The following is a 72,089-nucleotide window of genomic DNA, read 5'->3' as shown; positions in this document are numbered from 1 at the left end:
TGAGGCAATTGAAAAAGTTCAATAAGCACAATATACCACTTCAGTGGTTGTTTAAAAGAAAAAAAAAAATGGCTGGGGATTTAGCCCAGTGGTTCCACCACCTGCCTTGCAAGTACAAGGTCCCAAATTCAATACCCAGTACCAAAAAAAAATAAAATAAAGAAAAAACATAAAGAAAAAGAAAAAAAAATCATTGTTAAAGCTGAAGGTTATGACCAGGAGATTGTGGCAATAATAAGAAGTTTATATCAAAGTCTTCAGAAGCACAATTCAATCCGATTCTAAGATCCTGGCATTCTGCATCACCACGCTCTGAATATAATTCCTAAACAATTAAAAGGACAGAAGATTTGGACCTGTTAGGTATCATTTATCTGATTTAATAATGGACTTTTTCTCTGATGGGAACATATTAAAGATAAGGCTTATCGGAGACAAAGAGAACTTGTAACAGTTTCTAAATGTTGTACCATCCAATTACTCATGGTATCATGATAGGTTTAATTATTTTTAAGTTATACCTAGAAACTACATTGTTTATTTCTAAATTTCATTAGGTACCAAATCAACTTAATACAAATTTCAAAATAAAAATCTATAAAGGATTTGTATAAAGATCTCATCATTTAAAATTTGAGTGAAATTTTACATTCAATTCACTTTACTTTTGAATACAGGAAAAGTCTGAATTATAAATTTTGCTTTATATCCCCAGTGGAACTTAAAACATATTTTTGATTGATTAAAATGGGTCAGTTTCCTAATCACAGCATGCATCCTTAATGCAAGTAAAGCAAGGTATCAGTATAATTAAAAAGTGTTATGTGCAATGGAATCGAATCAAGTAACACATCAAACAAAATTAACAAAATGAATTCATCCTTAATCCTGAGGTTGAGTAAAAGCAAATATAAACATCACATGAAATTATATTTACCAAGAAGCCTCAAGCAATTCAATGCACCGAAGGAAGATGGCAGACGGCCATACCCCACTGCCTTTCTGCCTCATTATCAAGGAAGACTTACCGTAAGAATCCCTAACCACTTATGAAACTCCAAAACTAGATAGCAAAGCTAGGTTAAAGCCACTTTCTCTTGCTTCCCAATTTGCCTCCCACTCAGATGCCAGCAAATGAAATGAAGGACAAAAACAGGTACTGACCTAAAAAGATAAAGGGAAAAGAAAAAGAACAAACAAGAAGTTAATAAATATTTAGAAGACAGAAAGCAGACAGAGAAATTGCACTGTAAGCAGCAGAATTCTCTCACAGTTGCATAGCAAAAGCCAAGAATATATAATCCTCCTATCAGGGAGCAAATATTTGGAACCATATGAGGATGCCCAAGCCAATGTTTCTCTGAGTGTCTTGGGACACACTGTGCCAAAGTGGCTGTTGCAGCTCCAGATATCATAGCCTTTTCCACTCAGCAAGAAGAAGAAGCAAACACAAACATGTACTAGCCACACCTATTTCCTTCAGATGTTGTTGTAGTCTTTGTTTTGGCAGTCTCTCCCACTTATATCTCTCTGGACACCTCTCTGCGCAAGAAATACCAGGCTTTGTTATTTACCTGCCAAGTCCAACAGTATAGTAGGCAAAATGATGTGAATATTGGGTGATCAACTAGCAATTTCTGCCCCTTCAACAACAGCAAAAAAAAGATTATCCATAAGTTTTGAAAAGATACTAGACAAGAAGTGTACTGACTAATGAAGCCCACAAAGAAAGCACAGTCTGGCTTTTTTCTGGAATCTCATCTACCTAACAGAACTCTAGAACAAAGCCAAACCCAGGCGCACAGAACAAAATGCTTCTGTTTATAGGTTGGCTCCCCAGAGTTCAGCCTGGTTGGGATCCTTTTGTGGGGCCCGTGAACCCCGTCAAGCCCTGTTCTTACTGACCTTGTCCAGACCTGTGCACCCAATGTTCTGCTTAATGGAAACCTTCCCTGGAAATAGACCACAGTGGGCACCCACATCAGCTGCCCACTTTTCTTGTCCTCTTCATGAACAAACAATTTGGCAAGTGAGCAGGCAAATGAGAGCCTCTCCCACAAGAATAGGCCCAAGAGAGTGAGCAGCGTCACACAGAGAATAAGTCACTCAGCGACAGCCCCACAGGCTGAACCAAGACCCCTGCCTTCACCCATGCAACAAAAAGAAATTGCTTCAACAATGGAATATCCAAAGAATCACAAGAATTCTTACATTGAAATTCTTCATTCTGATGGGAGTGGTGGAATACATCTGTAATCCTAGCTACTTCGGATTGGCAGACAGGTCACAAATTCAAATCCAGCTTGGGTGACTTAATGATCTAGCAAGATCCTGGAAAGAAAGAGGGGGTAGGGGAGAAGAAAAGGAAGAAGAGGAAGAAAAGAAAGAAAGGAAATAAATAAAAAAAGAAAAGACCAGCCAAAAGGGGCTGGCCATGTTGTGCAGTGGAAAGGCCCTGGGTTCAATCTCCAATACTGCAAAAACAAAACAAACTTCATGATGCCAATATAAGTCATATTGGGAAGAGGCTGGTGGACTTGAGCTGTGGAAACTACATCTTCATGGTGAGTTAAATGATAAGGTCTAAGTTCTCTAAATTAATTTTAAAAAGGTGCAAAATGAGTCTACAGTTAGGAAGGGCTATGAAAAAAAGCCAAACACAGAAACTCTTAAAAAGCTTATCTCTTGAGTTGCGGATTCAGAGAGGTGAGGTGAAGAGACCATCCCCTTCCATCATAACCTTCTTTGCATTGTCTACTCTGTTGCCGTGACTATGCCCTACTTTAACAGAAAACAAATTGAATATATCAAATAAGATGATGGTGTCTGCAGTAACAAGGCTGGGAAATTCAGTTATACTATATGCTTATTAAAACTTAACAGAATTGGTCAGTGCCCAGGAGACAGAAGGCACCTGCTCATAAACTGTACACAAGATGCTATGAGACAGGACCACTTGAAATAATTGTGACAATGGTGCTTAGAGGATGCCAGATATTCTTCCAGAGTTTTATTTGTCTGTCTCTTTTCATTCTTCTAAAAGCTTTAAGACTTACCTCTTAATATTGCCATATCCACTGTGCAGATGAGGAAACTAAGGCAGAGAAGTAAAGAAAAGTACTTAAGTGTACAGAGCCACTGGGGGATTTTGTAAACTCTGAGTATAGTCTGCCTTACAAAACTACAGCCCTAACCACTGTGCAGTTTTGCTTGTAAACTAATGCTCCACACATTGTCTCCAAAAAACACTGTACTATAACAACAATGGGAGCTGAGTCCTAGATTTTAAAAATAGAGTTAAATTCAAGTAATTGGCACAGACTTTTTAAAGCCTTATTGCTTTGCCCACAAAATGCTAACTCCTTTCCTTCCCTCTGCATATACCATCTATAACATGACCATTTCAGGAACCCCAAGGACTCATGAAACTAACTTCTTCCACACTGAGAGGCAGTGTGTCTGTGAGGAAGTGGCTCTGGATTAGGTTGCCTGGCCCTCCTATCCCTGAGTGACACCATTGTCTCAGTCTGTTTTCTGTTGCTATAACAGAATCTCTGAGACTAGGTAAAGAGGTTTATTGTTGCTCATGGTGGTAAGGAGGTTTATTGTTACTCTTGGTTCAGGAGGCAGGAAGACCAAGACCGAGCTGCTGCATCTGGTGAGGGTCTTGTGCCACTTCAACCCATAGCAGAAAGCAGAAGGGCAAGGGAGTATGTGCAGAAGAGAGACAGCACAAGGTTTGGCCATGCTCTGTAACAACCTACTCTTGAGGTATTTAATCCTGTCCTGAGAGAGTGAGAATTCATTCACTCCTGTGAGCTGACATAGGAACTACCTTGAGCAGGTCACTTGCCCCTGGAGCCTGAGTATTTTTAATTTGTGAGAGAAGATAATAGTTCACTGCAGATATCATAAGAAAGGTATGTATTATGGTTTAGAGCTAGAATGTCCCCAAGAAGACTCATGTATTTAGATGTGGGGCTTTTTGAAGATGATTGGATCAAGAGGGTAATATACTCATCAGTGGGTTGATGCATTGTTGAGTTCAGAGCAGAATCTGCTGTTAGGAGGTGAGGCACGGCAGGAGGAGGTATGTCACTGAGGGCCTGCTGTTGGAGGGTATGCTCTCTTCCCAGTTCCTCCCTTCTCGCTGTGCTCCCTGGCTGCCAAGAGGTCAGCAGCTTTCCCCCACCAGACCTTTTTGCCATGATGTTTCTGCCTTGGAGCCAGCCAACCATGGACTGAAATCTGTGAGCCAAAGTGAACCTCTCCTCCTCTAAATTGGGGCTGTTAGGTATTGTGTCTCAGCACCAGGAAAGCTGATCAATACAGTATGTAAAGAGGCCTTGTAATCTATGAGCCATTAATTACAAAATGCAAGATGATAAAATGCTAATTTCTTTAGGTCATTGCCATAATTTGGAACCTTTGGATCCCTTCATTGGACCCTGAATAAAGCCTGAATTCTCCTAAGCACACAGTTTTCTCCATCTCTTTCTTGTCCCCAGAACTCCTCATCTTCATTCCCCCTTAACCCCACCCAAACTCTCAACCCTCAGCATTTTCTATAACATTTTTGAGTGCATAATTTAACATCTATCCAAGTTTTATCATTCAACTACAAAAGCCCTTCAGTGGTTTGAATATGGTTTGTGACCACCCCAATCCTACCTCCAGGTTCATGTTTAGAGAACTTGGTCTCCATTGTGGCAGTACTGGAAGATGATAGGAATCTTTAAGAGGTGGGGCCTGGTGAGAAGTTTTCAGACCATTGAGGCATACCTTCAGAAAGGATTGTGGGACCCTAGCCTCTCTGCTTCCATACACATCCCTGTTTTGGACATCCATGCCATGAGATAATGTGGTCATGGGGTGACCTTCAACCTAGAACCATCTGAACTTTGAAGTTCCAAAACTGTGAACTAAATATACCTCTTCTTCTTTTTAAGTCTGAGGTGTGGTCAGAAACTATAGTGAATATTTAAACAAAATTTTAAAATTATTACATTAAAAGACTATTGCCATTAAATCCCCCTCCCCCTGGCTTCTAACACACTTTCTCCTCATTCATACCACTTTCTGCTGTAGTCCTGGAAGTTCTCTTTCATGAGTATCTTTTCATGGCTGCCTCAATGTCCTGAGCCAATTCAAAATGTTTACAGCAAGTACTGTCAAATAAAAACATTACAGTATGTCCTCCTTGAACTTATTCACTTGATCTGGCACCATGTGATTTATGGCTCTTGCTCAAAGTCAAATGATTGTGAAAGGTAAATGCATTGAATTGATTCAGGAGGCAGCAATGACAGCAGCCATGGCAGAGCAAGAAAGACACCCATGAAAGAGGACTTCCAAAACTTCAGAAAGTGGCAAGAAAGATAAGTGTGTTTGAAGTGTGAGGGAGTCTTTTGAGGAGGATTAATGGCATATGCCTTTTACTGTAGTAATTTTTAAAATGTAAACATTCCCCATGTGTTTTGATAGTACCTTGTAGCCTGTATTAGGTATTTTCATGTAGTGATGCAAGGCTGACAAATACAGACCCCAACCAAGACAGGCATGCCTCCTAAGAAGATGTGATTCCCCCAGATGAGGAGCACCTTATAGCATATCACATTTCCCTTAAAATCCAAACCCATGCCAGAAAAAGCCCCAGTGAAATATCCATAGCCAGAATCAGCCTAGTTTCATTCCCTGGCCTAAAGAACTGTCTCCTATTATCAGATACCAAATCATAGTACCCAGGGTCCCTTGCCAAGGTTTGAAAGCTTAAAGTTTAGATACCACTGTATTGTCCCAATTTTTCACAACCTGGGCTGGGGCTGTCCCTCTACAGCAGTGGCTTTCAAATTTATGGCTTCAGAACCCCTTGACTATCCCTTAAAAGTCTGGAGGAGCCAAGCATGGGAGCACACAGACACCTGAGAGGCTACAGCAAGAGAATCACAAATTTGAAGCCAGCCTGGGCTATAGAGCAAGACCCTACATGAAAAAATAAAAAAGGACTGTGGATGTAGCTCAGTGCTAGAAAGCTTTTGGATTCAATCCCCAGTACCACAAAAGCACTGAAGAACCCAAGAACTTTAATGAGTTTCTGATGTACACCTACAAGTATTTATAATACTGGAAGTTAAAACTAAGGATTTTAAAACATGTATACATACTTCATTTTTAAATGACAGTAATAAGCATATTATTGAAATTAAATAATATATTCCTTTGAGAAATAACTACATTTTCCAAAACAAAATAGTGAGGAGAATGGCATTGTTTCATATTTTTATAAATTGTTGTGGTTTGGATCTAACTATGTCTTCCATTAAAGCTCAGTGTTCAGAGGCCAGGCCTTTGCAAAATGGTTGAGTCACAAGGGCTCAGTGAATTCATCCATCCATGGATTCATAATGCAAAGAGCTATGGGGGTGGGGGGATCTTTGGGAGATGGGCGTGTTGGAAGAAGTAGGCTGCTGGGGGATGTCTTTGAAGGGGATGCTGGGACCTGGTCCCCTCCTCTTGCCCTTCATTTCCTGGCCACATTGAGGTGAGCAGCTTTCCTTCACCATGTGCTTCCATGATAATGTGCTGCCTAGTCACAGGTCTACAAGCAACCAGGCCCAGTCACTGTGGGCTGAAAGCTCTGAAGCTATGAACTAAAATAAATCTCTCTTTCTTTTAAGTTATTTATCTAAGGCATTTTGTCAGAGTGACAGAAAGCTGAGTAACACATATCTCTTTAATGTCTGCTTTAATGGAAAAGACTGTTCTCCTAAGTGCTCCTGTAAATAGTTTCATTATCAAGCACTCCATAGTCTGCAAACTCCCACTGTACACTGTAAGAATGAAAAAAACGCCAAGTAATGTCTCACTATTTTCATGATGTGAGGTGTTGTTTATCCAATTGATGTGTGTGTGTGTGTGTGTGTGTGTGTGTGTGTGTGTTGCTAAAATCAGATGTAGGTCTTTGTGCATGCTAAGTACACACTTTATCACTGAGCCACACCTCCGCTCTGTCATGGTGTTTCAACCTAGAAGATCCCCTGATAGGCCCAGGGTCCCAGGACATGTTTTGAGAATAACTATTGTAAGCAGTGCTCAGAAACAGGTGGGAACATTTGATTGCCCTATTGAGCTGTGAGAAAGGGTGGGAATGTTTGCTGACATCCTGCACAGCCCAAATGGTTCTACATAGGGAAGATCTGCTGGGCCTAGAATGACAGTGTGTCTAGTAGGAAGACTGAACCAGTTCCTGTGGGAGATGGTCTGGATTCTTGTATACTTGCCATAGCATAAGTTTGCAAGAGTTCATAAACATGTTTGCATTTGTTACATGAAAATAGTGGAACTAAGCTGCTAACCACAAAGGCTTATTACTAATTAATCTAAGTCATTTAGGATGATTCTAATCTAAATCTGACAGTTTTTATTGTGAGCCTTTTGACTACCACAATGTCACCAGAATTATTGCTCATCCCAGTCAATTTCTAAGAAAATACCTCTTGTAACCAAAATAGTATGGTGGTTGTTAGTCACATGGCTGTCTTCGTTTGCTATCTTAAAATTCTGCTGGTCCAATGAACAGCCATCTGTGTGAGACAGAAGCTTCTTGGAAGTCACTTCCTCCCAGGAACTGCAGCAACACCCTAGGTCTGATGGGGTTTTCTGATTAGGATAACAGAACAAGCAGAACTCTATATATTTCAGGGCAAAATGTCTAAGATAACCTCTGTTAATTTAGTGCCCCTGCAGTTTGTTTTTCAAAGCCATACCGTAGATAAATGATTCATGTTGAATTGCTGGAATTAATGGGGCTGCGGGGTTCCGGTTTGCTAACCTTCAAAGCTCTGCATTCTCCAGGTAGCTTTGGAGATCAAACTCAGAATTCAAAGGAGTAAATACTCCTGCCCTGCTTCTTTCACCAGCTCCCTGGATGTAGCTTTACCTCTGGGTATCTTTTGACAGTAGTTATCATCAATAAACTCTATCGGTTAAATAAATTTATCTTGTACTTTATGCATCCAGATGAACTTCCCCCAAACCTTGCAGTGATGAAGTCTCCTTCTCTTCAAAATGATAAGTGCAGCACCAGGTAGTGCAGATCAATAGTCACTTAGAAGGCTGAGGCAGGAAGATCATTTGCACCCAAGAGTTCAAGACCAGTCTGGGCAGCATAGTGAGATCTCATGTCAAAAAAAAAAAAAAAAAAGTCAGTGCATACTCTTTGCACAGTGGATAACAAATCATAATTATTAACCGCTTACCAGTCCAATTATTTAAATAGAGGAAGACCAAAAATTGCATATTTTTCTTAATTTTATAAGATAACAGAAAACATAAAAATGACAATTTTATCAAATTTATTCAATATTTTTTCTGTGTATGCTATATCTTAAAACATTCAATACATAATGCAATGCTACAATCTGGACAGTAGAATCTAGTTTTTTTCTGAATTCTTTTTGCATTATTACCTTTCTTTGATGCATGTTAGTGGTGACCCTAGAAGCCTCCATGGAGAGACACACCAGTGGAATGGAACAGAAGATGTAGTGGACTTTAGTGGCTGGTGAGCTATTCTTGCTCAGAAGTTCCCCAGAAGAGGGTGATTGGCCAGTAGCCATCTTGGAAAGGGCCCAACTGAGTTTGGACCTCAGAGCAGCAATGAGCTGGCTCCATCAGGGAGAGGCAGAACCACATTCAAGTTGTGAGAAGGTCAAGGAGTCAAGTTCAATCTGGAAGGAAGCCAAGTTCGAGCCAGCAGGAGACACACCATAGTGTTGCAGGATGAACAAACTGGGTTTCAGCCTCACAGCCAGAAACCAGTGTGAGCTTCAGAATTAAAGGTTCAGGCTTGCTGGGATTATCCAGTATGCCACCATAAATCTATAGCTGACCTGATGGAATTAATCAACATGGATCTGCGCTCTGTGTGCGAAATTTGTGTGCCAGTGACAGCAGAGATATGCCTTAAAGTGAATGTGTTTTTTTCTTATTCTTTTTTCCTTTTCTTTTTTCTTTTTTGACTGTTTGTTCTTGGTTTTATGTAAGTGTCATGTTGTTTATAGTTTTGTTGTTGTTCTGGTTTGTTTCTCTTTCTTCCCTCTCTTTTTCCCTCCTGTCTTTACCAGTTTCCCAAAGTTTGTGTAATCTTCATGAGTCCTCCAGCCTTGCTTCTAATCTCTTCCTCTTCTATTTCTCTATTTTTCCCCAAACCCCTATTTTATTTTATTTTGTTTTATTTACTTATTTATTTTGGTGCCAGGGATCGAACTCGAGTCCTTGTGCTTATGAGGCAGGCAGCAGAACCACTGAGCTAAATCCCTGGCCCTCCAAACCCCCCCTTTTTTATTAAAGATTGGAAACATACATGATAACAAGAAATGAAGATACTAAATAAAAATTTCAAATATACATATATATGACAGCAAAAAAGGATATGAAATAAACAAAAATTTATGTAACACAGACTAATTGAAATACATTATTAGTTTGATATGATCTTCAAACATTATGTTCTTTCTCATTTTCTTATAATATTTTTGAAATAATGTAATTACAAATAAAACAAAGTTACATATTATAGTTGAGAAACTGTCCTCAAAATTTTATGATTTATAAACTCCTTGGTTTTATTAATTGATAAATATCATATGCTTGTTGATTGTACCACTTACATTTTCTAACAAAACTTCCCACAGAAAAAAATATACTTATATTTGGAATCCAAAAGCAACTAAAAAATTCACATATTTATGATTAGATTTTTCTGTTTCTATTTTATTATATCCCTCCAAACCCCTTTTAAATTTTCTCCTTTGATGGTAAAATCACCATACAGGGGGCATATTTACTGTATACAATGTTTTGGTTTGTTTTAGATTTTGTTATATAACCACAAATATAGTTCATATGGTTAAAGGTAGAAAATTAATAGTTCCACAGTGTGTCATTTTTTAGGCTGTGTCCGATATTATTGTTATTGCTGATTGTACTACTTTAACCAAGGTGATATAGTTGTTCTAATCAGTTGTTCTTCCTGGTATGCCAAGACTGAGATTGGCTAAGGGTTATAAATAATACTATGGGCCAGTGCCAAATTACCAGAGGCTAGGCCAGATAGGCAGCAATTTCTCATCCTCAATAAATAGAAGAGGTAGGATCTGGCAACAGACTCAAAAGCAAGCTACACCTGGAAGACATCTCTGAGAAGTAGTCATGTCCTAAGAGTTCTAAACATTAGCAATAAAGGTACTTGCCATACTCAATTTTCAAGCATCAACCCAGGAATTATACTAACCCACAAACACACAGAAAACAAGAAAACACAAAAGATGCAACCCCAAAGAGTGGAAGTAACAAAGCAGATGACTGAAAATCTAGAAAATAATCAAATGAGAAATAATTTATCAGATAACTACAGAGATGATGACCATAGTAAAAGACAAATGGTTGGTGACACTAGAGTAGATACAGACTTTTTTAAAATGGAAGAGCTTAGGAAAATGATGGAAACTATGAACACCTAACATAGAAAAGACATGGAATCCATGAAACAGAGGAGATTAAAATTTCTGCTTAAAGTATATGCAGCAGAACGAGCCAATGTGAGGACAGAATATCAGGTATTTAAGACAGGATTGCAGTTAGTGATCATGAAAAGAAAGATTTCTTAAAAATAACAAGGGACCATGAAGAATCAATCCAATAGCTGCTGGATGATACAAGAAGAATAAGATTGATCAGAGACAATGAAAAAGCAGGAGATAGTCCAAACAACATTAAAAAACCTGTTCACAGAAGTAATGGCAGAAAAGTTCCAATGCATGGAAAAATAATTTGACACAAAGATAAGTGAGGCATATACAATTCAGTTAACCATGATCAAAAACAAAACTACACCAAGACATATAATGGTCAGGATTTCAGAAATTCAACACAAGAATATAATACTAAAAGCTGTTAGAGAAAAGAAACAAGTCATCTATAAAGGAAAGCCCACCAGAATCACAGACTTCTCAACTCAAACCTTCACCAAGGAAAGTTTGGAGTGAAGTATATCAAACCCTAACAGAAAATAACCTCCAAGCCAGATTTACCCAGCAAAACTATCTTCCAAAATTGATAGAGAAATAAGATACTTGCATAACAGAGAATACCTGAAGAAATTCATGACCACCAAACCAACACTCCAAAATGTTCTGAAGAACATTTCTAGAAAAGAGATAACATATTCTAGAAAGAGATAATGAGGACTACAACTCAATGAACCCCAAAAGAATGAATCCACCAGGCAAGGCAAGCAATTAAACAGAGATGGGGAAAGGAACCAACAACAGAAAAATATCATGACAAGGATAAGTCAATACATACCAGTTACAACCATCAATGTAAAACGTCTTTATTCACCAATCTGGTAGAATGGATCAAGAAGTAAGATCCAACAATATGCTACATAGAAGAAACATAATTAATTCAAAAAGAAAATCATAGACTGAAAGCCAAAGGATGGAAAATAATATTCCATGTGTCAAAACCCAAAGAAAAGCAAAAATAGCTATTCCATCTGTAGACAAAGTGGATTAGAAGCCAAGACTGATTGACAGTGACCAAGAAAGTCACTACATCCTTGGAAAGGGAACAATCCAAGAGAGAGGATAACAATAATAAATATATATGAACCAAATCCCAGTGCAACCAACTATATAAAACAAACATTAATGGACATGAAAAATCAAGCAATAATACAGTTGCAATAGGGGAACTCAATACCCCATTGTCACAAACAGATGGTTCACTTTGACAAAAAATCAACAAAGAAATATCAGAGCTAAACCAAACTTTTGAGAAATGGACTTAGTAGATGTTCATAGAGTGTTCCACCCCACATCAAAATACACATTCTTCTCAGCTGTACACAGGATGTTCTCAAAACTGATCACATACTAGCTCATCGAGAACATGTTTAAGTAAATACAAAGCACTTGAAATTATCCCATGCATATTTTAGACCACAGTGAAATGAAATTGGAAATAAATGGCAAAATAAACTACAAGAACTTCATAAACATATGGAAATCAAATAACACCCTCCTGAACAAAAAATGGGCCACAGATGAAATAAAAGAAGAAATTAAAGTTTCTATAATTAAATTATAATGTCAGTACAACATACTGGAACTTATGGTACATAGTGAAAGTATTCCTACCTGGGAATTTTACAGTGGTGAATTCCATATCAAAAAAACAGAGTGATCACAAATAAACAACCTAATGTTGAACTTCAAGATTCTAGAAAAAGAAGAGCACATCAAGCCCAAAGCTTGCACAATGGAGAAAATTATATAGAGCAGAGCAGAAATTAATGCAATGAAGACTAAGAAAACATTACAAAGACTCCATGAATTGAAAAGTTGGTTCTTTGGATTAAAGAAAATTGACAAACCCTTAGCCAGTCTTACCAATAAAATGAAAGAAAAGACTCAAATCCATCCAATTAGGAATGAAAAGGATGAAAACACAACAGATCCTGCAGAAGTCCAGAAGATTAACAATACCTACTTTGAGAACCTGTGTTCTAATAAGATGGAAGACCCAGAAGAAATGAAAAGATTCCTAGATACTTATGAATTACCAAAGCTGAATCAAGAAGATATAAAATTTTTAAATAAGCCTTTATCAATGAATGAAATTGAAGATCTAATTAAAAACCTACCAACAAAGAAAAACACAGACCCTGATAGATTCACTGATGAATTCTACAAGAAATTTAGAGAAGACCTAATGTTGCTCCTTCTCAAACTCTTTAATGAAAGTGAAAGGGTAGCAATACTCCCAAATTCATTCTTGGAAGCAAGCATTATCCTGATATTAAAACCACAGAAAGATCCAACCAACAAAGAGAACTGCAGTCCAATCTCCTTAATAAATATAGACACAAAAAATCCTCAGTAAGATACTGGAAAACAGAATGCAGCAAATCATCACAAAGGTTATACAGCATGACCAAGTAGGATTCATCCCAGGGATGCAGGAATGGTTCAACATACGTAAATCAGTAAATAGAATACATGACATTAACCAAACCAAGGACAAAAACCACATGATAATATCAATAGAAGCATAAAAAGCATTTGACAAAGTCCAGTACCCATTCACGATAAAAAACCTTACAGAAAATTAGAATAAATGGTCTGTATCTTAATCTCATAAAGGCCATCTTTGACAAACCAAAGGCAACATCATTCTAAATAGACAAAAACTGAAAGCTTTCACTCTAAAACCAAGAATAAGACAAGGGTGTGCACTCTCACCACTTTTATTCAATGTAGTTCTGGAAACATTAGCCAGAACAATTAGACAAGAGAAAGAAAGAAAAGAAATAACGATAGGAAAGGGAAAAGTTAAATTATCATTATTTGTGGATAACATGATGCTATACATAGAAGACCATGAAAACTTCACCAAAAGATTTCTAGATTTAATAACTAAGTTCAGTAGCGTAGCTGGAGACAAAATCAACACTCAAAAATCAATAGCATTCCTGTGCAGATATAACAAACTCACAGAGAAATTAGGGAAACAACACCTTTCACAATAACTCCAAAAAGTAAAATATCTAGGAATAAATCTAACAAAGAAAGTAAAATACCTTTACAATGAAAACTAAAGTACTCCGAAAAAAGGAGTTTGAATCGGATATCAGAAAATAGAAAAATATCCCCTGTTCTTTAGGAAGAACCTATATAATGAAAATAGCCATAGTTCCAAAATGTTATACATATTGAATGCTATCCTGATCAAAATATCAACAGCATATTGCACAAAATTAGTGAAGACAATCCTAAAATTAATTTGGAACCAGAAGAGACCTAGAATAGCAAAAGCAATTCTGGGCAATGAAGGTGGGGCAAGGGGCGGGGTCATCACAATCCCTGCCTTGAAATTATACTACAAAAGCTACTGTGATACAAACGGCATGGCACTAGCAAAAAACAGATTGGAGGATCAATAGAACAGATTAGAAGATGCAGGAACAGCTCCAAAAACACTGTTACCTTATCCTTGACAAAGGGGCCAAACACCTTCACTGGAAGAAAGACAGCCTCTTTAATAAATGGTGCTAGAAAAACTAGCTTTCCACATGCAGAAGATTAAAAGTAGTCCTATTATCTTTCACCATGTACTAAACTTAAATCAAAATGGATCAAAGATTTAAATATTAAAAGGGAAACACAATCTGATAGAAAATAGAATAGGTAGAACTCTTGAAGACATTGGTGTAAGCAAAGACTTTATGAACAAAACCCTGATCACAGAGGAAATATCACAAAGAATCAACAACTGGGATTTCATTTTATTAAAAAGCTTTTGCACAACAAAAGAAACCATGAACAGAGTGAAGAGATAATCCACCGTGTGGGGAAAAAAAAATTCCAGCTGCTTTTCAAACAAAGGGCTAATATCTAGAATATATAAAAAACTCAAAAAATCAGACCACCAAATTTTAAAATCTAATCCAAAAATGGGTATCTGAAATGAATAGACACTTCTCATATGAAGAAGTAGAATCAGCAAATAAATATATGAAAAAATGTTCAACACTGGTCATTCATGCAAATTAACACAGTGCTGAGATTCTATCCAAGAAGAATGGCTGCTATCAAAAAATCAACCAATAACAAATGCTGCCGGGGCTGTTCAGAAAAAGGAAGGTTTCTCCATTCTTGGTAGGAGTGTAGACTGGTGCACCACTGTGGAAATCAGTGTGGAGATTCCTCAGAAAACTACAAGTACTGGTTCCATTCAAGTTGTTTCCCTTCTTTGTATATTCCCAAAAGAATTTAAAATATCATACCACAGGGATATATGCACACCTGTGTCTATAGCAGCACAGTTTGTAATAGCTAATTATTGGAAATAGCTCAAATGCCCATCAACCGATGACTGAATAAAGAAAATGTGGGGTTCTTTTTAAATACAATGGAGTGCTACTCTGCCGTAAAGAAAGATAAACTTGAGACATTTCTAGCTAAATAGATGCACCTTGAGATGGAAACTTAAGTGAGATAAATCAGACACATTTGTTTATTAAATATCACATTATTTCTCTGGTGTGAGAAACTGAAAAATGTGAATAAGGACCAAAATGTACAATATATGTTGGGAATTGGGAAGAAAATGTTAAAATGAGAAGAGGAACAAGGGAGGAGGAAGGGGGATACGAAAAAAAAAGGACAAGAATAAAAGAGACTAGAAGAAAATAATGGAAACAACACTTTTGTAAATAAAGAGGGGAAAAGGGGTCTAAGGGAGGGGTGGTGAATGGGGAAAAAAAAGCAAGATATACCATATACAGGTAAAAATCCCCTGTGATGAATGTTATCATTATGTGTATCTAAATGTTTTGCTTCAAAAAATTATATTTAATGACTTACAGTGAGTTTTTTTCGACTGTACACAAAATTATAGTTTTTTTTACAAATAAACATGAATTAATAAAAGGAAATAATCAGAAGGTATTAGATTTCAATAGAAACAAACATCAAAGGTGAATGCAATGTCTTAATGTAAAAAGTATGCAAAAAACAGTCAATATAAAACAAATAAGCAGACCTAAGAGTGTATCTCATGCAAACAAGAATTGACTGGTTGAAAAGACACCTGCCTGAGTGACACTTGCTAAGGATAGTCAGTGGTAAACAAACCTGCTGCCAGCGTGTCTCTGGAAGTAAACTGTTAAGTGGTTAACATAGCATCCCTTTGATGGTTAAGTCACATAAAATTCTCCACAATTATGAAGAGCACTCTCCTGATGCCATCTTTCCAGGCTAATATTCAAGGACTTCTACACTCTGTCACTGAGTAGCTTTCTCACCCTACCTTAATCCTCAACTTCAGCAGGCTCCTCCACTCCTCCCACCCACCTCTGCTCTCTTCCTTCTCCTCCTCCTCACCACTGAAGCGTCCTCTGGAGAATCAGCCCTTCTGCTTGTCTAACACGGGATCTGTACTGACAGCTTATAACTGTTCTCACCTCAGTGTCCTCAGACATTTACATTTAAGTGCCGTGTAGTTGGTACCAGCTACCTTAAAAATGTCTAGTGTATATTCTCCTGCACTCCATGGATGAAAACAACCTGCATCAGGAAGGGTGTCTGGAAGAGGCTTGAAGGGAAAGGAGACCCGGAAACTCCAGCCCAGTGCCTTGCTAATTCAGTCAGTAGCTGCTGGCTGCCCTTAACATTCAGCACAGTAGCCAGGTGTGGTGGCACATGCCTGTAATGCCAGCACTAGGGAGGTTGAGGCAGGAGGATCGCTGTGAATTCAAGACCAGCCTGGGCTATAAAGAGAGTTCCAGGTCAGTCTCAACTACATAGTGAGAGAGACCCTGTCTCAAAAAAAAAAAAAGCACAGTGTATTTCATGGGACTGTACATTTGAGATTTTTAAAAACTTTTAGTAGTCTCCTGTAGTTGGGTTATTCTGCCCAAGTGAAAACAATCATTGTAGCAGAAAGAGAAACATTAGAAAGGTCAATGAGGTATTTTAAAGAATTGCATGGAAGGTAAAAGTTGCCTGCAATGGCAGGAACCACAATTTTTTGAAGTGAAAGCAGGATTATCACTGAAGTCACACAATGTCAACTCGCTCACCAGTGTGGCATGTGTGTGCTGAAGATCCCTCTTTCTCAGGCAGTGAAAGAGCTAGAAAAGGCCAACATCACTGTGGCACTGTTTCATGGAGACCCTCACGTGAGCATAGGTCCGAGATCGGCACCCCACACACTAACACTCCTCTGCCCCTAGACAGACACCCTCTGCCAAAAATAACCACCTACCACCCTCTATCTGTAATTTAAGGAAACTGCTGCTGTCTTTCCACACTGGCCCCTGAAGAGGCGCTTGCTTTGAACGCTTGAGAAAATAGTCAGAAAGAATAAAGAATATAAATATCACCGCCCAGAGATAATCCCAATATTAAACTGGATAACTAACTCGTGCCGTCTGCACTGTAACATCTAACCCCAGGATCTGAATCTGGCCGTCCCAAGCACTGTCCCCAAGACCTGGGATGAACAGCTGTCTCTGCACACTGGAATGAATAGCAGTAGAGGTCTCTGCCACCTGATGCTGCTGGAAGCAAGAAGAGGAATGCAGAAATTGTTTCTAATTGCACCAGCACAAACAAAAACGACGCCACCAGGTGTGATCGTGTTTCCCCACTTACTCTTTGGCTTAAAGCTTTTATCATGACCATGTTGTTGAATATTCTTTGGAAATACTATTTTTATGATTATAAGGTCCCGTGTCTTACTTTTTTTACTTGACATTTTATCATGACCTTATATTTTTAAACCTTCTTTGAATGTTTTAGTGTTCATATTTTGCCTTTTTCTTCTTTGTCATTTGGAGAAAGGGACAGTTTAAAATTTTTCATTTTTAATCTTTATATGGTTAATACTTTATTTTCTAAATATGCCACAATTTATGCATCATTTTCTCCCATTACTGCACATTTTAGGTTGTTTCCTACTCAGCTCTGGTATAAACATACTTAAAACTGCAAATATATCCTGGGGTTATTGCCTTAGGACGAATTTCTAACAGAATTTCCGAGAAGGTATAAACATTGTTTGATTTTTCTTACCACACTGCTACCCAGAAGTAGATTTAACTCTCATCAGAACTGTGTTAGGAACCATACTCTTTGTGCCCTGATCAGTGTTTTCAGATTATGCCTTTTACCTCTTTGCCGTTTGGAGAAAGGAACATTTTTACATCATTTATTTTTTTATTTTGATTCCCAGCAAGACTAAACCTTTACAATTGTACTGGTCATGTATATTTTAACTGACAAGGAACAAGCACATGGGTGAATAGCTTTGGCTTCTCTCTGAACTATCTCACCCCACCCAACACCTTACGTAGGTATTATTTCCATAAAGATGAGATAGTGTGAGAAGAAGTCCTCCACAGGCGAGTGGAGGTGCATCTCCTAGGGAATGAGTCACTGACGTTTGGCCACAGCTTTTGGACAAATGGACTTGAATCTAGGAATAGATGTCACGTTTGCCTTAGGCAGCTGTAGATTTCCCCTGAAATTCAACTCAATCAGAAATAGTATAGGTGGTTTCCTTTTTAAAAGCTTCAAATGGGCCATGGATTTAGCTCAGTGATCTGCTACCTGCCTGGCAAGTTCAAGGGCCCGAGTTTGATCCCAGCTACCAAAAAATAAAAATCTTCAAATGATATATTTTCAACTCTAGTCTCATGGGGGACACAAGTATTCTTCAAGTCAGTGGTTCACTTAAGACTTTGTATAAAGATAGAGAAGCATGTAATTCTGTGCCGAACCTAAGATCAGGTGGTGGACTTTTTGTCTCTGAAATCTGCTGTATGGTGTCTAGAACTGGGACTCAAGAAAAAGGAAGGGGAAGCCAAGTCATAGGATGTGTCTCAGAGGATGCCTGACAAAGGCTAATCATTCATATTTGTCAAATAGCTGTTGATATTAAAATGTTCTCTGTTGTATAGTTAGGAGCCCTAAGGAAGGAGACATGACTCTGCTTATGATGGACTTGTAGGTAGATTAGCAGGTAGGTAGCCCCCCAAATGTTCTAAGTTTGGGATTTTATTTTTGAAGTTTATCAAAATTCTATACTTCCTGCCTACACTTAAGGGCATCTTACAGTGGAAACAAGGAATTGCGGGAAATTAAGTCATAAAACCAATTATACATTGTTCAGATCTAATTTATTTTTTCAAGATGAACAGTATATTTACTATCACTAAAATTCTGAGGACTCAGAATATGTGCCTTCCCACTTTGAAAGTGAATGTCTTTACTGATGTTACAAACTCCTGGCAGAGACCATCTGCTCTTACGGATGATCAGTTTAGGCTCCAGTGGACATACTTCAAGGCCTATATCCTTGAGCTCGGCACTCAAGGGCTGGCACAGTCCACACCCTGTGTTGTAGCTCTTCCTCCACGAGAACTTCCCTTGGTTCTGTGCCCTTACTAGGTTCCCTGTATGGTCCCATTGCTTACACTGGTGTGTGCTCCCCATCTCCACCTCCCTTCCCTGGGCAGCATTAAATGAGCTGGCTTCTCAGCCTACCTTGCTGCCCCTCTCTGTGAACCACCGGGTACCCTGAAACCAGGGGGCTTTTCACACACACTCAGTAGGAATTCATGGCGAGTACACACTGAGACTTCCTTCCAGTTGCTTATGCTTCTAGAACAGGCCTGGCACACTGCACATGCTCAGTGCAGGGGCAATCGCTGACTTCTCAGGTGCTGAGCATGGAGAGGGACAGTCAGATAAAAATGCAGGTAAAGAGTATCAGCAGGAGGCCCACAGGAAAATGTTTCTGGGTGGTTATAGTGGTCAGTGCAGACTAAAGCTCTGCCTTCATGGAAGATTTGAAACAATCCTGAAAGGTCTGAAAGCAAGCAAGGCAGGGGAGCAACATTTAAGGGTGGAGAAGATCGAAGCTGAGGTGGTGGGTGGGCAGATGGGTGAACATAAGCAGTGCCGAAGATGCACCTACTCTAAGAAGAAACAGTGATTTTCTTAGCTGTGGAAGGGCCCCGAGAACCAGGGATGAGGCTAGATGTCACCTTGTAAAGTAGCAGTTTCTGCTTCAGGACAGAATGAAATCCATGTTAGGTGGTTGGTCTGGCTACAGTATAGGGGAAATAAGAGTTCAGAGAATGGTTAACAGAATTATATTTCAAGGGAGGGACAGGGAGGTTTGGGGCTAAGATGGGTCTAAGAGGAAAGTATGGATGTAACTCAAGGGAAGATTGGACAAGGCTTGAGGATGGAAACAGGAGAAAATGTCCAGGGTAGTGTCCATTCATTTAAGTCAAACTTCCCAAGAGACTACTATAGGGAGTTCATGGAGCTCTGTGAAAAGCTAAATGGCCTTGGTTTGAGACTTATTACCAAAAAACAAAACAAAACAACTCACATAGGAAGCTAAGGACCCTCTCTTCAAAATATGCATATTCATAGATAAGATTTTATTATATCCAAGGGACTCACAGAGCCTATCACACAGAGTCCTTGGTCACCAAGTTAAAGAGTTATGGCTTTTATTTACTGAATTTGTATTCTCCTTACTGATAAATCCAAAGTGTTTAGGAATGGAAAAATGTGTCTAGTTAAAAGAAGCCAGCTTTTTTCAGAGGGGATGAGCAATTAAGTAGGTATGCAAAATTCGTAACAAAAGACTTAGACAAAAACAGTTGCTTTGAGGTTTAAATACGATGTTTTGTTCCAATCTGGAATGACTGGATATGATGGCCTTTAATATAGAGACCCTTTCAGAGTAACTTCTGTGGAGCTTCACACCATTAATAGATACCAGTTTGCATTTCTTTTGTGCATGACTTTAATGATACCCAGCAAACTGCCATGTTTACCATATTCTAGTTTCCCTTCATAGGAATTGAATGGAGCTTTTTGTTGTTGTTGTTTTATTTTTTTCACTAACTACATCCCAAGCCTTCTTTTTCTTTTGATTTTGGGATAGGGTCTTGATAAATTGCCCAGGCTCAACTCAAATTTGAAGTCCTCTGGCTCAGCTTCCCTGGGTGCTGGGGTTATGGGTGTGAACTGCACCTGGCTTACTGTTCTTTTTTTTAGTAAAAACCTCATAAATCATCTGTCAAATATGGCTTAAACTAGTTGTTCCCAAACAAGTCTCACAATATGGATTATCAATTACCTTTGTAATAAACTGAGATTATCATGTGTATGAGCATAATGATGGCTTATAGTTACCTGAGAAATATTTACTTATACTTGATTATAGGCCTCACTATTCAAACTCACTGTAATAAATTCTCAATAGCAGTGATGGCGAATCTTTTAGAGTGCCCAAATTGCAACCCTAAACCCACTTATTCACTGCAAAGTGCTAATATTGCAATTAAACCTGAATATTGAGGTTTTAGTTTAGAAAAAAACAATTCATACATTAACATCTTTGTCTTAAAAGAAAAACAACACTTCTTGCTATAGGTTCACCACTACTGCTCTATTGATAAAAATACACATTGGTTAAGGCGCAACATGAAAGTTTTAAATTTAGGATTTATCTATTAATTACCAAGCACAGGATTCTTTACTACACAAATCCATAGCCAATGGGCCATCAGTTTGTAACTGCAAACATTTTTCCATCTTGCTAAATAGGCCTGGTTTGCACAGTTTGAGAGCCAAAGGGACCATTAGATACCAGGTGTGTTGTAGGAGGAACATGAGCATATTTAGGCAATCTCTGCCTCCCAGCCCAATAGGAGGGCTATAATTAAGGGTGGACAGGCAAGAAGGGTACTTTACCACGCTATTAAGTACTCATAGTAACTAAACAGAAAAATGTGTTTTCATTTGTGGTCTGAAGTATTTCACAGTGTTCCTTCTTATGATCTCGTTTCTGTGGTTACATTTAATCTACTGATTATTTTAAACATCTCCAATACCAAACACTTATGGTCATTTCAGTACTTTTACTGTTTGCAGAATAAATGTCTTTTCATGGATATGCCTCCTGATGTAATTTTGAGCCCCCTTTCCTTCTGTGGTTTGCTGGGGGAACACTGGTAGGGATGTGGGAGTGTAGGCCTTAGTGGTGAAAAGCTATGAAAAAGAATATTTCAACAAATTTTTATGATTTAATTTTTAACAATTCATTAACTGAGCAGCATCCCATCTATGAAGTGAAAGGTGTTCGGAGGAGTTGAGTCAAGGAGATAAGACTTTATAGGCAGAGAAAAGAAAGCAAAAACAAGAAACTAACGTGGATTGGTTTTAAAGTTGCTCTCCTATAAGGTCAAAGCAGAGGGGCTGTCTTACCACGCTGCCTCAGGCAGACGGGATCCCTTCTTATTGCTTATAAACTAGACCCCTATTCAACTAGCAAAGAAATAGGAGAGGCCTAGAGCTCCTGCTTCTTTTTCAGATGAGTGTGCCTAGCCTCTTCCTTTCCAGAGGCGCCCATTCCACCACAGCTTTCCCACTGCCCAAGAGGCAAGTATGAGACCAATGCAACCATGAGAACCTCTTGTTCTAATTCTATCAGGACCTGCACTCTGATGGAGCTGTCACCTTACAAACTCTAGGCTTCCTGGGATGTTAAAGGGCCAGATCTAATCTCACTCAATTGCCCAATCTCTCTTACCCCTGACCTCTCATCTGAGGACCTCCCATGGCCTCAACTCTGCCAAGTCTCTTCCCTGCCCTTGTGCCAAGGGAAATGACTCTTCCCTGAAGAAACAGCTATTCCTACAGCCCTGATTATAGTGGCTGTTTTGTCTCCCATTATACTATTGGACCTGGAGATGGGCCAAGTTCTTCCTTGCTGCTATTTCAACTGCTCCCCATCCCCCTTAACACCACCCAGCATCTTTGAAGCAATTCTTTAGACTGACTCACCTGCTCCTGTTCCTTTGGTATTGCCTCAGTATTCTTGGGGGATTGTAGGAGAGGTCAAGCCTGGCTGGGACAACTGCACTGCACGTATGTCTCCTAGCACACTAATAGAGGCCTAGCTTGTGCGTTGAGCCTTGTCTATGTCCAGCTATGGCCTCACCTGTCCCCCCTAGTTGGATGCTTCCTTCGCCTCGTCCAAGGACACTCCAATAACCGATCCTGTTAAGCCAAATATATTACTCCCCCTTTGCCACTCCTTCTTTCAAAACTTTATAAATTGCTGGCTGAACTTATTAAAAGTGTAAGCCTTCCAGAAACCTCACCAGAGTCTGCTTGGTGATTCTGTGCCTTGCCCTCCCAGTCCGTGTCCCTAAACCTTTGTTCCACGAGCAGGTTTGCAGACAAAAACAACAGAGGATGGGTTCCAGGACCCCTCAGATCAAGTTCCTTCTGTCAAACGGCATAGCATTTGCAGAGAACCTACTCACATCCTCTCATATACTGTATATCATTTCATTTAGCGGATAATGATGAGAAATAAGGTTTGCACATAATTCAGTCCAGATATATTTTCAAATATCAGATTTAAATCTGCAGATGTGGAACCCACAGATAGCCAACTATATTCTCTTTCCTTTGGTATGTTGGCTACTGAAGCACTCCTACAGCCATTTAGATTACTTTGCCTTCCCCAAAGACAATCCATACACCATCTTCATTCCTTCAAATGCACTTTCATGTACTTGTTATACTTCAAAGGTTTTCATCATCAAGTCCTACCTCGAAAAGCTTTATTTCAACCACACCACTTTCTAACCAGCTTCCTTGCTCCACCAGTCCTACTCTGGCATGCTTGGAACTCTCCTCCAAGCCACCCTTAGTCCTCTGTCCTTATCCATCACAATAACAATTACCTGTGGCAGTCAGTTATTGCTAACAAATGCCTGAAAGAGTCAACTTACAAAATGAAAAGAATTCCTTGGGCTCAGCTTTAAGTTTCATTCCATGGTAACCAGGCCTGTGATAAAGCAGCATATGATGACAGAAGGCTCTTCATGGTCAAGCAAAAAGAAAAAGAGGAAAGGGCTGGAGTTCCACAGTCCCCTTCGGGGGCATGCTCCCGATGGCCTAAAGACTTCCCACTAGGCCTTCTTAAAGGTTCCATTACTTCCAAACAGGGCAAAGCTGGAGACCAAGAATTTAGTACACAGCCCTTTGGGGGACATTCCAGATCCAAACTACAGCATTGTCCATGCATAAAATCTTAATTTTCTCCTCCATCTGCGTACTATGGCTAAGACTTAGCTTCCCACATTCGACACTGTGACCCGCACCTAAGCAGCTACATGGGAGAAAACAAAAAACAAAAGCCCCACCATCATCTTTGCTCTCAGTTAAATTTAATACCCACTGGGTTTCCTGTATGGCCCTATTGGATTAGCTGTCCTCACTCTGAAACTAGTTCAGCAAACGTCTCAATTCCTTCCTTCACACAATGGATCTGTTTCAAGAAAATAATCAGAAGGCATCTTTCTCATTCTTCTCTCACCAGTTTCCTAATGTCTATAACTAAGTACTATCTTCCCTCACATTAAAATAAATTTCTCTGGTCACATTTTCCCCCACTTCTACAGTGGATCCCATCCCTACAGAATCTGCTCCAACTGCTGATTCTCAACTACATTTCTCTCTCCAGGTGATATTCACACACACACACGCATCTCCCATTTTAAAAGTAACAAAAACCTTGACCGGATACTCCCCTATAGGCCCCAGAAAATGTCGTATACCCACTCACACTAGTTTTAACAGTCTGATACTGTACTGGGGATTTGTATTTCAACATGAATTTTGGGGGGACATTTTGAGACCATATAGCAGCATGACTGAACAGCAGAGACCAGTGGTGTTGAGTGGTATGAACAGGGGAGGGAAGAATGAAAGATTAAAGGTGTTAGCAGATAACAGGTCTCAAATGGCTTTGTGGGCACTGCTGGTGCCTTAGTGTTGGACTTCCCAGCACCCAGAAGTGAGAAATTAATTTGTATTACGTATAAACACCCCAAAGGTACTATTATAGCAAGCCAGACATGCCGCACAGTTGTTCATTACCTGCCCTCTCCCTAGTCACAGCTAATTCTTCAGCTTTTCAAATATCACTTACCTCCAAGACTCCGCAAGCCTTTATCCAGTCCAAGATAGCTCCCCACTCACCTTTCTTCCCCATAGTATTTAGTACCATCTAACTGCCAATCCTCAACTTGCAAATTCCATAGTGATAAATTCACCTACTTGCGAAGTTACTTGTAACCCTAAAAGTCAACTTTTGCTTTTCATGGTTGTTTGTAGACATGCTCAAAACAAAATATGAGTTGCTAAATGCATTTCCAGCTGAGGTCCAGCAAGTCAACACTGCCTTGTTTCAGCTTTCATATTGTAGTCAAATAGACTCTTTTGTGGTTCATTTAGTGCCATCTTTTCACATTTTTGTGCTTTCTGGTGATTTCACTGTTTAAAATGAGCCTAAGCATAGAGCTGAGTGCTTTCTAGTGTTCCCAAGCACAAGGCAGACAGCCACAATGAGACTTAAAAAGAAAAATCCATTAGGTAAGCTTCATTCAGGCCTTAGTTATGATGTCATTTGCTGGTCTTGAGTTCAACATTACTAAACTAATACTAACATTAAGTAAATTGTCTTTGAACAGAAATACGACCTAATCCTGCATTCCCCCTAAGAACAATGGTTCAGTATTTCATGGTGAATTTGCTCAAGACTACCAAAAACACCAAGAATTGTATGTATGTCTTCTACCACCACCTGTTATTTCCCTTAGAAGACATTCTTCAAAGAGCAAAAATTTATTTTACTGTCTTACCTCAGGTTTACAAGTGTTAAATCCTTAACAGTAATCTAAAAACATTCAATGGTCATAAGGATGAACAATTCCTTAAAAGAAATTCAACTAGCCAACAGTTACAAAAAATGTTCAACCTCAATAGTAAATTTGGAAATGTAAACAAAAAAAGCTTGTTTCTCCAATGTCATTACCTAGTGGTGGTGAGGGTTCAGGAGAGCCAAACAAGCCACCATTAAAGACTTTATGGGCTGGGTGTAGTGCAGAAGGCTTGTAATTCCAGCTACTCAAGAAATTAAGGTGGAAAGATCTCAAGTTCAAGGTCTGCCTGGGTAATTTACCAAGAAAACCCCATCTCAAACGAACAAAACTTTAAATGTCTACATATTCATTGATCTAGCGATTCTAATTCCAAAAATTAAAATTTGGATCTGTGCAATAATTTACAAAGTATAACTACTGCAGTGTAAGAGAACAGTATATGTCATCTCAGAATCTGAAATAAGCAAAATAAGTTTTCCATCCACGTATGGCATCATTAAAATAGGTATTCAGAAGTGCAAGACATGGAGAAATACTAAATATTCAGGAAAAATATCATACAAATAGATATATCTCATTCTTAAAAGTCTGTGCATCAAAACAGAAAAATGTTTGGGCCAGGGATTTGGCTCAGTGGTTCCACCAACTGCCTCGCAAGCACAAGGTCCCGAGTTTGATCCCTGGTACAAAAACAAAACAAAACAAAAATATTTGCAGTAGTTATCACTGGGATGACTCAAAACTCAAGTTTTCCCATAGAATATATATATATATATATATTTATTTATAATAAAAAAAGGAGAGATTTGGGAATAAATTTGGCAAGTTATGAAATACTGAGTTCCTGAAAAGATATTTTACCAACGACTCCCACTCTTTACTTAAACCAATTCAAATCACTAGAGGTAATACTGTTTGGGGATCCAAACTTTACATAAAGTTTGAGAGGCAGAACAAGGAGTAACAAACTCAACATGTCTAACTGCGGTGGTAAAGATTTCTACTTAAACCCTGCTCTACAGCTTACCAGCTATGTACTGTTTATTTGTAAAATGTGATAAAAGTATCTCACTTATAGGAATTTTGTTTTAAATGAATTAACATTTCATATATAATGGAATCCAACATGTAGCAAGCTTTGTAAGCATGGTTATTCTTCCCCACAGAACTGTTAGCTGGCATCTCACTTTGATTACAGAGATGTCTTGAGAAGAAAGATGGTATTTATGGCAGCATGCAAACCTTGGCACACCTTCACAGATTGCTTTTTCTTTTTATAGGTCATTTATTGATTATTTAATATTATTCAAAGTTTAGTAATCATTTCCTGCCATCCTTTGTAAGGAGAGAAAAGTTGACAAGTGGCATTGAGGAAGCACCATACTGGGGTAAGAAAAACTTAGGGCCGGAGATTTAGCTCAATGGTGCCACCACCACCTGCCACCCAAGAGCAAGGTCCCAAGTTTGATCCCTGGTACCAAAAAACAAAACAAAAAAACGGAAAAAGAAAAAGCCTTAGGCTCTTATGTAAAACCACAGAACCAGAAGCAAAACTGTCACCCAGTCAAACGTTTTAGAGAACAATTTTTCAGTACAAGCCATAGTTTCTCTTGAGCAACATAATCATAACTTAAAATCCAGAAATTTAATGCACTCAACTGTAGAAATTGTTAGAAACTAGACATTTTTTCATCTTTAATATTTGAAATCCTCATTTTCCTTACAATACTTTACTACAAAATGAAATCAGTAAGGAGAAAACAATTCCTGATTATTTTGTCTAACGGGTTATATGCTTCATGGGCAGGACCCGAAGTAAACTTTCAGCAGCTTAAATTTCATTCATGGTTATTACAAGGACAGTGTATAAATACTACCTGAAAACAGTTAAGTTTTTCTAACAGCAATAATAAATACTAAACTAAAAAGAGTCAACGAGTACTCAATAATTCTCAAACAGATATTCATCAAAATGAGGTAAGTCTAAGGAGTCATTTTCTGAAGAAGTTAATGCAGTAGAAAAGAACTCATCAAAAGTATCAGTCTTCATGGGGCTCTCCAAGTTTAATGTCTTTATGTAGGCATTGTTTATTTGTGGGACTGGCTGAACTTCACATTGGTTCCTCTTAGGGGGGCTGCAATAATTATGCTCCTGTTTCAGATGTATGTTCTGGGAATTATCAATTAATTCAGTAGGTTCTGGTGCTGGGATATGGTTGTCTCCCATTTCCAAATACCTAAAGTCAGCTTCCCCATTTTCTGAGAGCTCTGTTGAAATACTTGGAGACAGTAATTCTGCTAAAATTTCTTCATGAGTTTGATTATTATATGAGGACACACTAGAAATAGTGGCACATCCAGATTTATTATCTGCAGCATCAATTTGATACTGTAGCTCATTTAGTAAGTCTTCTATTGATTCACAATCATTTGGAGACTCACAATGGGACCCCTGTTCCAAATTTTCACTAGGAAGTGTTCTACTTTGAGGGGAAGACATGAGTGCAGCTAACTTCTTCTTTTTTGCCTTTAGTTTTTTAAGAAGTTTTAGACGAAGCTTATGAATCTGACCTTCAGCTGAATCTCCATGGTTTGCTGAAGAAACCCCATTTTCCCTTCTGTGAGAAGGGTGACTGAGGTGAGTTCCATGTGAGGTGCTTTCCAGCTCCTTCAGAAGTTCTGAAGCAGCATTCTCACTTGTATGTGAATGAGCAGCTGCGTTCTCTGACAATGGAAGACCTGGTGGAGGGTTGCTGACTGCAGGCTTATCTGCAGATCTATGAGCTTTCTTAGATGCATGGCTTGTCTTTTGCTTTATACCTTTAGTTTTAAAGCCACCAAAATTATTTGCTCCTTTAACTGAAGGCTGCAGATCAGTTATAGTGTTTCTATTATGAGCTGAAACGCAAGGCGGCATAAAAGAAGCACCCCTGCTTAGCAGGCCTTTAACCCAACTTCCCACAAAAGGTTTCTTTTGATTTTCTTTCAGGGGCTGATTCTTTGATGATCTGGCTGTCATAGTCTGTGGGTCTGCTGTGGCTTCTTTTTTTTTCAAGTTAGATACCTGAGATATAGAAGGTTGTTCTGGTTCTAATTTCTCAGTTTTCCATGAAAGAGACTGTTTTAACTGAGTATCCTTTTCAACTTCCACTGACTTTATTCCCTGTGTAAGACCAGTAACATGAGTATTACTCACAGGCTGAGTAACTGCAGTATTTTCCGCATTCAGCTGTACCAAATGTGTGTTTGTATTTACAACTTGCAGTGGGTAACTTAAATCTACAAACTGGGCCTGGGCCTTTTCTTTATATGATTTTTGATATTGCAAAGTGTTTGTTTTGAGAAGTTCTGTATTTTCTGCCACAGGCGTGTTTTCTGGTAGGAACGCTTCAGTGCTAACCTGAAAAAGTGAGGCAGTTTTCCAGACAGTTCCTTCAAGTGTCAGAGGTAAAATATTATTGTCAACCCCAACTTTCGGATCTGAAAGTAGGTAATCATGAGCCGCAGCTTTGTCCTGTGGGAGAGTATGAGGAGCAAGTGACAGAGATGTGGGTAGAATGACTGAGGATGCTCCTGCTGAGGCAGCCTGACCCACAGAACGAAATGCTGGACAGGCTGGTTTCTCTTCACTGGAAGCATGCTGATCATTAGTCTTCTTAAGTGGAAGGCAGGCAGCCACTTCATCTGTCACTTGAGATATTTTTCTTTCCCAGATAACAATATGTATCTCTGAAGCGGGAACTTCAAATTTCTCATGCCTTTGAGCACATAAACCCTTTAGGTCATCACATTCCAGCCAACTACCTGGGGGATGATAAAAAAAGTCAGAGATTAGACATTCACAAGTCACCATCCTAGGTCCACTTCTGGCCTTTTAAACTGCCGAAATACTGAATACAAATCAAAGAACATTTTAACACATGACCTTTTTCTCGTCACCATTCTTCTCTGCCAAATATTAAAGTCCTTATTTGGATGATAAAATAAGTTATAGACTAACATATGAAGAAGTGTGAAAATCTGGAGTAGTTCTCTGGATAGTTTATACTCTTTTCTAAAACACCCACTAAAAACAAGACAAATTATGTTTAATTTTCGGGTCTTAGACACTATCACCAAATTTATCCAACATCAGAAAATAGAATAAGCTGCTTCATCTGTATGAATTTTCTAGATAAAATAAAGTTTGTTATCTCAATTACCAATACAATGTTTCAATTCCTATTTTTGAGTCTGTCTTCTCATTTATCAAGCAGGGATGAGATGACAAAAAACAAGGGACAAGTTTAAGGACTGGGAATATTGTCTACAGTATCAAAACACTTAAGTACTGAGAAAAGAAAAAACCTGTGAAGAGTCCATTACTTATAGTAATTTTTGCAATGTACAGTTTCAGGTATGTGGTAGGAAGAGGAGTCATTCTGTAGCTGACTGGAGCATGAGGAATAAGCAAGTTACTTGCTTAAACTATTCCTTAGATGGGGAAAAAAGACACCTATTAAGATAGCTACTATTTAAAAAGAACAACAACAACGACAAAATAAAAATGTTGGCAGATGTAGAGAAATTGCTTATGTGCTGCTGATGGGAATATGAAGGTACAGAAGCCGTGGAAACAATCTAGCCATTCCTCCAAAAAATTAAATACAGAATTACCATACTTGGCAATTTCACTTATAGGTATATTTCCAAAAGAACTGGAAACAAGACCCCAATACTTGTTAATCAACAGTAGCACTCTTCATTATAGCTAAAATGTAAAAACTCAAATGTATCAGTAGATGAAAGGATAATACATATACTGATTATCATTCAGCTTTAAAAATAAGGGAATTTTAAATATTCTCTATCATGGACGAACTTAGAAAACATCCTAAATGAAACAGGACATAAGACAACAAATTCTGTATGATTCCACTCGAAAGAGGTACCTAAAGGTTGTCAAAATCAGAGACACAAAGCAGAAGAGTGTGATTACCAGAGCTGGACATGGGGAGAAAATGGAGAGTTAAGGCTTAATGAGTAGTTTCAGTTTGGGATGATGAACAAATTCTAGAAATTGATGTCTGTACAAAACTTTGTATTTAATATCAATGGATTACAAACCTAATGTTAATGGCAAATTTTATGTTATGTATACATTACCACAATAAAAAATACACACAAAAAGGATAGTTGAGAAGTAAAGGAATATGGCTAGATGATAAGAGCTGGTGGGGTTAAAGAAAGTCATGTTTATATTTTGCTTATTACCACGTGACAATTTGAGAAAAGCTAACTATAGGTCTGGATAAATAACAGCTTTCCAATTATCAACAGGCATCTGTGCTTTTATTACTGATCCCCCACTGTATGTGTCAGTATCTATACATTTATGAAAAAAATATAAAAATGTCATGAGAATTGTGCCATAGCAAATAGGTACCTACTTCTATGAAACTGAATGTGGTAAATAAAGCATGATGTTAAACATCATTGTGTACACTGTGAAATTATTTTCTATTCCTTGAATTATAGTAGTGAACACACAAACCACTTTTTTCAAGAGCACAGTATTTTAGGAAACACTGTTTTAGCAGTAGAGACAATCAGTACAGCATTCTTTAACACTGCCAAGTGTTTACAGACACTTAAGCATACAAAGTGCACTACAAGTTCCTTTCCCTTTTCCTTGTATATAAGCATCTGCCTTTTAAAAATACAGATTGCTAAAAGCACACAGAAACAACTCACAGCTTGTATGAATTAGTATATCCATCCTACTTACTTTTTAATGCTGAGAAAGCTATTTCTTATGTGTCATAGGCTTTAGGCATCCTACAAGGCATTAATCTTGAAAAGGGAAGTTAAAGGAGAAAAAGACCTTCCCTCAGCTGCTACTTCAGGCCAATTTAGCTGCTAATAGAATACTTAATTTCTAATATAACAAGTGAGAGCAATAAATAAGTCTAAGATCCAACGTGTTAAAAAACTTTTCCTAAAGAAAAAAATTAAAAACAAGAGTAAAATATTGACTCTTTATATATATCTGACATAAAGTAAACGGAGTACACTGATCACACAACAGAAATATAGATTCCAATAGTTAAGTCTGATAGTTCAGATCTGCTAACTGTCCCTATGTATAAGCAAAGTCATTTAAAAGTTCTGTGTTTTATGTGGATATAGACTTTTTTTTTTTTCTTTTTGGTACCGGGGATTGAACTCGGGTCCTTGCGCTTGCAAGGCAGGCCACTGAACCACTGTGCTAAATCCTCAGCCCTTACACTTCTTGAATCTACTATCTTTTCTCTTTCTTTTTTGGTACCAGGGATTGAACTCAGGACCTTGTGAGGCAGACGGCGGAACCAATGAGCCAAATGACCGGCCCCTTGAATCTACTATCTTATATTCACTGAAACTCTGGACTCTTTAGTTTGCCTATATGAATTATTTTCTACAAAGAACACATCTGGAGAACTTAGAACAATACTGCTATTTTGGCCCAGTCTCTAAGACTGATCTGTGGTAGAGTCTGGGCATTTTTATAAGTTAATCAAATGAATTTTTATATATGCTATCAGGATTGGAAATTATGCTGTACTTGAAATGGATTTGACATTCTCTGGAGTGCAAAAGAAGTTGAAATAAGTTGGTTTTTTATTTTGGCATACGTTATAGAGAATTTATCTCCTCCCAAAATGTTATAGGGTAAAACTTCAAGGTAATAATTACATTTCAACGTGTTTCAGTTTGAAAAGTGCCTTTCATAATATAGTATTATAATCATTCATCCAAACCACCTTAGGAGGAAAATATCAAATAGGAAAAGTACCCAAACAAAAGAAAATGTTTATATCAAAATAGCCCCAAGGGCTTGATACTACACTCTAAGACAGTGGTGATGTACCTGTGCGTGCACATTATTATGTTTTTAAGACAAAAGATGTTAATGTATGAGTTGATTTTTCTAAACTAAAACCTCAATATTCAGGTTTAATCACAGGGTTGGCACTCTGCGATAAGTAAGTGGGTTCTGGGCTGCAGTCTGGTACTTGGTCTCTAAAAGGTTTGCCATCACTGCTCTAAGAAGACACATTATCTTGTCTAAGACAAGAGAACACTGTGAGGAATCAAAGGCAGCATTAAACTACACGGAAGAAAGAGAAGGGGAAAAAAAATCCTCCAAATCTGTGGACTGTACTTATTCAGCCTTCTATTAAGAAGTTTAAGTAAAGGTGTTACCTTGACCATATCTGTTAGCAAACTATGATTTCAGATTCTACTTCCGTGAAAGAAGAGCAATACAGTCTAATGTTTAAATCTTAAACATAAAATTTGCTGGGCATGGTAGCACATGCCTGTAATCCCAGCATTTGGGAGGCTGAGGCAGGAGGATCAACACAAACACAAGTCCAGCCTGAATCACACAGCAAGACCCTATTCCAAAACAAAACAAAACGAAACAGAATTTTGTTTATATTTACAATAGCCAACTAGCAAAATTTATTTTTGTTATTCTCAATTAAAAGCCTTCAATTTGATGTATTTCCCTTTCAAAAGCATAAACTATCTCAAAAATTAAAATTCCCACCATTCATTTTTCTATATTGGACATATATTACACATGTTAATCTTATAAAAGTAAAAATATTAAGCAAATAGCAAACTGCAAAACAAATATGATTTCATCCTTTGTCTAAAAAAAATCATACATACGTCCATAAAATACATAGGCCTAGAAATACATGATAGGAGAATTAGGAAGGATACTAAACTCATCAAACTTTTCATAGGAGGGGAGGGAGCAGAAGAATTACAGGCAAAGGCAAGAATAGAGAGAAAAGGGCTGGAGATAGCTCAGTGGCACTGTGCTTGTCTGGCAAGCACAAAGTCCTGAGTATGATTCCTGATACAGTTAAAAAAAAAGATGGGGTGGGGGGAGAAAATAAGGCAAATTTTATCTAAAAGAAAATCCACTAGTATTTGGCTTTCACACTTATTATTATTTCAAAAACATTGTAAACACTTACCATCAGTATGTAAAATCCAAGTTATGAAATGATCATTTGCTTGGTACTGAATTACAGATGTTATTTGATAAAGACAGCCTTCAAACTCAAATGCATAGTGCTGCAAGTCACTCTGCGGTAAACCTTCTACGAAGTGCAACATGAATATGGGAGACATTCTAGGGGAGAAGACAAGAGGAGTCAAATTTAATGCCATGTGTCTGCTTATACAAAAAATGATCTTAAGTGATTAGACTAACACTTCTAAGGCGAACTGGACTTAATTTTTCTTGAGGACCTCCAGATTTAATTAGAAATGGAGAATTCACTCAAGTATGCAACACTAAACCTTTTTGGAATGTTATCTCTGACAACTGGAAGCCTCATGCAGTAAGATGACAGATCATTAAAGAAAAAATTGTTCTATAAGCAGCAATAATGCTTTGACTTAAAAGATCTCATACTAGCTATTTTGTAGAATTCAAAGGAAAAGTCCAAACCTTTCAGAATTCTTTGGCCACAAATGCCCAAGTTGTTAGGTGGGGTAATATATAAAAACAAGGTAATAAGCCAAAGATATTCAAATGAACATTAATTTGGCCTTTTTCTCTCTGGTAAGAAGTACAGAAGTCTATTAAATTAAGATTTCTATCTAGGAAAAGCTTAATTTGTAACTACGTATAGAAGAAAATAAAACACTGGGTTGATATGTTATAAATTTCAAGATATCCATGATTTTAAAAATACAATTCACCATTACTGCCAACATGTCAAACCAGAAAACAAAACCCACAGATGAGACTCAATTTCAACAAAGCTCTCAGGATTTAAGAAAAATGTTGAATACTCCTTTTCCTAATATTGAAACAGCTGTCAAAACTTAACATAGCTTATCAAAATTTATTCAGCTGAAATAAACGAATCAATGTACACAATGCAATATTGTTCAGACTGACAAGGAGTAATTTGTAAATTACTCTATCAATTATTTTGTTAGAGAATAATCAAGTCCTCAAAATTTAAAAACCTACAAAATCCTAGAAGCTGTAACACTGAACTCTTTCCCTTCACTTTTATACTTTTTTCACTGAATCCAAGATGTCATGATTGTAAAATGTACCACTAAACTATACTATGCTATATCAATATTAGAGGGAGAGAAAGAAAGCATAAAGAGATATTAATACCAGCTTTACAAAGATAGCAGAAACTAGACTCCACACCACTAACAGCCACATCTTGTACAAATGACCTGGAGTACATTTTTAATTTTCATTCCAAATATGTGATAATCCATTATTTCAGAACATGCAAATTTAACAATGTGAATATTATACACATCTGAACAGCAATAAGGTAGACTTTAGGTAGAAAAATATCTGCAAATGTAATTTTTAAGTTTCAGATTTTAAGGTCTATTATATTATTTCAACTATCATTTCAGACTCTGACAAGAAATGACTATGAATTAAATAAGCAACTCAAATAAGTGGACTGATCATACTAACTATAATAAGAAAATGTATGATTAGAAAACTTTGTTCAACAAAGGTTTACAAACTTTTTGGGGGAAGAAGTTAAAAAATCTTGTAATAAATAATAAAGCATTTTCTGTCAAACAATGAAAACTTAATTACCAATATAATTTAAACTATTTTATATATTAATATTCTGCCCAACATTTTGTAGGGGATAGTGTAGTTTATCTTCTTAAAAAATGAAAGCCTCAAAATGAGGCACTTGAATAAGTTCAATAAGCACAACCTACTACTTCAGTAGTTGTTCAAAAGAAAAAAAAAGATGCTGGGAATTTAGCCCAATAGTTCCACCGCCTGCCTTGCAAGCACAAGATCCCAAATTCAATCCCCAGTACCAAAAAAAAAAAAAAAAAAAAATCACTGTTAAAGCTGAAGGTTATGACCAGACTCCTAAAGGAGAATGTGGCAATACTAAGAAGCTCATTTCAAAGTCTTCAGAAGCACAATTAAATCCGATTCTAAGATCCTGGCATTCTATATCACCACGCTCTGAATATAATTCCTAAACAATTAAAAGGACAGAAGATTTGGACCTGCTAGGTATCATTTATCTGATTTAATAATGGACTTTTTCTCTGATGGGAACATATTAAAGATAAGGCTTATCGGAGACAAAGAGAACTTGTAACAGTTTCTAAATGCTGTACCATCCAATTACTCATGGTATCATGATAGGTTTAATTACTTTTAAGTTATACCTAGAAACTACATTAAGTTTGTTTCTAAATTTCATTAGGTACCAAATCAACTTAACACAAATTTCAAAATAAAAATCTATAAAGGACTTGTATAAAGATCTCATCATTTAAAATTTGAGTGAAATTTTACATTCAATTCACTTTACTTTTGAATACAGGAAAAGTCTGAATTATAAATTTTGTTTTATATCCCCAGTGGAACTTAAAACATATTTTTGATTGAAATGGGTCAGTTTCCTAATCACAGCATGAATCCTTAATGCAAGTAAAGCAAGGTATCAGTATAATTAAAAAGTGTTATGTGCAATGGAATCGAATCAAGTAACACATCAAACAAAATTAACAAAATGAATTCATTCTTAATCCTGAGGCTTGAGAAAAAGCAAATATAAACATCAGATGAAATTATATTTACCAAGAAGCCTCAAGCAATTCAATGCACCGAAGGAAGATGGCAGATGGCCATACCCCACTGCCTTTCTGCCTCATTATCAAGGAAGACTTACCATAAGAATCCCTAACCACTTATGAAACTCCAAAACTAGATAGCAAAGCCAGGTTAAAGCCACTTTCTCTTCCTTCCCAATTTGCCACCCACTCAGATGCTATCAAATGATAATGAAGGACAAAAACAGGTACTGGCCCAAAAAGATAGAGAAAGAAAATGAACAAACAAGGAATCAATAAATATTTAGAAGACAGAAAGCAGACAGAGAAATTGCACTGTAAGCAGCAGGACAGATGAAGTAATGACATAAGCACCATGGAGCAAGCATACATAGGATAACTTATCTGCACCACAGAACTCTGTAAGGGCTCAATATGTATAGGCAATAAATGTCATGGAATATGGGGATAAGGCCCAGGATAAACACTGGGATCGGGAGTGACAGTGGGTATAAGGAGGACTCTTATGTGCCACACTCAGAGATGCACCAGTGCAGAATGGGAAATTGTAGCCAAGGGTGGAAGTCCACAGGACAGAGCTTTCCAGTAAAAATGGGGATGGGGAGGTGGAAGGTCAAAACACCTAAAGCAATCTGAGTGTTAGAAATTGTCACTGAATGTGGAGGTGCACACCTGTAATTTACTCACTCAACTCAGGAGAATCAGACAGAGTTGCAAATTTAAGGCCAGCCTCAACAACTTAGCAAGACTGTCGCAAAAAAAGAGGGGAGGGGGACCTGTTTAAACCATTTATAAAAAAAAATTCATAGAGAATAATAAAGCAAATGAAAACACAAGACAATACTAGGAAGAATAAAGAAGCTAACGATGCACACCACTTGGCTCAGGAGAAATACCTTAACACTAACACAAACATTGAATACTGTGCTTTAACCAAAAACATACTTTCCAGTTTAAGGACAGAGAAAAACTAAAGAGATGAAGTCCAGGTGCTGCTGAAGGCATCTTCATCCTCAACCACTATAGAGAAAAAAACACAGAACACTACAATGAAGCAAAAGATCACTTTGTCATGTCAAAGGCGATGCTGCTTTGATTGAAGCAAAAACTGGGAGACTGTCCCTTTTTCCTTCTGTCAAGCCTTTTGGCAGTATTAAATTAACAGATAACTTATTACTTCACTGAGAATAAACTTTAGGAAGGATTCTGAGGAGTTTCTGGCAGATTCAAGGGCACCAGAGGTTAATGTCACAAATTCTTTTTTGGGGGGGATGTACCAGGGATCGAACTCAGGACCTTGCGCTTGTGAGGCAGGCAGCAGAACCACTGAGCTAAATCCCCGATGTCACAAATTCTTTTTTGGGGGGGATGTACCAGGGATCGAACTCAGGACCTTGCGCTTGTGAGGCAGGCAGCAGAACCACTGAGCTAAATCCCCGATGTCACAAATTCTTTACTACACCAAGTTATACTTCATTTCTTTAATGTAGACTCAGACTGAAAATTAATGTTAAAGAGGATGGGTACATGGGCGAGTGGATTAACAAGAGGAACTTCTAAAGAGGGAACTGACTGTGAATTTAAAGACAGTGCCTCTGGTAACACTGGACAAGGTAGTTCTGACCAATGTTCCCACTGAGGACAAACAGAAAAGTCAGCGAAATATAATGAAAACACATCTGTTCAAGAGTAGTAAAAAGCTTACGAGGCAATGAAGAATCAGCAGGCTAAGATCTAAGACAGAAATCTGATGACTTTATAGACACTTGGCCAGAGCAAATAATTGAAGTCTAATATCAATACAGTGAAAAAAGAAATGAGGAGTGAAAAAAGAAATGAGGAAATAAAAAAGAAGAACAACATCAGGATCAGGAGGATAGGCCAGACAACCAGTCATTGCTACAGTGGCATTTCACTGAAGACAGCTTACTTTCAGTGGGGATACCAGCTCTTGATGAAGACCAGCACCTGGCAATTCATAAGTATATGCTAACTCAAACTTCTAAACAGTAGTGTGTAGTTGACACTTTCAATTCAACATATTAAAAAAAAAAGCAAAACTATAAGGCAATTTTAACTCACTTTTCCAATACCATTTTTCTTATTTGAGATTTACTGCTGCAACTGTTACATGGGCCAAAATGGGCAGCATTAAGTGGGTGCCACTCAGGGATGACATTTGTAAAGGTGACTAGGCTCTTGACACACCTATAAAAGTAGAAGGCACAACTTAAAATCATTTACATTAAATTCATTTACATTAATTTAAACCAATGTCTAAAATAATCCCTTCATTTACTTATTCATACTCTTATTTTCCTAACTCATATTATTAGTAAGGTGATGTTCCCCCCATCTCTGGTGTGAAAGTTCTCTGTGAAGACGCTCTTTATGAAATATTCCATTTTACAACTCTGTTGAAGCAAGAAAGTGAAAGGCAGGGCTTTTCAACACAGTGGCACTAATATTTTGGACTAGAAAATTCCTTGTTGTGAGGCACTGCTTTGTGGGCTGGAGAATGTGTAGCATCATCCCTGGCCTCTACTCACCAGATGCCAGTATCAGTCCCCAGTCGCAGCAATTGATGCCTCCAGACCTGCTAGATGTCCTATGCTGAGGCAATAAAGGCCTTCGCTGAAATCTGCTATTCTCAGGTTGTCAAATTTAAGAGTTCATCTCTTATTCAGTTCAACCTGGCTAACCATTACTGAGAACCAAAAATGAAAAGGGGTGTCTTCAAATATATAACCAGGAATATGTACAATTTAACTTGCTTGATCCTTTGAAAAAAATTACAGTACTAGCTGTGAAAGAATTTTGCTTTTTCATAGTTTATTCAAGTTCTAAATTTGCACTTTACTCTGAATACCTGATAGCAATAACCATATAAAAAGATTTTTTAAGAGGTACACTGAACTTCAGCTGTATCCACTTTAAAAATATATATATTTAATTAAAAGAGCAGTTACCTATTGCTGGAGAGACACAAGATTCTTTTCTATGCAGTAAAAAATACTGACATCATAAATCAAAAAACTACTGGCTATTAAAAACATACATTTTGGGCCAGGGAATTAGCTCAGTGGTTCCACCGCCTGCCTCGTAAGCACAAGGTCCTGAGTTCTATCCCCAGTAACAAAAACAAAAAAAACAAACAAAAACTCAGGAATCTTAAGTTTATTGTATATACAATAAACAAATACAATTGTATATACAAATTGTATTGTATATACAAATTGTATATACAAAAACAACAGAGAAGTACTAACAAATATATTGCTTGTATTCCGCTAAAATGCATTTTCAAACATAACTGTAAATAAAAGTTATCTCAAGTACGTGTTAATACTCCAAATGACAAATGACGTTTTGTGAAAGCCAAGCTGACTCTATTTGTATAAAGTCCAGTGATTCCGGATGATCCCCTTTCTCTTCTCCCCTCAATTAATGCACAACAGACCTCAATCAGTGCATCCTGTGTGAGTCTATAACTGTTATCTTTACCACATTCCTACACCTATGCAATACTTTGTTTTAATTAACCTGTGTAAAACTGCCCCTGACCCCCACTGACTTAACAAAGTCCTGCTTCTGTGAAGTTCAGCTTGTGCTCCCCCACTCATTGAGCCCTCTCCAAATAAAAAAAGCCCTGAAAAGAACACTGCACTTGGCAAGCACAAGGGCCAGAGTTTGATTCCCAGTATCCCCCACAAAAAACAAAACAAAAAACAAAAAAACGCTAAAAAATGACTTTCCTTTGTCCGGAGCTTTTAGAGACTAGAGTCCCCTCCGGACCCAGCTACCATAATAAAGGATTCCATTTAATTCAGATTCCATTTAATTCCATTTAATTTGTAACATCTCTATAGTTACAACTGGCTTGGCCCTATTACAATTTCTGGACATTATATGCAAGGCAAGGCACAGTGCTAGGCACTCACCTTCAAAAAAGGTTAAGTGGGACTGGGGATTTAGCTCAGTGGTACCACACCCTGCCTCAAAAGCAGTTCTTTCCAGCACCAAACAACAAAAGCAAAAACAAAAACAATCAAAACAACAACAACAAAAAACCCTGGTCTCCAAACAAGGTTAAATGGCAGTTTCTACTCTTCTGAACATTTAACAGAGGAAACTGAAATACACAGGACACTCCAGGTGTTCGATGATAAACTGGAGCCCTGAATCTAGGCAGTCTGCCTTCAACAGCCAGGTTTTTAACCTTCTCCAGATTATACTGTCTAAACCAAACATAAAGAATTTAAACTGGCACAAAAATAGTAGCCCAAAAACAAATGCATTGGCTGGGTAGTCCTTTACATTATGAAGTTCTTGAGTTATAACACTGAAATATATTTACTAAAATGCTGCTTCACTTTAGCTTTTCTCTATTCATTAATTAATTAACTAATTAATTAATTTTTGGGAGTACCATAGATCAAACTCGGGACCGTGTGCTTGTGAGGCAGGTGGAACTACTGAGCTAAATCCCTGGCCCTATTTTGTTTTTTAAAAACAAACCCCCCCAAAAAAAATTTTTTTTAAAGAAACAAAACCAAAATGCAAACAAAATGGCTGGTGGCTTCTTCCCCGGGGCACTTAGAGCTTTGTCTATCCACACCACTAGAGCATGTTTACCAACCCATGTGCAAAGATGATGTAAAGGAGCTCAAAGATCAAATTACTTACAAAATCACTGGCCCTCTCCTATGTGTTCATATATTATCTCCCTGACTAACTAGCAGCCTGAATTCGGCCAAGATAAAAATTACTTCCAATGGCCAGGTGAATTCCTGGCACACAGTACATACTTAATGAAAAGCTATCAAACTACTAGGATGTGGATTCTGGAAAAGCTATAATTAAGCTAATTCTAATCATTAATCTTGTTTTATATTATTTCAAACCCAGGTGGTGATTAGGGATTTACCAGTGAGTAAGAAAGCCTAAGGAACCAGAAGATCTAAACTGTGCCTCCTGATTCTGCCAATTACTATTCGCAGAGGCACTGGGCACCTTCTAAATCTGTTCATGTATTTGTCTCCTCATCTGTTAAATAAGGGTACTTCTGAGTTATTGTGAGAAGCAAAGCAGACCATTTATACAAGTCAATGACAGAACACCTGAAAACAGGTATCTGCCCTTATCCTTACTTGCTTAGTTATTCCAGCCCTGGTGTAAGTAAAATATTCTCACACTGTTCTAACACTTTTGAATTTAACAGGTTAAAAAACAAAATTTCTCTTGCTTGCATTCCCCAGACTCTAAGATCTAGAGCATTCTCTTAAAGGAAACTCTCGGTTTGCTCTTTACCTACAGAAGCTGGGTGTGGTAGTGCACACTTGTGTACTATCAATACTTGGGAGACTGAGACAGGAGGATCACAGCAAGCTCAAGACCAGTTGAGGCTCCACAGTGAGTTAAAGGCCAGCTTGAACTAAATAGGGAGACCCTGTCTCAAAAACAAATATATACAGGCCTGGGAATTTAGCTCAGTGGTTATGCCGCCTGCTTCACAAGTGTTAAGGTCCTGAGTTCAATTCCCAGTACCAAAAAAAAATACATACATAGACACATACATATCTACAAAGAATTCCATGCTGTATTTAGATTGCAATTATCTAATACCTTTATTCACATTTTTACTTCATAATGTTGAGGATTACCCAAATTTTAGTGTATATCACCATGGCCTCTCTAAGATTCGCCTAAAGGCCTACAGAAGCATTCAGGTACAGGCAGATTCTCATGGGACTAAAGGAAGGAATGGGAAAACGTCTTCACTCCTCATTAAAGAAATTCTTTGCTTTTTGTTTGTGATGCTATGAATAGAACACAGGGCTGTGCATGCTAGACAAGTGCTCTACTACTGGATATATTCCTTTCAAAAAAATTTTTTTGAGACAAAGTGTAAGTTGCCCAAGCTGATCTCAAACTTACAATCTTCCTGCCTCAGCCTCCTGAGTATATGGGATGACAGCTGTGCACCCCCCACAAGGCCTAACAACACTAAATTCTTAAAAAACTTTTAACAGCCTCTCAAACCATGGATTTTTTTACACTTTCAGTTTAAAGTAGCAAGTAAACTGCAATTTCTGATGTCCAAATATGTCCTTTCACCCACAGTGGTAAAAAGACTTAAAAATATAGTGGGAAATTCTATCAAGGTAAAGGAACTGGACAAGAATAGTGATACAGGTGCAAATAAATTTTATTCAAATTGTATCACTCAGAACCATTTCAAAAGAATGAATCCATTTTAAACAAAAACTAACCTGTTTTGATATCGGTGTCCACATTGTGAACACTCAAAGTCCCATGAAAAAGAATATGTGAAGAGCTTTTCGATGTGGGCTTCTATTCTTAAGAGCAGAGGAAATGCAAACACAGGGCTTTCCCTTTCACCTTCCGAAAAGAAAAGGAAAAATTATTACAATTAACACTCTCAAAAAGTAAACCAACATGATGAACTACTGTCTTTTCTCACTATATTTACAGTATAAATATATGTGACTATAGTATGACAAAGTCATTTTTAACTGGGAAGGGGGAAGTTTTAAAAGCATCTGACTAAAAATGTCCAGCATAGATTTAATGATCACCTCAGCCTCTTTGTTTATGAAAACTTGGGACAAAAACACAAATGATCCATACTATCTTCTCAGATCTCTATATGTTTCCCAGCAGAGAAAGAATCTTAATAATGATGGTACATATTAAAGCCAAAATAATGTAAAGGGTTGCTACAGATACTTAAAAAAAAATGTATATAGCAGCACACAATAGTATCAGAATTTGATAAAACCATTAAACCCCACTGTTTTGCTCCTCTTGTTCTAAGAGGGAAAAACACACAAGGGCTAAAGGACCAGCCTTCTGACTCTTTAGCTACCTTTCCTTCTAACATTTTATTCTAGTCCTTTCCTTAAAAATTTAAACTCCAGGGCTGGAGATTTAGCTCAGAGGTGCCACTGCCTGCCGCACAATCGCAGGGTCGGTCCCAAGTTCCATCCCAGCACAATAATGATGATGATAAATTTAAACTCCAAAATCTTTAAGAAGATTTGAATTTTGTAGTCACTCAAATGAAACCCAAATGGTAAATATTGGCTTCTAGTGTTGAGATCAACTTGTCAGTTAAATAGGTTTCACACTCTTACATTCATTTTCCAATTGGTTTCTCTCTTTCCTATCTTGAGGGGAGCTTATAAGGCACAGGGGACTCTGAGTCCCTACCTCCAACAGAGCCTTACTGTCATGGTTCAGTTCTCCAAGTCTGGAAATACAATTGTGCAGGAGAGGGCAGGAACAGTCACCTTGGCAGGACCACGAAACACACAGTAGGTGTTATTGGCTAAGCATATTTTATAAATAAAGGCTATTTTAACAGTCACCTCTGTGGTATTGTCCCATTACTTTTATATAAAAGGAGAAATCTAAACAAAATATTTTTATAAATAGAAACAAATCAATCTCACAAAAGTGAAAACTGCAACACTATACAGGAATAGGCAGTATAATACTAGTATGTAATTACAGCCTTTAAGTGATTACTTTTTTGTAACTAAACCAAAAAAATAAGCATTTTACATTTCATTATGACATAAAATCAAGTCTAAAATATATAAAGTTTTCAGGGAACGAAATATCATGCAAGAGCTCAAAACAATTAAATAAGTTACACGCTTACAGATCTTAGGTAAGTTATACAGCTTCTAAATTTATTCGAATCATTTTCCCTTAGATTACAAATTTTAAGTACTAAGTAGAATGTCTAATTTTTATTTTTATAATATCTAGCCTAAATCAAGTGGTCTCTACCTCTAGAACTTAATCCCAAATCTCTACCCTATCACAGTGCAATTTGTGTATTTCTCTGAAATACTTTCACACTTGGAAAACCTTTATGATTCTCTGCTATGCATTCAGTTTTCTCTTGTTAACTGCTCACTAACATCTTACTTAAGTGTAAAGAGTTCTTTTGAAGATATCCTGGCTATTTCTTCTCTGTACTATCTATGCCAAAAGGCTTAAAACTTTATGGTTAATATTTATGAATCTCTTTTTTAATCTTATGTTAAAAAAATTTTTCCCCACTCGGAAGTGATAAAAATATTCATATGTTTTTTTCTTCCAAAGTTTATTATCCTGCTTTTCACACTTAAGTCTTTAAATAAACAGACTGAAGTATTTTTCTGATTATGGTGTGAAGCAAGGGCCCAATATCCCCAATGGTCCCAGCACTGTCTCCTAGATATTCTCTCCCTACTTGTGTGCATAACTACTTGTTCCAGCATAAAAGAGCAGAAAGGGGAGGCTCTCATCTAGGCTCTCCTTCTCTTCTACTGTGTACCCTTCCACACCATTACAAGATGGGAAAGTGGCCTGAAGATGCTAATGAGCAATTAACAGAAAAGAAAACCTGAAAAGCTAGCCAGCAAAGAGTCACTGAAAGGTTTGCATCATTAAAAACATTAATCAATACTTCAAGGGGCCTGAGGGAGGATCTCAAATTCAAGTCCCACTCAGGCAATTTAGCAAGACCTTGTCTCAGAATAAAAAAAGGGAATGAGGATATACTTCAGTGTGAAAGCCCTGGGTTCAATCCCCAGTACCCAAAACAAAAAAACAAAACCCTATGATAAAGTTTAATCAACATTAAGGGTCAGTGTAGATTCCACTTCTACACTGTGAAGTACTTTGTGATAAATGTTAATGTTCAGAATGACAAGATACAGTAAGATTTTAAGGTGCTTTCTGCAGCAGGTTAGATTTCATTAGTTAAGACCATAAACTCTAATATAGCACCTATCACTGTTGAATGAGTAGGAGTACAGACAAGGAAGGACTTCTACAACATTGGAAGAGCTGTATCTTGTTCACTGATCATGATTACACACTAATTATTTAAAAGTCCTTCTCTATGACATAGAAAAACAAGCACAAAGTAGAGGGAGAGAGATGAACCCTTGTTCCAAATATAAACACCAGAGACAAGAAGGGTGGTAATTTAGACTGGGTAGGAGCCACACTTTTAACTCATACCTTAGGTCACTTCCTGAATAAATCTTGGGAGTCCCTTAGTCTGCACTCTAGGGATCTTCTGGAAAAAGGTCCTTTGAAATGAATATTCACCCAACACCTTAGTGGGTGGGGGTAAAGAATGGGGGACAAGGAGTTTAGTGAAAAGTTTAAGTGATAGAGCTATTCCATATTTTGATTATGGTAATGATTACATTTAAATGAATACATTTAAAAGGTATTTTATTGTATGTAAATCAACTTTGATAAAAAAGAAAAAAGATTATTCATCTCACTGACACACCTGATGATAAATGAGAACAGTTCCTTAGGCCTAGGAGGCAGTGCCAGAGATCCAGTATATGGAAAACCAATTTCATATTATAAAAACAGACCAAACATAATGTTGGAGCCCATGAAAAACAAAGGAGAAACAAGGGGGCAGAATTGTGGGACAAACAAGTACATTAAAAGCTGTCAGGTATGTAAGTAAAAATGAAAATGCTTCCAGACACAACTGGGCCTGAAAAAAAGCCACTCACTGAGAAACAACCTAGAAGGCACAGATAGTATAGGTAATTACTAATATCAAGTACCACATAATATTAATAGAAAAGTTAATGTAAAAATAAAAGGGAAATAAAAGACATCCCCCTCAAAAAACAAAACATCAGTACTAGCTAGGCACATGCCTGTATCCCAACTACTCAGGAAGCTCAGGTAGGAGGATCATGTGTGAGGCCAGACTGGGCAACTTAGAAAGACTCTGTCTCAGGGAGGGCAGAGGTAAGGGGAAAAAAATGAGAATCAAGACTTGCCATGTAAAGGTACATGATCCCAACAATGAATGTAACTGTACTGTATCCCTAAATGTACCAATAAACTCAATAAAAAAAAATATCAGAAACCATCCATAAAAAAAAAAAAAAAAAAAAAAAAAAAAGAAAGACTCTGTCTCAAAATAAAAAGTAAAAAGGTTTGGGAATGTAGCACAGTGGTGAGCAGTCCTGGGTTTAATCCTTAGTAGCCCCCCCACCAAAAAAAACAAAACCCAAAAGCAGAAAACACCAGTGCTCTTTTTTATACCACCAAAAAAATAAATAAATAAATAAGAAAGACAGAAACTCTTGACTCCCTTACTTCCCTCTACTCCCAAAAGCCAAAGTTAATTCACAAAGAACATAGCAAGTCCCATTACTGTTCTGTTTTTAAAGGTAAGAAAGCTTCCCAAAAGGTCATTAGCATATATCTCAATAATCCACTGATGAAAGTCCTTTTTTTTTTTTTGGTACTGGGGATCGAACTTGGGACCTTGTGCTTGCAAAGCAGGTGGTAGAACCACTGAGCTAAATCCCCGGCCCCCAAAGCCCATTCTTACAATCATTGGTATGAAAAGCAGAATTACTCTAGTGAGACTTACAAACCTGTCCACATGTAAGAATCCTATATGGGGCTTCTAAATATTACTGATTACCTGAACCTTACCCTTGAGTTTCTGACTTAACTCACTTGGTATCGGGCCCTAGCACTGGTACTGACTTTTAAATTTCCTGATGAGGCGGGGGCAGTAACTAGGAATTGAACCAGGGATGATCTAACATTGAGCTACATTCCCAGCCATTTTTATTATTATTATTACTTGTGATCCTCCTGCCTTGGCCTCTCAAGTGCTGGGATTACAGGTGTGTGCCAAGGTACCTGGCTGTTCCTTATGTGTTTTTTAATGCACAAAGTTGAAAATGCTGGAACAGCCAACTGAGGGAAAAGTTTTGCAGAAATAACAAAAGATGTACCCTCCCCCAAATATTCACTTAGTTCTGAGACTTGTACCAACTTCAAGAGGTAAAATACCAGCCTACATATTTATATAGAATAGCTTTGCACAACAGTGATTTAGCCTATGGTAGATTTCTAAGTCATACTGCCTGGATTCTCTCTCCTAAGAATCTGATCATCCAAAGTACTAAAACAATGTATTTTCATATGATATACATATTTTTTATGACAGAGAAGTCACCAATTACTTACCTAATGTACATCTAAGCTGAGGCTGAAGTTTAGTAAAAATTTCATCTCTAACTTCATTCAGATTGGTCTCTATTTCTGCAAATATTTCTGAAGTACATTTTTTATAATCTCCACCTAAAACAGAATATTATCAATTTCTCATTATTGTGTATATCTTTCCACAGAAAAGTGAAGGCATTAACAGTGAAAGCTTCTCAAAATAATTTAAGTTTTGCAAAAAGATACATAAAAGGCAAAACACAAAATGTCCTTAATTCTTCCTCCTCTGTGGTAGATCATATATTCCCTTAGTATTTGTTATCTGCACAATATTATCATCATTTAAAACGTTGGTGAAAACCTTTCTCACCAAATAAAGCAGAGGCCTACTAAAATACAAGTTGGAACCACTAGTGTTTTGGGTTTCAGGTTTCTTCATATTTCAGAATAACTGAATCCTCATAATGATACATTTGGGGAATGAGACAAGTGTAAGTGTGAAATTCATTTGTTTCATATACACATAGCTTGAGAGTAATTTTACACTATATTTTCACTAAATATTGCTTTTTTACTGTGATCTGTCACATGAGCTCAAGTACTTTTGGCATGTTGGTGATTACAAACTTTCAGATTTTGGAGCAGTTCAAATTTTGGATTTTCACACCAACAATACTTAACTTGTAGCTAAAGAAATTCTGTCCGTCTATGAAGCAGTTGAACATATCTCTTTACATGTTATTACTACCTATGGTAGAAACAATATCTAAAAATTACATTTTGCATAATTTTTTGAACTTAGCTAAGTCATAGGAATAGATAGGTTTGTAAGAAATCTGAAGTCATGATTTTTTTTCCAAACTAATATTTGGTATATTTCACTCTGTTTTTTGAGGGGTGGGGTAGAAAGGGCTTTGACATCACAAACTTTATAGAATTTCATATTCTGCTTTGTTTACAGAAATTTAGTTCATTAAACACTTTTCAGGCTAGTTATTATATTATGACTTATACAGTACACAGTTTACTATCACTCTTCCTTTGCTGGATATGTAAGTTGTTTATTTTTTCAATATTATAAATGTTTGGGCCGGGGATTTAGCTCAGCGGTTCGGTGGCCTGCCTTGCAAGCACAAGGACCCGAGTTCAATCCCCAGTACCAAAAAAACAAAAAACAAAAAAAAAACATAAAACCAACAATATTATAAATGTTACAGTAATAAAGATTTGGGGACATTTATCTGTCCATATTTTTGATCACTTCTTTAGGATAAAAGTCCTCAAAATAGAATTAATATAGTAAGAAACTACCAAGACTAACAGGAAATTTATTTTTCACAGACTCTATATGCATTTGACTCTAGCTGTGTTCAAGATATAAAAGGATCTTTTCTCTCAAGTCTCTTAAAGTAATTCACACAAACTGATCACACTCTGCTTATGTTTCAATAAGGAAAATATCTGGATTCTCCTTAACATGAAAGAGTCCAACAGCTTGAACCACTGATGGTCCATGCATGACTGACGGTCCCATTGGACAGCTTATACTACTTCTCAGGGGGTGTTTGATTACAATAATGCAAAGAAAGGCCTTGATTCAGCAGATTGGATGCCATCATATTATAGTTCCTTAAGAAAAACATGAAAATGGTATAAAAAGTTAAAATACAACTAAGTTGTGCTACAGCAGCTATAAATGTGTATTATTATACCAGGAATGGGGAGCTTGTAAGATTTCCATGTCAAAATTTAGAAAATTATTTATAAACTACTCATGAATGTAAACGAATTTCTTTTAATTTAATGAAATAAACATAGTATTTTCAACTGGCATACACAATATTAATATCTGTATTTGGCAGTAATAATTCAAATTCAAGTAACTAACTGGCCCATTTATAGACTTATTTCTAGTAAAAAGACCAAGTCATTAAATCTGTTTATACCATCGGTGTTACAAGCCACTCAATGGGACAGCCATGCATGTACCACTGGTACTTCAAGCTGGTGGAACATGTTAACCAAAATTTTATTTGATCATGGAAAAACTACAATCCAAAGTAACAATGCTCAACTATAACTTACAATCAGATTATAAGAACTGTATTCTGTGAAGAGTTAATATATAAAAATATAAAATATAAAAATATAAAGCTAAAGTTAATTCCAATATTCAATGTTGCTCTTCTGAAATAATCAACTGAGCCAGTCACCCTGCTGACCAACTACAGAAAACCGAAACAGAAGAAAAGCCAAGGGCAGCAGGCAGAGTGTACATGACTGGAGTCCCAATTCTCAAGAGGCTGAGAGAATAAGAAACTAGAGACATTTATAGCTAAATGGATGCACATGGAGCCTATACTCTTTAAGTGAAATAAATAGGACATTTAAGTAAATACTAAATAGATTCTCTAGTGTGAAAAACTAAGTGTAAATAAGGTTCATATGATATAACTGATAGTGTGAAATAGGAAAAAAAATGGCTAAAGGGGAAGTGGGAAAGGGAGGGGAAAGAAAATAAGGGAAAAATGTGAGAAAAGGAAAAAAATGGAAACAAAGTCTTTGTGAATAGGGAAGGTTGAAGGGGATGAAGAGAGGGCAGGGGTATGGGGAAAAAATAAGAACCAAGATACATCATGTAAAGGTATAACATTCCAATGATAAATTTAACTGTATTATCTGCTTTAAATGTACCAATAAACTTAAGGGGGGGGGGGCTGAGCCAGGAAGGCTGCAAGTTTGAGCCCAACCCGGGCAACATTAGGAGATCCTGTCTCAAAATAAAATAGAAATGTTTTAAAGGGGTGGGATATAGCTCAGTGATAGAGCAGTTGCCTAACATGTGTAAGGAAGGCCCTGTGTTTGATTCCCAGTAAATCCCATTACCCCCAAGGGAGAACCTTTGAAAAATTGAATTGTAGCAAAAATCAAACAACTCACACTCACACAAACACACACAAATTAGTCTCCAAGGAACTCAAAGTGAAACATTTCTTAACAAAATCCTAACTTTTCAACAATCTAAAGGTTGTTAGACTACTCAAACTATTTTCTTTCACATAAGAAAAATGAAACTATGTTAGCACAACCTTCCTGGAAAGCCATTCAGCAAGACCATTAACACTCTAGTTTTAACATCCTTGCTAGAATTTTAATCATATTGTATCAAAAAGATATATGGACACTTGTCATGGTGTGAATTCCTAATAGCAAAACATGCTAGTAGCCTGCATAGTTAGTAAGTGTGAAGTAATGTGCAGGATCTACACAAGAGACTGGACAACTTAAGTCACATACATGCATAAGAAAGTATCTACAATGCCAAGTGAAGAAAACTTGAGCCAGGCATAGTGTCACATGTCTGTTATCCCAGGAAGATTGTACGTTCTAGAACAGCCTGGCCAATATTGACTCAGTGACCTTGTCTCATAAAAAAATAGAAAATAAAAAGGGATAAGGATGTGGCTCAGTGTGAAGGCTCTGAGTTCAAGCCCCAGTGCAGCAAACGACAACAAAAAAACCCAAATAAACATAAAAACAAAAAGAAAAAAAACTCTTGCATAATGTTAAGCACCCCCCGGAAAAAAAAAAAAAGCACAAATAAGATCAGAAAAGAAATATTTATCAAAGCACTTCAAACTAATTTCAAGTAGAAGCCATATAAAACAGTGGCACAAAGCTGGGCATGATGGTGTACGCCTGTAATCCCAGCACTCAGGAGGCTGAGGCAGAAAGATTGCTGCAAGTTTGAGACCAGCCTGGCTACATAGTGAGTTTCAGGGCAGTCTGAACTACATAGTGAGATCCTGTCTCAAAAAAAAAAAAGCAGGGGTGCAGAACAAAACTGAGAACCAAGGAGCAGCTACACATGTATATGGAATGCTGGCACATGACAAAGGTGGCATGGCAAATCAGCTGACAAAAAAAGTGGAGCTAGAAAAACAGGCTACACAAGAAATAAACAATGGATCCTTACCCTCACACCACACATAATACTAACCCTGGGTGAATTAAGAATTTCAATATCAAAAAATAAAACTGATTTTTTCGGTGAAAATATTAGTGAATAACTTCTTGACCTTGGTAAAAGATTCCTTTAAAAAGCTACAAACATTAGTTCCCAAAGGGATGCTAAAGCCTCCTGTAACTCAAAAGACATCTTTTAAAAGTAAAAATACAAGCTGGAAACTGGGAGGAGATTCAACAACACATATCTGATGTAGAAACCCAATAAGGATGTTAAAAAAGTCATATGAGGGGCTGAGGACTTAGCTCAGTGGTTTCGCTCCCTGTCTCACAAGTGCAAGGACCCAAGTTTGATCCCCAGTACCAAAAAAGAAGTCATGAATCCAACAGAATAAGCATACCACGGATATTTCACAGAATAGGGAATATATATGATCCCTTGTCATTATTCTCCACACAATGTAACAGCTATTTGCACAGCACTTACATGAAATGTAAGTAATCCAGAGGTGATTTAAAGTATATGGGATGGCTGGGGATTTAGCTCAGTGGTGCCGCTGCCTGCCTCGAAAGCGCAAAGACCCGAGTTGAATCCCTGGTACCCCCCAAAAAAAGCATATGGGAAGATGTGCAAAGGTTCTAAACAAGTATCAAGCCACTGTATATAAAGAATTTGAGCATCCTTGTCTTTGGCATCTGCAGGAGGTCCTGGAACCTATAGATACTGAGGAAAGACAACACTGATGTAGTTCCAAAATGGAAACATTATACAGCAATGAAAATCACTGAATTACAACTACAATTAGCTTCACAGAACTTTACAAAAAGGAAAGGTACCAGAACACACATAGTACAATGCCCCTTTAAAAAAGTTCAAAACTAAATTCAGCAATGTACTGTTTAGCTATACATATGTTAAAGAATGATGAAATAAAATTCAAGGTGATAATTACCTCCAGGTAAAGGTGGGTAGGAGACAACAATGAACACACAAATAGAAAGAAGAAACTGGAATTTTTTTAATACTTCTTGGGTTACAAGGTAGTTTCAGGGGTATCCTATTTTATCAAAAATAAAACAATAATACACCCTTTGTTATACAGATTTGGGGGTGGATTTTTCATTACAAGTTTTTACTTTAGTCTACTTTTCAGTAGTTAAAAACTTAAGATTTTACTTTGATACAATGATGTGATAACTACTATCATCTTGACAAGCTAAGGCACAACCACAGCCCCTTTCTTCACTAGTAGCTTTTGGAAAAGGCTGCTTCTGTGGCAGTCACAATGTTGTGGCTGGTGTTACCTGAGAATTCGTAACACTTCATGGCTCTCTGGGCCCAGGACTTCACAGAACAGAAACTACTGATGGCATCTTTTCCTCTCACTATGAGAAAAAACATTAAAATCTTTAAAACTTAGAAAGAATATATTAATACCAACCTTTAACTTCATCCGACTGACTGGTGTACAGGAGCTTATTTGCTTGATCATATTTTTCAAACAACTGCCAAAATACAGAGTCTTTAGAACACAAATCAGTCACAGTGTTCTTCAAGGCTTTCAAATGCACCAAAGCTGACAAGATAGAATCTAACCAGCAGAGAGCATTAGCATTTCTCCACTGGACACATGAAGTCTGGCAAAATGATGAACACATTCTCTCCCATGGCATTTCAAATTCAGATGTGCATCCTTCATTTTGAGGAGAAAGTCCCCCAGTTCTAGAGACATCAACTGTAGCAGGATCTTCAGCAGACACATCAACACTATCAGCTTCCAAAATCTTATTCTGTCCCAAGGATTCAGCTGTCCTAACTGAATCATGTTGACTACTACGAAGTAGTAAATTTGACGAGGTTTCATTATATACTTCTCCATTATGTTCACTTTTTAAAATTTGTTTATCACCAGTAACAATATAAGTTCTAGTCTTTTTGGAATTTGCTAAAAGAGATAAATCTTTACAGCTGTTTTCCAGGAGCTTTCTTTTTTGAGGCCTATTTGGAGTGTGACAATCTTCCAAATCAGGAGAAATTAAATTATTAAGTGATTTAGAGCCCAAAGGATAGATGCACTAGGAAAGAAAAATAAAGTCATAAAAGCTATAGAAATTCTAATAAGCTCATTTTTACCTTATAATTCCTGTATCATAAAAAATATATGAAATTTTAAGATTAACTTGACATTAGCAACTATATTAGCCTAAATTTGGAAGTATTAGAGCCAATCAAAATTAGGCCTCCAAAATACTTTTTTCTAGTTAATTTGAAAAATCAAAGATTTAATCTAGATTAGGGTACACTAGCAAGAAAACATTTGCTTTTGCGTTAGTAAGAAATTTTATGTCAATTACTTTTAACTTTCAACAATGTGAAGACACTATGGAGAGTACTATTTTTTTGGGACACACACTGTGTAACATTAAATACTGGAAGAGTATTTTGAAATAAAAACACTGCACAGAAAAATTGATATTTTTCTTATATTCTGAAATTGAACATGAATCTGAGAACTTTGCTATTTTATACCCTTATAGGGTTTAGAGTTAAACTGGCTGAATTTCAATGTCATCAAATCATACTGTGTGTTAACTTTTTCATCCAAATATAAAAATGTACACAAATCATTAGTGAACTTTTCCTGACTTTGAAGACTACCAAGATACTCTACAAACAAATTCAAGAATCTATATATAGTACTAACTGCCCTCATTTAAAATGTGCCTTTTTCTAAACTAAGTATGATAGCTTGCTTCCTCCAGTGGCCTCGAGTAAACTAAAGAACCACACCCTCCTTGTAATTCAGGCCCGCAGTCCCCCTCCTACACAGACTGGGATCAGCTGCATGACTAGCTTTGACAGAACACTAAAACACACGATGTACACGGAAGTCCAATAAACACTGGCTCAAATGGATTGTCCTCTTGAAACCCTCCTAGTCCCAGCTATCATACTGCTAAACCCAATTAACCTCATGAAAAAGATCTGAGATTCCCAACTGACTGCCTAATTCAGCTCCCAGAGCTGCTAGCACTACCTGCAGACATACAAGTATTTCAGCTGTTGCAGCAGACATCCTATGGAATGAGTTACCTGTCAAACCCACAAAGTCATGAAAATAATTACTCAGTTTTGAAGTGATTCACAACAACAGATAAGTGAAATGCATGAATTTCCCTACCTAGGGGCTTCTACAAATGAATACTACTTCTAAAATATACTTGTGAAATTCCTTAGTACACATGGAACAAGGTCTAGATTCTGTTATCAACTACGTGCATGATCAATATCAATAGTAATTTGACTGTCATCTTTATACTTTGAGATTTCCTAAATTCTACATTGCCAGGAAACTGAAAAAACTAAAATTAACAATTACCTGTGTCTACCAAAAGCTACATAAAGGTATATATACCAAAAAAATTGAAAATAAGATTTCAAATACTTGTACACCCATGTTCTCTGCCACATTATTCACAATAGCCAAAGAGAGAAACAACCCAAATGTCCAATGACAGATGAACAGATAAAGAAAACATGGTATAGCCAAAATAAATTGATTCAGCCTTAAAAAGGAAGAAAATCCTGTTACATGCTACAACATAAATGAACTTCAAGAACATTAAGCTAAGTGAAATAAGTCACATAAAAGAAATATAGTGTATGACTTCATTTATATGAGATATCTGGGATAGTCAGATTTATAGAAACAGTATAGTAGGGATTGCCAAGAGCAGAACTAGGATATCTGGACATAGCACTTTAGTTTTGCAAGCTGAAGAAAGCTCTGGATGTGTTGCAAAACTGTGAATATATCTAATACTCCTGAGCTATACTCTTAAGAAAGGTTTAAGTGATAAATTGTTATGTCTTTTCCTGAAACTTAAAAAGAATTTTAAAGACCCCAAACAAGGTGGGCATGATGGCCCACAATCCTAGCATTCTGGAAGGCTAAGGCAAAGGGATGTCAAGTTTGACTCCAGCTGGGGCAACTGAATAAGACCCTCTCTCAAAATAACAATAAAATAAAAAGGGCTTGGGACACAGGTCAGCGCAAAAGCCCTGGGCTCAATCCTCAGTACCAAAAACAAAACAAAACAAAAAAAAAAAAAACGAGCAGCAAAAAACCCCACTAAAAACCAAAACACAAGCTATTTATCAATCTGATTATGGTGTATACATGTTACCTGTACACCTGCTTAACTTAATATATCATTAAACCAGGAAAGGGCCCTTGGGCACAAAAGTTAATGGCTTGAATGGTTTCCCTAAATGTTTTTGGAGGCTTCTATTTTTAACTCTTTATATTTGACTTTAGTTTCTATTTTATTTATAGTGAATATAATTCTGCAACTAGAATAAAGCTTTTACTCTGTCTTTAAAAAAAGCTTTAAGGAGATAAAGACATTAATATTTGAGCTCAGTACTACCATCTAATATCATTTAAAGTCTAATGCTAAAAAAAACAAAAATCCTAACACTGTCTTTCAGTGATTATTTTCGAGGGGAGCAGCTTAAATAAATTTGTTTTTATTCTTATAAAAAAATAAGCAAGGAAAACATATTTTGTATTTGGAAAATAATTTTCTACAAAGTATTTGCCAAAGACAAAGTATAAAAATAACTTACACTCATTTTACAAATAAAAATGTTTTCCCTGATCACACTAATTATTTAAAATCCTTTTTAAAAGGGGTGAAGTAATCTCATCTACTCAGGAGCCTGAGGCAGAAGGCTACTAGTTCAAAGCCAGTGTACAGATCATGTGTGCGTGGATTATGAGTCTACAGCTAAATGTGACACTAAGGGCTGAAGCCTGCAGGTATGGTACTGGGACATGACCTGACAGGGTCTATCTCCTTCATTTTTCTTTGATCTCTTTCTGCTTCCCACCACGAGGCTGAGAGCTTTCTCCCCTGCAATGCCCCTATTCCATGCTGGCCTGCCTTGGAGCCAGTTCACTATGGACTGAAACTTCTACAAACTATGAGTCGAAATAAACCTTTCTTCCTCAGAGTTGTAGGCATCAGGGATTTTATCCCAACAATGAGAAAGTAACTAAAGCAAACTCTTACCCATTACTCATTCAACCCAGCAGCCAAAGCAATCCCTTTAACACATAAATCAGATGGTATCACCATTCTTCTGACAATATCTCTGCTATGGTTCCTCATTTTACCCAGACTTAAAGTCAAGAGATGGATGTTAAGACCTGACTTGGGCCACCTCCCCAATTATTCTTCTGACCTGTCTTCTATCATTCCACTTCTTATCAAATACAGTTCTGCTGGTTTCACTACCTATAGTATAAATATGACAAGCAGCTTCCACTCTCAAGCCCTTCCTGTGCTACTTCTCCTGGAAGACAGAAGACAGGCCTCTTGAAAGCCTTTGCTCAAATTTCACTTTCTCAATGAAGACTTCTGCTTGCCACTTTATTTATAATTGCAAAGTCCTCCTGACACTCTAGTGGCCACTGCTTGATTTTTCTCCACAATATTTTCTAGCATCTGAGAAAAATAAATGGTATTGTTTATTATCTTTATGGTCTTTTCTACTTCAGAACATAACGTATTATATTCATCATGGGATTGGGAATAGTGCCAACACAGTGAAACACACACCGAATAAATGCATAAATGTTTTCTGTCAAATTACATCCAGAGAAGTATCTACCACCAGCCCTGTGATTTAGCCTCATATCTTTCAAACTAAGCTAGTAACCAGATTCATCCTCAAAGGTTAAAAATTCTGAGCCAACTCCACTGAATCAGTATCTAGGGGTAAGACCCAGAAATATTTTAATAGCACTCCAGGTGATTCTGATGAACTGCTAGTTTCACTGAAGTAAATGGATCTGAAATTAGAGAACTACATTCCAATCACAGCTCTGCCACTTTATAAAGATCTTCTATTCCTAAACTCTCTAAATCTGTTTTCTTTTTTACTGTGCCAGGGATGAAACCCAGAGCCTTGTGTATACCTAGAAAGCAGGCTAACACTGAGCTACATCTCCAGCCTGTCTCTGTTTTCTTATTTGAAAAATGAGACTACTGGGGCCAGGGATGTACCTCAGCAGTGCTGTATCTGCCTGGGAAGTGCAAGGTCCTGGTATTGGGGGTGGGGAGAATAGCTATCTTACAAAGGTTTGAGAATTAATGTGTACAAAAGTTTCATAAACTGTTACTACAATAAAATGTTGAGTACTGAAGAATTTAATGACCTATATAAAAGTTATACCAGTAGATACAAATTACTGTAATTAATTCTAAAAGGTATTTACAGATTTTTAAATACATAGTATTTAGCACAGAGAATACAGAGTTTTTGGACTAACCAATTTCTAAAATACTCTTCCAGGTAAAATAGAAACAATAACTTTTTCAATCAGTCCCAAAGTTAATAAACCAAAGCCACGAGAGAGTAAGTACTATATACTAATAGCTAACAAAAACCCCCACAAAGTTAAACAAACACATATGTACCAACTCAGGAATCAAAATGTTAAAAAGTTTAACCAATCAGATTTACAACATCAAATTATGTACTAAAAATCTATACTGTAAAAAATACAAAATGAGTTAAAATAATGAAGAAAAATGTAAAAGGTTAAAACCTATATATGATGTACAATAATACTTTACCTGCAAATCCTCACACAAAAAGATAGATTCTTGAAAACTAATTCGGTAAGTCTTTAAAGCTCTTAACTTTCCCTTTTCCCTACAAGCAGGACAATATCCATCTGATGCAACTTTAGCTGAATCATAATTCTAGAAGAGAAATACAGCAAATTAAAATATAGACCTATATAAACTGCACCTAATTACAAAAGGTCAAATGGAAAGGTAACCAGAAAAAAAATTAGTTTTCAACAAGTATCCTGGCAAGAGTACATATGGCAAATAAAACAAATGCATATAAGGTTTTAAATAGTTATTATTCAAAAAGGAATATTATAGTTTTAAAGACTAAAGATTAAGTTTTAAGTGTTAACCATAGCATCAGTTTTATTTGCAAGAAAAAAAGTAACATCGAGTGCCAGGGCAAAATAAATTTCATTATCTTCAAATAGAAAACCATAAGGTCCATGTTCTATTTCTACTTTCATATATCAATAAAACACAGAGGTAAACAATCTTTCGCCATTGCTGTAAGATTTCCGTGGAAGATATATTTTTTTTTAGAATTAGTAAAATTAAATACCAAATTTAAGTCTCAAAAATACAAGGGGGAAAAAAAAAACAACTTTGCACTGAGGCAAAAAATAAGTTCACTAACTTTTCCCAAATACCCCACCATGGGGAGTGAAGATATCCCTATATCAGGCCCTTGTCCAATCACTGGCAAACCATTTCCAATCTTCAGAGAATCCATCATTCCGAGTCATTGGCTAATTTATGTCACTTGAAACATGTCAATATCACTAAGGATTTTTCAATGAACCCTGGAAAAAAAAAGTCAAGACATTAAATAAAAATCCTACTTACTCTAAAACAAAAAGCTATGTTATTTTATAAAAGAAATATATTTTAGTCCAAGGATAGTCATACCCTAAAATTGTGATCTTGAAATTGAAAATACCTAAATTTATTTATATATTTTGCAAATGATGGGAAGAGAGCAAAAACTGGCCATAGGTTATATTTCCACACCCAACTCTCTGGTAAGCAAATTAAACAAAACATATAGTACTGGGAGCTACTATGTATTTAAAGCAAACTATATGACCAGAGTTTGAAAATGTAAGTTTTTAAGTGTCTATGCACAATTATAATCAAACATTCCACATTACCATGAGAAAATACCTGATACCTCCAGGATTCACTGTTTTATTATTTAACAGGTACAAAAGAACCAATGAATCACATGTGTCATACATTCTTATTTTTAACCAATATTTCATTGGCTGAGAATGTTACTTTTTAAAAGTTGGTAACACCAATTTGTTTCTGTAAATGATCTGCACCAGAACAAAACATATAAACATTGCCATAGTACAAATTACATGACAAGTCTGTTGTGAGTGTATCCCTGTAAAGTAAAACCATATCCAGTGATCAAAATTATAGCTAAGTACGTGGAAAACGCAATTAAAAGCAATTTAAATATGAATTTTAAATATAGCAAAAGCACATGTAAGAATTCTTTAAGCAAAAGAAAATTATTACTTAGCAAGCACGTTGTAAGAGTTTCAAGCTTAAGTCTTTCCACAACATAAAATCCATCATTCTACAAAAACCGTATTCTGGGATTCAGTGGCTTACCAATTCACTTTTAAAAACTAGTTATGATATTCTGTTCCAGCTGTATTAATTTCACACACCTTTCAAGTCAAGGAATAATTTCAAAAATAAAATCAATAATCAAAAGAAAGGCTTTCTCATCTATAGCACCACACATCTTGGATCGGATTTAAATTTAAAATTGGATCGGATAGTTTTTTGTTTTAGGAACTGTCATGCATTGCACAACATGCAGGAGCATCGCTGATGTCTACCTATTAAAAATGTCTCCAAACACTGCCAAAATGCCCCTGGCAAAGTAAAATCATCTGGCTGAGAAGGACTGCCTTGAGGATTACTCTAAATTGCACGTTTTTCATTTTCTTGAAAGAGGGATGTAAGAAGAAGGATGCTGGGTGAAGTAGAGGAAGACAAAAAGCTAGGTTGGTCTCACCGTGCAGTGAACTTTTAAGTCACGTTCTACCCTTAAGATCATACTTAGCTTTTTGGATGGACTTTTACTGTAACATGGCTCGGGCAAATACGTGATTTTAACCGGAGCAGAGACAGTTTGGGCTTGTTTTGGGGGAGCATCGTTTTGACAGATGTGAAGTGGGGATGGAATGGAAAGAGGAAACCTTTTCAAAAGAACTGTTAACAGAATTTGGTGACTTGCTGCGTGAAAAAGACAAACTAGAGCTGAGAAGGATTCAAACTTTCTAGTTTGTTTGAAAGGCTGGAGACGCCAAAATTTATGTGAGATACTGGGAGCAGGAGCAAATTATTTTTGAAGGAAAGACAGTGAATGCAGTTATTTTAGGGACATACTAGTTTAAGAACCACCGCAGGATTTTTGTATTTGAAAGAAGACCTAGGTAGTTTTTTTGTGTGTTTGTTTTTTTTTTAATTTTTATGGATTTTCTTTGGGAGGGGTTCTAAATATTTAGTATTTCTGCCACCAGCCTACCTGGTTTTCTCATTGAAATGTTGGTGGGTAAGCCACTGATAGCCCAGAGTCCCTACTCAATACGGACCCAGTGACAGGACAATGAATGTGGAGCAGAGTTGACCCTAAGGATTAGCAAAAGTATGCAAGTAACCTTAATTCAGTCCCGTGAGCAAAACGCGGAAACCTAGAGAAATAACTGCTCGAAGAAAGGCCTTTAGTACCTCTTCGAGTTCTGCGCTTCAAGCCCAAGTAGGCTCAGCATCTGAACCGTCGAAGCGAAGCCCCTACGAACCCAAAGGTGAAGAACCGGGTCGGCTTTCAACCGCAGCCCTGTTGGGTACTAATCCCCATCTGTGTGCAATCAAGACAGCGGCAGGATCGAACGAGACGAGTTATCAAAATCTAACCTTGGAAACCCAAGAGGCTTAGCGATCCGCTAACCCAGCCCATCCCCACGTTCCTCGGGAGAGGAGCCAACTCTGGTTTCTCTTCAGTGTTTACCTCTCTGCGCCCAAACGGACCTGCACCTCTAACTCTACAACCCTTCCCACCCGAACCTTGTCCCACCCCACCTCATTTTTGCAGCGTGCGTGTCCAAGGCATAGGACACCCAAGCGGTCTTTTTCCCCTATTTCGATAGCCGAAGCAAACTACTCCCTCTTTCCCCTTACCTTTACCGAGCACTCCCCTCCTTCGTACCCGGCCGGCCCGAACTCCCGTTCCAGCCTGCGCACCACAACACCAAGCAGCAACGTCCAACTCACGTTCCCCTCGGGGTACTCCTCCCCCACCGCGTCTCAACCCGGAAAGCAACTTCCGGTTGGAGTCCGAGGCTAAAGAGTTCCCCTTCCCATTGCTAGCCGGGCTTGAAAGGACGTAGGAGTGGCGGGGAAGGCGAAGACCGACGCACTTCCGCCAGGGCCCCGCAGAGGCGTGGCTTTCCACTCTGCAGCCGCTGCCTCAGTTTCATTTCCGACCACGAATAGGGGCAGGGCCGGTGACTACCCAACCCCCTTTGTGTGAGTGGCTGGGTTTGGAAAGGCGACGTTTCTGGAAGCTGCTGGAAAGCGCTCGAGTGGCGGAGGTGACGCCGGCGTCAGGGGGTGGGGCGTGATTAAAACTAGTGCGCGGCCCGCTGCGGAGGGATTACGCCGCTGAGGAAAGAGATCGGGTTGTACCGCGAGAGTCCGGGTTGGCAACCCTGGGCTCCGGAGCGGCCCGCAGGGTGGGCTAGGAGCCGAAAAGGGCTGCCTTGGAGTTTCGGCTTGGGCGTCCTTGTGATGCCTCGGCCTCCACAGCCGAGCAGCGCCAGGCACCCGTACGCAGCCAGCTCCTTCAGCCTCGGTGAGAACCGAGTGCTCAGTTGCGTGTTCACAAAGGGTCACCACACACGGAGCTGCCCCTCCCTTCCCCCTAAACACCACCTTCGAGGCCAGGGGCTTTTCTGCCAGGATTCTGGGGTGTTTCTCCTCCTTTCCTCCCTCCCAGATCATCTAACGGTAAGGAGAGTCGTGAAAGCGCAGGGCCTTGGCTCTCCATAACCCGTTCTGATAATAAGCAGCCAATCTGCCCTTTGGCGCACTCGTTTCAGCTGCCCTGCCTTGTTTGAACTTCTGAGAAAGGGGAGTTGTCATTTTAGTTGATAAGTTTTAAAGACTTCTGTAGGGAGGTCATGTGGTTTAAGGGACATCGTGACTGCAGCTGCTGTGTCTGAGTCTGAATTCTAATTTTTGAAAGCAGCTTAATCCAAAAGCCCTTCGGGTCCGATTGTTTCTGTGCCTTAGGATATCACTGCAGTTTCTGACCATTTCTTTACAGAGGGACCACAATTGGCATTTTGGTCTGTGCTTTGGCTTTTGGGGGGATCTGGGTTTTTGCTTTTGGCTTTCAGCTTCCTTAAATGATTTGGGAATAATACTAGTAACTGGCAGAATGGTATGGAGGAACCAAGTCTTGTGTACAAAGAAATTGCACTTCTAGATGGTCAAGAGATCCAATAGTTTATTAGGAGTTTTTCTCCAGATAAAAATAGGTTGGTTTTTGTTTACTTATTTTTGTAGTGGTACTAAATTATTCATGGACTGATATATATGTTAATGCTTAGATTTTCTATTTTGGATTATAATGAAAATTTGAGAATAGTTCTTCCTCGACATAGTAGCCAAAACTAATTGGGTTTTTTCTTGCACGCCATTGCTATTTCCATTTTTAGAAAGGAATACACCTTTTCGGTGATAAAACACTGACTGAATGCTAACTCAAAGGGAGCAAAACAATTGGGTGAATAAAAATGTAGCTAAAATTTTTAAGATTGCAGAGCAACATCATCAAACTGAATTACATCAAAAGTCAAACATTGTCACCTGAAAAGTTGACTTATAGTACTCAAGTACAAATTTTACTTCTCTGACATTCCCCGCCCATGGAATATGACTGGAACAAAATAGAAATGGGACTTGGTTTGGGGAGAGAATAGAAAAGATGTTAGTTTGTATTGTTTTGACTTTGGAGAGTTTTTCTTCTTGTAAAAAGCAGGAAAGCATCTTTATAGAGAGATTCTGATGTAGGCGATTAGGAAAAATTGAATATTACTCTCATTAATTTTAGATACTACTCATGCCAAATTGACAAAATTGTATACATTTCTGCTTATTCCTTACCAGTGAATTTGGAATTCCTTTCCTATGTACAGTGGTCCTGAAGAGTGGAGTCACCTTCCACTGGATTAAAGCTCATTGCCTCCTCCCTTTTGTCAGCAATATGGAACAGAAATTATGTTTACTTATTTCTTTTATCATATTCATTTACTAAAAGAAAGCCCTTTAGCTTTAATTTATTTTTTTGAACTAATAGCTAATGAGTAACTACAGTGGGAGTACAATGCCATGCAGGATTTTCTGTCTTTCTCTCATTTTCTCTTCTCATGAAGTCAGCTCTTATAAAGTTGAATTCCTTAACCAAAATAAATTTCTGTGGCTCATACTTGATATACAGGCTGCCTGCTACAATTGCTTCTTCAGGTCTCATCAGAAAGGTGGAGTTAAAGTAACTAGTGATGCTTTCTTGCAGCACCCTGTGACTATAGTCTAATCCCTTATCTAAAGTTAACGTTGGGAAAGCTCCAAGTTTTTCTGTTTGGAGACAAAATTTATTTGGTAGCAAAATATAACTAGAACTAATGAGAAGCTATATGTAGTCTTTATCTCAAATGTTTTGCTAAAACCAAGGTTTAATTATGGGGTGCTGCTCTTGGCCACTGGTATATGTGATGTTGTAATTGATTTGTGTACCTTCTAACATTTTTTTAATTCCAAAAAATTATTTTTTCTTAAACACCTCTAACACTTGGGCTTTAGCTAAGGAACCTACATGAATTTTATTTTTGCAATAAACTTGTGCTAAGAATTTTTATATTTTAAAAAATCAATGTGAGGCATTTTAGCACTTGCCCTTGGTGAATTTAGTTATGATTTAAAAATGCATTTATTATACTGTATTAGTGCAGTTATAAAGTTAGGCCCAGCTTGTTTGTTTATTTTAGAATGGGGATTAAACTTGGGTCCTTGCACTCACGAGGCAGGCAAGGCACTATTGAGCTAAACCCCAGCCCAGGCAGAGCTTGTTTGTAAGTGTAACCTTATAGTGGTCCAAACAAGAAATCAGTAGTCCCAGCGATTAAGGTTTTCATACTGAAGACTAAAATTTAGACAGAATATGAGATAACTCATAATGTAGCCTAAATTCACCTGATTCTATTCTTCCTATACAAAATGAGAAAACAGTTTGATAGAGACATAGAGTAGATAGTATAACATTCCATCTCTTCTGTTATGTGACTTTTCACAAGCCGCTTAATTTTGAAGGCTTTGGTTTACACATCTATGAAAAGAAGTTTAGAAGAGATGGATATCTTAAGGAATGTCCCTTGTAGTTTGAACATTCTGACTGCAGATGTTAAATTAACTCTTAGAATTACCACTTTTTAAAAAATGTTCTCCACTAAGGATGTGATCCCATTTCATCTTAAACTACTGTCATAATGATTTAAATTGTTTTGTTTTGGTAGTACACATAGTTCAGAAATCAAATGTGAAAGTTACTACCACACTTGTCCCTCAATCAACAAGTTTCCTGTCTAGGTCTAAGAAGCAAGCAACAAAGGATAACTGTTGTACATTTTTTGAAAAAAAAAAAGTATATATAAGCAAGTAGTATCAGTATATGTTTTATTTTCCCCCTTTGTAAACATAAGTAGTACACACTGTGTGCATTTTATGTACCTTATTCACTTACCTTAGAAATTATTCTAGTTTTGTTTGTTTGTTTTTGAGACAGAGTCTCACTATTAGTTCAGGTTGTCCTTGAACTCACTGTGTGGCCCAGGCTGGCCTCAAACTCAGTGATATTCCTGCAACGGCCTTCCCAGTGCTGGGATTATAGGCACCATAACAACCAGCTATTCTCTATTACTTTATAATATGTTCTTTTATGACTGCATAATACACTCTTGTGCTTTTGTGTCATTTTATCAGTTTGCTCTTTTGGATATTCAAGGTTTTTTCCAGATCTTTATTAAAAGAACTGCAACCAAAAACTTTATATATTTATCTTTTTACCTTATGTAAAATTTTATTTATGCAGTGGCACCCTTGTGTCCCCTATGCCAGTATAATTAGTAGAGTTAATACCCTGTTTGGTTCTAAAATAAGCAAGTCCCATCACTTGAGTGGCTGTTTCTTTCTTCGAGGTCTCGAGACCTGGTAGATTGTTTAGGGATGGACCTTATACTAAATAAATATATCAATCATTAAAAACATTAAAATCGTATAGTAGGCTGAGTATGGTGGCATACACCTGTAATCCCAGGTGTATGAGAGGCTGAGCCGGGAGGATCTCTGCAAGTTCAAGGTCTGAACTACATAGCAAGACCCTATCTCGAAAAAACAAAAATAAATAAAATCATATAGAAGAACTATTTACAGTGACAGTCATGAAAACAGACTGAATTTATTACAAAGAAGTGCTTCTAAGCTAATGCTTATTCCCGATTAAAATCTATTTAAACTTTTGTTTTTTCTTTGTAATTTTTTGCCAAGCATATACAGTTAAATTTGTCTATGATGCAAATTCATATTTTTCCTTAGAAGAAACCATGAAGAAGTGAACAGCTTACTTAATTTATATAGCAAAGTTGCAGACCTAAGACTAAAGCCTCTATCTCTAATTTCTAATCCAGAGCTTTTTCCAGTATATCACACATCCTCTTAGTTGAACATGTAGCTTTAGGAATAGATCAAGAATGTTCAGTTGTTAGGAGTTGCTTTAGGCACAAGTATTAGTTTTTGACCCTGGACCAGCCTAGAGGTCAGAAAACAGAACTGCATTTTTTCCAGTGACAAAATAACATTTTATAAGTACTTGTTGAAGTAATCACGTAATATGTTGATTAGCAATCAGGATTCAGAAAATTAAGCTCATATAGAGAAACTCTTTCCTAATTGGGACATAGTTGTCATTTCAAGATGAATTTGTTAATCATCAGGACTCAAAGGAATTTAGGATTATTTGGAAATAGGTAGTCTTGCATTCCCCAGGGGTCATTCTGTCATTTAATTTAGCCTGGAAATTTAAAATAAATCACCAAGAATTTTTTTTTAAACATCAAAAAAGAAATAGAAAGTTTGAAGATGTGCTATAGTGACTATTGCCCTGAAGCTAGCATGGCCCACCTTTAAAGGCCTTAACTCCATACTGGCAGTACTGTTCCTTCCTCATTGTTTTGTTTTGTTTTGTGTAGACTTGATCTTATTAAGTTACACAAACTGGGCTCAAACTGGCAATCTTCCAACCTCAGACTCCCAAGTAGCTGGGATTACAGATGTGTCCCATCATACTCGCTCCTTCTCTTTATATAACTCTCTTAACCTTTGAATGTAACCTTAAATGTCTTCTCTGACTGTCCACCCTATCTAAGGAGCCCTCTATCCTTTACCCCCTACTACTATTGTCCTCATATCATATATGTATATGTAAATGTAATAAATGTATACATATTTCTGTCTCCGTGTTCAATTGTGAGCCCTGTGTGGGCAAGGACTATATCTGTCTTGTTTGTACAGTGCCTGGTATATATGTGATAAATGACAACCTTAGTGGCTCCCAATTTCCAATTTATGTAGCCAACCATACATACTTTTAAAGTGGAATGTTTTTAACAGTGTTTCTCCCATTTTCTCGTTTTTTTAGTTTCGGTCTACACAATTGATAAGTTTTCTTGAGAAAATAGTAAATTTGTCAATAAGCTTTCATGGAATATGTGAGACACTCTGCTTAAATGCAGAGAGAATACAAAAGTGAATGATGTATGGTTCTTATCTCTGAAGAGGAGTAGAAACATTTGTAAATAAGTTGATTTCATACAAAGAAGTATGTAATAATTGTACACGCAATGTTCTGTAGGACCAGTTGGGAAAAATGATTCATTTTAATTATAGGATGGGTCATAAAGAGTTGCATTTTTATTACAGTGTTATGAGATAGAAATATGGAATTTAAGTTCTCACAAATGAATAAATGTCGTTTTGCTTTTTTTTTTTTTTTTTTTTGTACCAGAGATCCAACTCGGATCCTTGTGCTTGTGAGGCAGGTGGCAGAACCACTGAGCTAAATCCCCAGCCCTTAGCTTTGCTTTTTGAAATTATTGAAATAGTGATATTGACCACAAAGTACCCTTACAAAACATTGCCATAAAACATTCTTTAAAAATCTCAGTTATAAATAAAAGTACTCTGACCTTAAACATTGTACTTCTAAAATTGAAGCTAACCATAAAGTTAGTTTGACAAAATCGGTAGTTCCAAACCAATAGTTAAATCATGGTTCAGTCTAGTAATTGGATTCTAACTTATGCTGTTTGGGAGCAACTAAATTTTGAGTAAATAAATCAAGACAAAACCATGAGATGGTAAAAACTCATTTTTTAAAATGATTTTGAAGCCACTGAAATGTGATATTCTGAATATCATCACAAATTAAAATGCAGGTTATTTTTCAATGGTCTAATCTTTTTTTTGAGACAGGGTCTCACTATGTAGTTGAGACTGACCTGGAACTCACTATGTAGCCCAGGCTGGTCTTGAACTCACAGCAATTCTCCTGCCTCAGCCTCCCAAGTGCTGGGATTACAGGCGTTCGCCACCATGCCTCGCTTCCAATGGTCTAATCTTTTTAAGTTTGGTTTCCTGCCTCTACTTTTCCTAAGCAGTGTGGACCTTCTCTTAAAAAATGGGGGGCTGGGGATGACAAAAAGTATAGTTTAGATTGATAGACTTGATTTCAACTTGGCCACTTGTTAATCACAGTTCTGCCACACATTCTAGTTTTATTATTTCAGACAAAATGTAACCTCCCAGAGGCTCAATTTCAACTATAAAATGAAAATGTCTCCTCATCCCACTTCTGTCATTTAACTCATTTTATGACCTCAAGCAAATTACTTAACCTCTCTTGAGCCTCAGCTTTCTGTGTATTAAATGAAATTATCTTAAATGAGGTAATATGTAAAAGTGTATCTGGCAGCTACTAAGCCCTCATAGCAATTTTGGTTTTCTCTTCTTCCACCTCATCTCAATCCTGCATATATTTTAAAGTTTGCGTTTAGTTCTGTTTACTGCATAATCTTTCCTTTGCTAGTTCCTAGAAGTCTTTTTCCAATATTATTATACTTGCTATTTATACCCAGAGTTCTTAAGTAAGTATAAATCAGCATTACAGTGTTAAAATGCAAGTTGTTTGGGTCTTCTTCATGGTTCCATGAATATGGGTGTACCTGAGCATCTGTATTTGTTCTCCTTCAGATTATCTAATGCTCACTATCAGTCATAGTTTCTCATCTATTTATAAATAATTATGTGCTCCTTATATTTATCATGTAATGATATCATTATGTAACCCTTTGAGTGTTTTGTTTTATACTTCAAGAATTAAAATGGATCTCTTAAAAGTAGGATTTTTAAAGATACAAGCTGCTTCTCCATCTTCTTCATGCTGAAAGTATAACCACCATACCTCATCCCTGACTGAAGAGGTTTCAACATTTCCTCACCTCTACACCAAAGTTTAGCGAAATTTACATATAGATGTTTCCTGCTGTTTCTTCTGTCTCTTTCTATAAATTTGATTACTTCTGTGTGCTGGGGATGGAGTGGCATAGCTGTGCCAAATTGGGGAATAAACTCATTTTTATATTTCTTATAGGCTTTTGTCGTACTCTTGGTTATAGGTGAACAAACAACTACAAAGAGCTGTGGCCCAGTCTCAGGCCTGACCAACCCCACCACCATACAAACATACTGCAGATTCCATGGTGACATAAAATACTTAGCTTAAAAGTTTTTGTCTCCCTTTTCTATGCCTAAGTTTGGATCCAGTTACAGACAGATGGAGATTGCAATGTAAGTTTACAAAAAAAAAAAAAAAAAAAAAAGTTGTTTGGAAACTGTGGCTGAGATTTATAGCAACAATGAGCTTCTTAGTTACTTGTTCATCAAGACACAATATGTGACACCCACAATTTAAATGGAGATAGGTTTATTTTGGCTCACAGTTACAGAGTTTTCAGTTCATGATTGCCTGGCTGCAAGGCAGGGTGGCATGGCAAAGGAGCATGGCAAAAAGAAAACCAGTAAAGGGCTAGGGATTTAGCTCAGTGGTTCTGCCGACTGCCTCACAAGCGCAAGGGCCCAAGTTCAATCCCTGGTGCCAAAGAAAAAACCAACTCAATGCATAGAAAATGTGAATCATAGAGGGATCAAGGAAGGAGGGAGAGAGATATACCCTTCTGGGCACACCCTCAATAATCCACCTCCTCCAACCAGGCTTCACCTTCCAACATAATTTAGCTATGAACTCTTCAGTAGACTAACCCACTAATAAGTACCACCTATGAATACATAAGGTTTGGGGGGATATCTAGTTATAAACTATGACAGCTTCCTAGTACCACACTTAAGAAATAGGCAAATTTAAACCTCCAGTTTCTCCAAAAAAATAGTACTAGTCCTAAATTTACTGTGTGACAGAACCAACTGGAAAAAATGGCTCTCTTTAGTTGCCAGATTCTAGATGGAAAGGGGAAAGGAAGGGGCTGAAACTAGTGTAACATTTCATTATATGTATTCTGTATGTAAAATGATGAGATCAAGACAATTGGCATTTGAATCACCTGAGACATGTCATTTCTTTGTGTTGGGAACACTTAAAATCCTAATAGCTATTTTGAAATATTGTTAATTGTAGTCAGGCATGTTATACTGTGCATTACGACATTGAAAGTTGTTCCTCCCATCCACCTGCACCCTTGTCCTCTCTCCATCCTTTTCTCCCTCACATACTTTTCATAGTAGTGGATCTTTTGTAGAGACTATCCATCAGAATGCTATGCTTTAATAACTAAGTGAAGTTAGGAGTTTAAAACTTTAGGTAAGTCAGTATATATTATTGTATTAGCTTTTGTTATGTAGCAAATTACTCCAAGATAGCTTAAAACAACAAGCATTTATTGTTTTACAGTTTCTGATGGTCAAGAATCTGGGAGTGATTTAACTGGAGGGTTCTAGTTTAGAGTCTCATGTAGTTACATCATCTGAATGCTACTTAAGTATCCTTATAACACGGCAGCTGGCTCCTCACCCCAACCCCCAGCAAGTGACCTGCAATGCATTAGTTCAGTGGAGTCTGGCTACCACAGCTATATTACATGTTTTGCTTTATACCTCACAAAATAACTACAGTACTCCATTCAGATTATTAAAATATTAATGGTAGTTTTATGAAATAGTTGTTGTTTTGAATACATTGCATGTAATAGCCTGTTTGGAGAATAAACTAAGAGTTTGTCCACAGGATGATTATTGCTGCCCCTCCTTCCTGTTCTTCTCTGTGTCTAAGTCAATAGCATACATAATATGATTAAGGACTACTCTCTACATGTTCTTCCAGATGGTTAGTGAAAGTTCAGATGCCCAGTAGTGTGGACTTATAATGTGATAATATTTACAATTTTGATTTTGTATGAGTTAATAATTTACTTCTGGTCTCCAGGAAGATGCCTAAAAAGTCGTAGTCCCATGTTCTGATTTATTCAGGTGAGTTTTTTTTTTTTAATTTGGGGTATATTTTTTCCAATGGTAATGAGAAGACGGTGGACTAGATGGCTAGCAAAGGTCATTTACCTCACTGCAATAATCCATAGGCCTAAAGAAATTGGAAGACATCACTGTAAGTAAGTAGCAGTAGTTTGATAAAAATTCTAATGCCGGAGCATTAAAGTAGTCCAAGTAAGGGAAGTAAAATGGTTAAGAATATGATTTACTTTTGTTAATGTGTTAATAATTTTAATTTTATAAGATAGCAAAAAATTTCTTACAGGGTAAGTTAGAAGTGAACTCAAAATGTTCAATGAGAGCTGGATGTGGTGGCACATGCCTGTAATCCCAGCACTCAGGAGGCTGAGGCAGGAGGATCACTGTGAGTTCGAGACCAGCCTGGACTATATAGTGAGTTCCAGGTCATTCTCAACTACATAGTGAGACCCTGTCTCAAAAAAACAAAAACAAAAAAAAATTCAGTGAATTAAGGAATATGCAATTCATTTGCTGTCCATATTTATAGTTTTTCAACACAATGAAAAATAATAATTTTAAGATTATAGCAGAAAGTGTTTTAAGATAAATTGACATTTCCTAAATATTCCTTGGCTTGCTAACTGTATTGTTGGATCAGTTTATGTTTTAAAGTTACTTAAAGAACTTATACATTAGACCAAAAATGGAAGTTCAAATATAATCTTCCATAATAATAGAAGTTCAAGTTTAATCAGCTTTCTCATCTGAATGTAAGCTGTTTACTAGTAGAGAGTACAGAGCATTCCAGCAGAGATGCAGTGAACTCATTTGTATGTCAATTTCCAGTCATGTAGGCATATTTGACAGCAGCTTTCACCCTCAAGTATTAGGAGGCACCATTTTGCTAATCAGGAAAGAAATTTCAGGAAATTAATTTTACTTTCTAAATATAATTTGTCATGATTAATCAATAAAATGATGTTTGGTTTGAGTACTGATTACTTTTAAGATCTCCTATGAATTCTTATGGTAAATAAGAGGTGGAAGTAGTTTATGCTGAACATGGAGTATATAAACCTGGAAATTGTTCATTTGATTCTTCAGAGTGAATAGGTGATGGTTAAATGAAAAAAAAATATTGAAATCAACTCAAAATTTGCTGAAAATGAAAGGACGGGGATATATGAAAGTTGGGAAATGGTAATTTTAGAATATTGCACCAGGTGTAGTAAATATATTTGCCACCCTCAAAAACTCCTAGAATAGAAGAACATAAATGACATGACAACTGATTATTTAAAACCATTCTATAAGAAAGATCTTTTCAGGGCCAGGGATTTAGCTCAGTGGTGCTTCATTTACCTTGTAAGCACAAGCTCCTGATGCGATCCCTGGTACCAACAACAACAACAAAAAAGAAATGAAACATGATAAGCAAATCAATGCATGGACTTTGGATCCTATTTTGCAAAATGTTTGTTGGGAAAATTTGAGTAAGCCTAACTATAGATTATACAGGAGAATGTGTTTTTAATTTTCTTAGGTATATTAATGGCAATTATACTTGTGAAGAATGGACTTAATTTAGGAGGTGCATCTGAAGTGTGTTTAGGGTTGAAGCTATCTTCAGATAATTTAGATATATACACAAGTACATACAGATAAAACAAGTATGATTCTTTGATGTTGAATCTATGTGGTAAGTAGGATGAACTTCATTATCTAATTGGTCAGTCAGGAAACCTTGGATCAACTTTGATTCCTGTTTTTTCCTTCTAGCTTACATTGTATCTCTTAGCAAATGTCAGCCCTACTTTTTTGCTTGCTTATT

At 37.2% G+C, this 72,089-nt stretch overlaps 1 protein-coding gene across 2 annotated transcripts; it reads right to left on the bottom strand.

The window, feature by feature from the left end:
* Nucleotides 1-26,308: 26,308 nt before the first annotated feature.
* Nucleotides 26,309-61,029, bottom strand: Uspl1 (ubiquitin specific peptidase like 1). Of its 2 annotated transcripts, XM_010623873.3 has the most exons (9): nt 60,806-61,029; nt 58,242-58,407; nt 57,605-57,733; nt 52,402-53,035; nt 47,015-47,128; nt 42,241-42,370; nt 38,051-38,176; nt 33,346-33,503; nt 26,309-29,137 (listed from the first exon to the last, which is right to left on the bottom strand). In XM_010623873.3, the coding sequence occupies exons 2-9, from the start codon at nt 58,338-58,340 to the stop codon at nt 27,276-27,278; spliced, it is 3,252 nt and encodes a 1,083-aa protein (XP_010622175.1). In that variant the 5' UTR covers nt 58,341-58,407; nt 60,806-61,029; the 3' UTR covers nt 26,309-27,275. The 2 variants fall into 2 exon arrangements, with proteins under 2 accessions (XP_010622175.1, XP_019063009.1); XM_019207464.2 differs by lacking the exons at nt 52,402-53,035; nt 57,605-57,733; nt 58,242-58,407; nt 60,806-61,029 and adding an exon at nt 52,265-52,345 and having other exon boundaries at nt 26,315-29,137.
* Nucleotides 61,030-72,089: the final 11,060 nt, after the last annotated feature.

The sequence above is a fragment of the Fukomys damarensis genome, unplaced genomic scaffold (assembly GCF_012274545.1).
Source record: "Fukomys damarensis isolate Sample0158 unplaced genomic scaffold, DMR_v1.0_HiC HiC_scaffold_38, whole genome shotgun sequence".
NCBI classification, from domain to species: Eukaryota; Metazoa; Chordata; class Mammalia; order Rodentia; family Bathyergidae; genus Fukomys; species Fukomys damarensis.
This window is presented reverse-complemented; position numbering and strand designations above follow the sequence as displayed.

Bases quoted from the DNA above. Each gene is read 5' to 3' on its own strand.
- Uspl1 (XM_010623873.3), bottom strand. From the start codon at position 58,340: ATGATGGATTCTCTGAAGATTGGAAATGGTTTGCCAGTGATTGGACAA. The intron at 57,734-58,241 runs GTTAGTGAACTT...TTTCTCTTCTAG, and splicing joins TGGTGGGGTATTTGGGAAAA to AATTATGATTCAGCTAAAGT. The intron at 33,504-38,050 runs GTGAGTTAAAAT...CTTCTCCCCTAG, and splicing joins AGAAAAATGGTATTGGAAAA to AATGTCTCCCATATTCATGT.